Raw genomic sequence first — 58,200 nt, 5'->3', positions numbered from 1 at the left:
GTTTTCTCGTTTGAATTGTTTTACATTGTCATGTCGTTTTTTTATATAACTTATACTGTGGATTCATTATTATTCGTTAGATTCCAATTTTCGTGGCTACAGGTAAACTACGAAATTAAATGTTCAACGAACAACAAATTTTCTATAGGCTAGTATGTATACTTCTGCAAAACCTCGAAATTAGATATCAACGAACATTGTCAATCCACGAAAATTGATACCCACGAAAATAAATGAATCCACAGTATTCGGTATGGGCTTTGCTCATTGTTGAAGGCCGTACCGTGACATATAATTGTTTATATCTGCTTCATTTTGGTTTCTTGTGGAATATTGTCTCATTGACAATCATACCACATCTTGTTTTTTATATTAAGAAAGCTACCGGGCTTATATTTCCCTCTGCATGCGCGATTTGTCTACACCAGACTCATCACTGACCCTTGTTTCAAAATAATTGGATGGACAAATCAAATACGTAATTGAAGATCACGAAAAGCCGAAAACTCTATAAGTTTTTTCTAAATAAAACTGAGGCCGTAAATATTTATAGTTGTTTTCTTTATCTCTACACTGCTGACCCACAACTTTGCAGATCATAAATATCTTATTCTTCAGTAGCAATCGCATCAAAGACTACATACACAAAGCAGTTTCCAGTTGAACGGGGATTCTTATTATTTGAGGAAAGGAAATTCTTGATATATTATGTAATCAAATTCGTTATATTACCGTCTAAACAAAAGTGCTATAGTAACAAACATGCGGCGCTTAATTTGTCTATATAAGGTGCGAGTTTTAATATCAGTATAACACAAAATATCTTAGAAATGTGATATAAAGCTCTTTATTCTTAATTCGCTTGCATAAGAGTACAAGATTGCAAGATTATTTAAGTCTACTATTAGCAGGATTTACATGTGAATTTTGAATGTTTCAACACTTTTTGCACAGCAGATTTGTATCAAATTATGCATTCAAGGAAACTATTTCAGTGGTGGTTTCAACTTCACGTCATGTATTTGACTATACAATTAAACCCATTTTATTCTATTGCTCTAAAATATTATGAAGTTATATTAATTCAAAGGTTAAATTTTGTATGCAACTTTTTTAAAATTGGCAAGTGTTTGTTTATTACACCAAATTTTAGCTGTTTTTGAACCCCTAGAATATATTTTGAAAACTGTTGGTTCATCTTGTCCGCTAAAAAAAACCAAACACTTGCCAATTTAAAAAAAGCTTTTATTCATAACAGTAATGAAGATAGTTGATATACGTATTCAACATTTTAAAGAACATTTTACTATAAACAATAACCATAATAAACCACCTATTTCTCGTATCAAACATAAACTAAAAGAACTAGCCAAGGAATTTGTTTTTGTCCCGGCCGATAAAGCTGCTAATAATATTATTATTGTTTGACATAAATTCTGAAAAAGGAAATCACTAATTCACCAACATTCCAACTGACTCCATTTTCAGAAAACGAAATCTGTAACAAACATAAACTTTTAGCCACCGCTTTACAAGCAGAGCCAAATACAATGAAAGTCCCTACTATGTATTGGCTTCCGAAGCTACACAAAACCCCTTACAAATATAGATTTATTTCGTCTTCAAGCCATTGTTCAACTACTAAATTGTCTATTCTTCTTACCAGCACACTTGGTACAATAAAAACCTGATAATAAATTGTTCAAATAAGGCCTTCGAAAATAGTGGAATAAATTACTTTTGAAGTGTCAAGAACTCGTTGGAAGTACTTGATAAATTGCATGCTTATATTGGTAATTTTGAATGTGTTCAAAGTTTTGATTTTTCTACCCTGTATACCACATTGCCTCACATTCTCATTAAGAAAAAATTCACACACCTAATTAAATGGGCATTCAAAAAATCAGAATGTGAATATATATTTTCAAACTCTTTTAGGTCATTTTTTAGTAGCAATAAACAAAAAAACTATGTTAATTGGACATGCTTTGATACTATATATGCCCTTGCATTTTTACTAGATAACATTTTTGTTCGCTTTGGGGATTCCATATATCGTCAGATTATCGGAATTCCAATGGGGACTAACTGTGCACCACTTATTGCGGACCTGTTTTTGTATTGTTATGAGTTACAATTGATGACAAAAATAAGCAAAGACCCATCGAAACAACATCTGATAAACAAATTTAATAATACTTTTAGATATTTGGATGATATTTTGGCTCTCAATAATGACGACTTCAGTATGTATATTAATGAAATTTATCCTGTTGAACTTACTTTAAATAAAGCTAATACTAGCAATGACCACTGCCCTTTTCTCGATCTTGATATCTATATCACTAATGGAAAGCTGAATGCTAAAATTTATGATAAAAGGGATGATTTTTCATTTATTCTAAAAACAGTTGTTGGCATGACACGGGTTATGTTCTTCTCATATATGTTATGATGGTATGCTACTAAACCCCTAACGGGAAGGATTGTGCCTTATGTTCATATGATGAAATCATAATCTTTCAGTCAGTTTAATTAAAGTCTGGAGCTGGCATGTCAGTTAACTGCTAGTAGTCTGTTGTTATTTATGTATTATTGTCATTTTGTTTATTTTCTTTGGTTACATCTTCTGACATCAGACTCGGACTTCTCTTGGACTGAATTTTAATGTGCGTATTGTTATGCGTTTACTTTTCTACATTGGTTAGAGGTATAGGGGGGGGGGGGGGTTGAGATCTCACAAACATGTTTAACCCCGCCGCATTATTACGCCTGTCCCAAGTCAGGAGCCTCTGGCCTTTGTTAGTCTTGTATTATTTTAATTTTAGTTTCTTGTGTACAATTTGGAAATTAGTATGGCGTTCATTATCACTGGACTAGTATATATTTGTTTAGGGGCCAGCTGAAGGACGCCTCCGAGTGCGGGAATTTCTCGCTGCATTGAAGACCTGTTGGTGACCCTCTGCTGTTGTTTTTTATTTGGTCGGTTTGTTGTCTCTTTGACACATTCCCCATTTCCATTCTCAATTTTATGATAGATTCATATGATATATAATATATATGTATAACGTGACGGTACCCAAATTGCACCGAGTACCCAAATTGCATCTATTTAGCAAAAATAGCTTAACCCAATCTCGAGGAAACGCAAGTTAATTGTACGTTGAGTTCATAAACGAAAAACATTCTTATTAAAAAGCTATTTTTGGTGTACGATTTGTTCCCTTACCTTTGAAATTGAGTCTGCCAGGCTTAGTTGATAAAGGGGGAAAAGTTGATGAACCAGGGGTATGTCAAAGAATGGCTCGTCCTTTTTCTAAAAAACTTCATCGGAAGGTACCAAAACCTTGATGATAAATATTTCTTATCAACTTCACATATACTACATGTTGGTCTTGATGTATAGATTCTGCGTATTGACATTGTTTTCATCTTAACTGCATGTTCTATTGTTCTTTTATTTTTGTCTTTGTTCAATTATTAATATTACTTTTACTGTTTGGTCTGTTTTATGCGAAATCCATTTGACGTGGCTCGGTACTTATACTTCCCGTCAAAGGGTTTGTAGTATCTTTCATTTTTGCTGGTATGTTTTGTATATGCGACATTTTGTGTTTCTTTGGTTATTATAACGTGATCCCGTCATTATGTTATTGTTCTATTATAAGTCTTATGTTATTATTCTATTATAAATTTGATAACACTTTGAAAGACAACAACAAAATTACTCGTGTAAAATTCTAAAGATCATTTGGATAATTTTAAATCTCGGTCTGTTTCTGAAGTTAATTCTAACATAACTTTTGATTTATTAACCTTGCACACCACCATTCCCCATGTGAAATAAAAATTGTTCTGAATATACATTGAACGACAGTACATAAAGGCAACAGCAGTATACCGCTGTTCAAAACTCATAAATCCATGGACAAAAAACCAAATCGGGGTAACACCATTTCTCACTATGTAACTTTTACATTTTCTGACGCCAAACACTCGAAACAATGAATGTGTTTTTTTTAATTTGAGAGATGCTTTTAGTGCTTTTTTGTAAATCTTTTTTTTTAGATTGTAACACAGTGATGACTGCTGTAACCATATTCAAATTATTTTACCGATTGTGTCTGTTTTGTTCAAACATCGTTGTAAAATAACGTAATGTGATGCGACTGTCATACAAGTGAGAGGTTTAGTGCTATAAAACTAGGTTCAATCCACCATTTCCTACATTTTTTAGCTTTTGTTTTTCTTAATTTAAATACCGATCTGAAAACTTTAAAGAAATGAGCCACAAATATTTGCAGTTTCATTATACGGATTTTGTATTATTAAAATTTGCTGTTACAAAATGTTTGAAATTTATTAAAATTAAGGAATGTATCTCCCTCGTACAAAGGTCTGATTCCTTGCCCGGCTTTGGCTCTACTTTTTTCTATTTTTTTTTTATCCTTTTTGGTTTATAGCTCTGTATCCTTTTGATAAGCTTTGGATTTTCAAATGTTTTGGTTCGATCATCACTGAAGAGACATTGATTGTCGAAATGCAAATCTTGTGCAGACAAGTTGGTAGGTTAATATTATTCATAAAATAGATCAGTTAATGAAATGCCTATTTTCTGTGTTTTCTACATTGATTCGTGTTGCACAGTCTTCAGTTTTTATTGAAGTGATCAGTGAACATGTCTTTTTCGTCGTTGTTTCTTTTTTACCATGATATTGTGATTTTTTCACGCCTGGTGAGTTTTCAATGGGATATTGGAAACTGCTGCATTTTTCTAAAAATCTGTTAACAAACCTCATTTTACACACGAATAAAAAAGATGTTCTAGGATAAATTGCTCACGTATTGTATTTGCTTGCTTAATTCGTCTCTGTCTTTAAATTTAATGAAAGCATTTTATCTATAATACATCAACAAACACTTTAAGATACCGAGCTTTCAGTTAAAGCTCAAAGTAAAACAGAAATGTATTTTGTAGGGAATAGTAAAAATATTCACCAAACTGGCTATATTTTTTGCTTGTCTAAAATGACGAATTGCTCAAATCGTTTATTTGTTTTTCAATACATTGTACCTCCCATCTGAAGCTTTGAAATTGCAGTCCCCTTTCCACTCTTACAAAATTATCAAGGCAACCTTTAAAATTCATCCCAGACCCTCTTTCATGTCATATTTGGTAGTGCTTGTTGTGTAGTTTTCGTTGACTGTTCATGATTTTGAAATACGTCAATAAATAAAAAAGGCAACAGTAGTATACCGCCGTTCAAAATCATAAAACGATTGAGAAAAAAATCCAGGTTAAAACTAAAACCGATGGAAACACATCAACTATAAGACTAAGAGGAAACAACGCAAACAAAAAGGAAAGCCAATGCAATATACATAGAAATAAACTATTAAATAATAACTGACATAGACCTTACTTAGTAAAGGACATTTTAAGAAAGAAAAAAATGGTGGGTTGAACCTCGTTTTATGGCTAGCTAAATCTCCCGCTTGTATGGCAGTATTAAACATACAGTTAAAATGACAACGTGACGCGACAGGAACACATTTCTCTTCAACCACTGTTAGTTTTCTATCAGTGTTTTCTCGTTATTATATGCAATTATCGTTTTCGAAAAAACATAAATAGCCCGTCTTAATTTAATATTTCAGACTAAGAAGAAAGTCATTGTTTTTTTTTTTATTAATAACTACATTAGTGTCACCTCATTTCGGAGAATATAAATGTATCCAGGTGCATACATTTCATATAATATTTAACAGAAGCCGTTTTCACATGAACGGAAATTTTGTCTATTTGTTGAGAGTTATCTGATTTGTAACAAACGCAATATATTATGTAATCCGATTCATTATATTCTTAGAAGCAATGCACTTGTAACAAACATTTAATTTGTCTGCATTAGGTGCGAGTTTTAATATCAATCTCACACTAATATATCTAAGAAATGTGAGGTATACTAGTAGTTTCTTGTTTTAAATCAATTGGAAAATAGCATAATAAACGTGTGAAATTCCATTTAGAAAAGAACATTTCTAAATGAAAAGTGCATCTGTATAGTTGTAAATCAAACACATTTGTAAGGTTGAATTATATTTTCCCATTGGCAATTTTTCAGTGTGATTCTTCAGTTTTGCACATCACATGTTTACTTGTTATCTTCATTGAAGGCGAGATAACTCTATTGACTACTTCATTGGTATTAAGTAAAAACATCAGGTGTTGCTATCTTTGTTTTCAAACCTTTTAACCATCTTTAATTTCATTTTCATTAAGCAGTGCTCTTAGGGACTTGTTAAAGCCTTTGTGTTACTTAGCTTGTCTCATGTTAAAGTACTAATACATCGAGTATTGGTGCGAGAGTTCTCTATAAGTACTTTGGAAGCCAAAATTTGTTGTAATATGTATTTATTGTTAAAATGTAACATTAGTTGAAATCTGTTATTCAGGTTAATAATACTACGTTCAATTTGGGGGGGGGGGGGGTAACTTTTTAATTTCCCAACTCTTGTGATGAAGACCAAAACTTCTACAATGATGATATCCTGCTAACATTCACTAACTACGTCTTTATGAAAAACCAATTTTCCTAAAAAAAGACGATCAATTACTGTAAACATAACCTCCTGCATAGTAAATCAACAATGAAATGGTAATTACATACTACGACAGGTAAGTATATTGTTTTATTGAAATCCACTTATTTGTAGTAACGTTTTGTCTTCTCTCAACTTATTGTTATAACCCTCGTATAGCAAAGAGAATATATTCGTTCTTTTTTTATAAATGAATTAATGTCCTTTCGTCCTTTTATGTCGATTAGTTCGTTAGCATCATCTGACATGTAGACTTGTATGCCAGTTAAATTATAGATGTATATTTTCTAGGTAGTTCCTAAACAGACTCTTGCTTATTAATTATATAACTTGAGGTGAAATAGACAAAAGATCAATCTGTATCTTCATATGGCAACACATAACCTTCCACAGTCTAAACAAACCGATAATGAATTATTTGTAGACTATCAAGAAACTATCATCAATACCGAATTATCTAATACACAAAGACATTATGCAATACCAACCTCAGCATACAATAAAGCTTCTAACTTAGGATTGATACTTACATATACATCAACTCAGTTTTACTCCGCCACATTCTGTATGAGCTTGTCCTAAGCTAGGACCCTGTAATTGAGTGATTTTCGTTTGTTGCTGTATATCATATTTGTTTTTCGTGTATTGGTTTGTATATATGACATAGGTGCATTTTCCCTTTCAGGGTTTTAAAACTATTTTTAGTATTTTTCTAAGTTTTCTAATTTCATATTTTAGTTTTTAATCTTGAATAAGTTTGTAATCAAAAGATTGTTTTCCATTAGGATTATATTTATTTACAGTTTTCTTATTTAATTCTTATTGAACTTATCTTAATTTAATTACCTTCAAACTAATAAGAAATATTTGAATATGTCACATATGATTTTGAGAAAAACAGTAATTGTTCAATTTGTTAATTAGGCAGACAGGTGTCATTTGATAACTCATTTTAATCCTTAAATTGTAATCTTTAGTATATGTAAGAGAATGATAATCCCTTTCTTCATGGTTAAGTATGAGCGATATTTTGCTATATTCTAAATTAATTTACTATTCATATTTTAACTTCATCATTTCATGTTATTACTCGAATCAATTGGAAATTTACTTGTCACATTGAGCTCTTTTCAGTTTTGGTATAAATAGTTCGTAGAAATTATAATACGGCACTAAGTCACAGTCACCGTTACAACAGTTAGACGCGTGAACGATTTGGAGTGATCCTGCAGAGTACCGTTTTGTTCCAGTCTTGGTTATTCAACGATCAGTAACAAAAGATTGACTATCGATCACCCGAAACATTGGAACGCCATCAACCCGACAACAAACAGTGACATTAAAATTCTTTAGTGCATCTGTTTTAATTATTTGGATTTATCTTTGGCATATATTGTTATTTATTAAATATTAAATTGTTAAACGTTTTAGAGTATTAACTTTGCCACTTGTCTGTCGTAAGTCTATTTATAGACTGACCCCTTGTCCCTTGGGTCAAGCATGCATAATTGGTCCGTCCTAGCAAAAAGCATGCCACTCTGGCTCTCGATGACATATAAATAAGGCCGTTAGTTTCCTCTTTTAAACTATTTTGACATATGTCAATTCGGGGTCATTTACTGCTGACTATGCGGTATGGTTGTGATCATTGTTGAAGGCCGTAAGATTACCTATGACTGTTAACTTTTATGCCATTTGGTCCCTTGTGGAGAGTTGTCTTATTAGCAAAAAAAACCCAACACTTTCTTATTTCTTTATTAGATTGAGTATTTTTGGTAAAAATGCTTACTAATGCAAGGTGAGGCAAATAACCAGCGCTCTTTGGAAAACTTATGTTAACTAAACTGTAGAACCTTTCCATAGTTTGTATTCACAAAGTTTGCCACTAATTCGTCATTACTTTTTTGTACATCAACGAGAAAAAAAATGGATGTTATAAAATTAATCACACTATAGTTAGAAAGAATGTAACAACCTTATATAGGCATTGTTTTTTTTGTTATTTTTTGTACTCCCCTCGTGTGGTTGTATTAAACCACATTTAGCCTGCAGTGGCATATCAAGGACTTGCAAAAGGATGGAGTGGAAGCGCCAATTGAAAAATAAGGGGCGACTGTAAATTTTAAACAAAGAAAAATATACTAAAATAAATTTATCGGCCATAAGGAGGAAACCGGCCCCTGAATTCGCCCCTTCAATGCAATTACGAATGTGCACATTGTTTTATTTTCATGTTGTCATGTTCCCCTCGTGTGGAAAAATCAAGCTTGCTTAGATCATATGATATATTCTTTGTAATAGTGTGCTAAAATAGCCCTGATAATTGTGATAACTATCTACCATAGTTATTTACACATGGGATGTACTGTCAAATTAGATAAAATCAGATTAGAATTAAAAAAAATTACTAATTAGATCAATTGTTTTAATTAAAGTATAAGCTTCTTTGTTATTTTAAATAGCACTTAAAACAATATGACCAATCTACACAAGCAAAATCTTTTATGAATTAAGATAAAACTATGTTTAAACTGTCAAATATGTTTTACATCTGATCATCTTAAAGATAAGATTCCAAGATAAGATATAATAACAATTGACATCTTTAAAAGATAATGAATTAAACCCTATATATGACGAGTCAGTCTATGGTACAAGTAAAGTTGTCCTGTCATTTTGGATGATCGTGTGCCCTTCCTCCCTTACACAAACTCAAATTATAGCTTAGAAATGCTACTTTCTCCACAATGTATCATGACAGTTTTGCATATATTTTATAGATTGTTTGCAGAAAAAATATGCCTAATATTTTTGTCAACATACTTTGTATGAAAAAGATGTCATTCCAATGAGCTGAACCTTATAGCTGCAAAGAATGTCAATCTATACCGAACGCATAGGGATGCAATCTTCTTTTGCTGTGTGTTATGGGTTAGCGAAAGCAAAGATTCTGGCTTTAAATGTGAACAACCAGATCAATACTGGTATGACACTATGAATTCAAAGATTCGTGATTAAAAACGAATTCTGTAATAAATGGTTTACTTATCTGTGACAACTCTATGACAGTTCTTATGAATACAATCGGTTATTTATGAATGTGAATATCTGAGAATATAAGAAACAACGGAGTCAGACGAATTAATAATCTACTAAAAACACAAAATAAAAAACAAAATCAACAGTTATGACTTCTTTGTGTTGACATTATAATTATCTAGCTTTTTCAAGAACAAGAACTCCAACAAACACAAAAAAGGGCAGAGACTTTCATAAAAATAAAATGGGTAATTACACTTGTAAATATCACCATAGAAAAACATTGATATGTGTTCCTTCATGAGTGTAAAATTTAAAAAAAAAAAGAACAAATTTATTTAACGGACTTTACATATTTAAATAAGTTTATTTGTTGATATCTAAATCAGATTTCGTACCAATCCACTCATTTCATAATAATACCAAATCGCTGTATTTAAGAAAACTACCCCTAAATGATGTACATAAATTTTATATTTCATAGATTTTACCTCGGATTTGATCAGACTTAAATTTTGTATAGGTTAATTATTTTACAGATGTATTTACAGCTACAACAGTTAAAACAGTTGAGAAAGGCTTTGTGTATAAGTTGTTATTAAATAGTTCGTTTCTATGTATGTTGGCGTTTGTTTTTATTGCAGTTCAATGTTTCTGGTGTTCCTTTTTTCCTCTTAAAGTTGATGTGTCTCCCTTGGTTTTTATTGGTAACCTCTTAATCGAGTTATGCCTTTTAATAGCGGTATACTACTGTTGCCTTTATTTATATATATGCATTGTTAAAACCCACAACCTATTAACCTTGGCTCCTTTGAACGATAGTTGACATAATTGCCAGCACCATATAAAGTTAGAAGATATAAAGGGCAGTCACGGCTCTTACGTAGACGAAAGACCTCAAAGAAAAATAGACGGATAGAAGCCTGGGTAGGAAATCAGGTGTTCTTGGAGAGAAAGGAGTTAGTCTTCCACAGTGACACATTCCGTGTTCTTGATGATAAGTAAGAGTCCGGCATGGGCATGGTTGCTTACTAATTAAGGCATATAAAACATTTTTCGCGAATATTCCGTAACTGTCAACCAAATGATGTTACTTTAGTTTAACATTGAAATACATAACTTCAACAACTTTATCATTGAAAACCCTTGGTATGTAGCATCTTTTTTTAAGAAGTTACGCTATGTTAAAGGAAAACAAAACTTTTGAAGTTTTTAATGACTTGAAAACAAAAACAAGACGAACGCACATAGTACATAGTGCTATATAGTTGCTAATTATACCTGGACAGTTCCCACTTGCTTAATGTGATAACCGTTGTTTTGAAAATAATTTATCACTAATGATAATATAATTTTATATGTAAACCAATGTACATATGAAGTAAATCTATTTTTATTATCCTTTATTTCAAGCTCAGTGTGATATACGATTTACCTTGGTAAAAATGTCCTTAAATTATGTGGAGGGATTTCAACTATTTAAAACAAGAACGTACATTTTACAGGAAGACGTACTAACTCCATTTTGTTTTTCTTACGAACCCATATCTAAGTCTACAGACGAAAAAGCAACCGGTCTGATAAAAGACGAGCATTATATAACGACACGCGAGTCTGGCGTAAAAACAAAACTTAATCCTGGTATCTATCATAAGTTTGTATTTGTTTCTTAACTGAGTAGTATAGCTATTTTTTAAGCGGATCATAGCTGTCTTTAACAAGTGTAGAGACTGTTTGTTGAAAAACATGCTTATGGAACAACACAAAAATGTCAAATATTCAATAACGCATCTTGGTGATGTCATTATACTAATGAGGACTTCAAGTCTAAACATATGCAAGTTACCAAATCATATATAATTCAGCTGGCCATGTTATAGCTAGTAACATTAATATTGTCAGCTGCACTTCTTTTCAAAAAGTGCTTGCATATGGACAATTGTTTTTTTTTAACCAAAACCTATAAACTGGTAACAATTCTGAAACGCATAGATCCACTAAATAAAGGCAACGGTAGTATACCGCTGATTGGGAGTCATAAATCGATTCAGGTTTACAAACTAAAACCAAGAGAAACACATCAACATATAAGAGGAAAACAACGATACAACAGAAACACTGAAGTGCAACAAAAAACAAACGGCAATACAAAACCCACACAGAAACGAACTATAAGATAACAACTACCATTTCCTGACTTGGTCCAACCGAGTATTATGCAAGTCAATGGAAACAAATGCAAAAAGAATACGTAGATAGCCTTTCCGATCATTTTAAGTATATATGAGGTTGATGACAATATTTGCCATATCTCCAAACCATCAACATCTCTGTTATCAGCATTTAGAATCGGTCTTTGTAGTTTATGGTAAAAAGTTAACTACTTTGTATGGGAGATGGGAATCAGGTGTGGACACTAAAATATCACAAGTATATATAATCAAATCTCCCTACCTTGTGCAAAAGTATATCAAAAATGAATTATCTACTCTTTAAACTAGTTTTTTTTTCTCGTCGTAGACTTACAGAAATATAAAAAGAATTAATCCGACTTTATTTTACAACACAGAATGGTCAACACAGATACAAATATCTTATTTTAGGAAGTGAAAATCAAATTTGTTATAGAAAAAAAATATTCTTATATTAAAACAAAAAGTTTATTGAAAACGACATCATCAACATGCTGAATTTATTTCTTGGCAACAAATTGTTCTGTTTTAAGGATATGGTTTTCGACAGACAATCGGCTTTCCTATGGAAACCAATTGTGTCTCTCTGCATGTCGACTTGTACCTTTATTCATAAGAGGCATAGTGCAATCCAGATTCTACAGAAAACAGAAAAGAAGATGGCAGTATCCCTTAACTTCCCGTCTAGCTTTTCAAAAGACGATTTGCTTTCACACAAGAATTCTTTTGGATAGATGCAGTCAACACTGGTGAGTATGTTGACTGCATCTATCCAAATGAAAATGAAATAAAGGATACCACAAATACAGCTTAGTCTAGACCTGCTTCACATCTTGATTCACATTTGGAGGAAATTGACAAAGAGACCAAAACTTTGCGACAAAAGAGATTTTTTTACCATGATGTTGTCGGTTTTTATGAACTTTTCGTTATTTTCATGCAACGTTTAATCACAATCAAAGTAGACAATGAATAACTTGCCCTTCTTTAAACATCCTTAAAAGTAAATGTTATGCGCGGAACCTATGTTTGTTTTAGGAAAGTGTAACATCATCTCTTCAGTTGACTAGAATTATTAACAGAGGGAAGTTAAATATCATTTCATAATTGGTCAAATTATAATTTAGTTAGAATCTAATTACAAATAAACTCATCATATATACCAGGACAAAATTTAGTATATACGCCAGACGCGCGTTTCGTCTACAAAAGACTCATCAGTGACGCTCGAATCCAAAAAAGTTAAAAAGGCCAAATAAAGTACGAAGTTGAAGAGCATTTAGGACCAATATTCCTTAAAGTTTAGCCAAATACAGCTAAGGTAATCTATGCCTGAGGTAGAAAAGCCTTAGTATTTCAAAAAATTCCAAAAATAACCGTACGCTTTACTCTTTGCACTGGTTTTGGTCGCTGATATAATAGATGTTAATAATCTGCGATCTAAAAGTTTAGTTAAGCATTTTGTAGATCAAGTAACATAACATAAAAGTCATTGTATGAAAGGTCACACAAGGTAATTTGGTTATCCAGTGTAGTGAAGGAAGATGTTTATTACAGACCAAAATAGACCTATGATTATCCAATGTTCCTCTTAAGTAGGTGTCGTTTAAGTATACTAATAATGTGTACCAAGTGAATTGTCAACACTTCATTTCTTTATTCTGTAGATTCATATAATTTGTTTACACTTAAAACTTATAATTGTTTGAGACGTCTTGAAATTTCACCGGTACAAAATGAAATCATCAATGTTTAGATCCTGAACTACGAGTTTATAGGTGGAAAAAATGTTCTCATTAGAGTTCCCGCTGGTAATTTCATTTTCGTCCAGAAATATATCAAATGAAGTGTATGGAAGGAAGAGAGAAAACACTCATTTCTATCATGGTAAAAAGGTTCTAACTTTAAGGTAAACAATAAGTGTAGCATCCGCCCAGTATAGGTAGTGGTTGACAATTGGCATGATTTGTTACAAACATTTCTGTAAGTTTCCTTTAATAAATTATTAGAGAATTAGGTTCTTCTTCCCTCAGGCAAAGTTGACCATACATGGTTATGTTATTCCTTTAAGGTAACTTTTGGTCATATAGCTCGTCAAGTATTTATGTATTTCTGGCATTCAGTCTTTTTTTTTTAATCTTATCATTCCTGACGAATGCGCATAATTCTGTATTTTTTAGTTATATTTACGGATTTTTCCGACGAGCTTAAAACATAGATCTCCTTCCTCATTTGGTATATTATAGAAGTTCACAAGTCCGATTGGTCTTTCTAGTGTCTATCATTTTATCCGTGAGGGGTAAAAATTATGTAAATAAAGATCATTGTAAAATAATATCCTCTGAAATAGTCAATTTAATATTCATAAAATTTGATATGCATCGTTTGCAATAATTATGAAATTGAATCAGAATAGTGTACTGAAGAACTGACTGCAAAATATAAACATGTTGCTATTTAATCATTATCATCTTAATAACATGTTATTACTTATTGCTTTATTTGTCTTCATGAATATTACTTTTACTGTTTAGTTGGATTTTACTGGTATTCATTTGACGTGACTTTGTACTTATACATCCCGTCATTGTATTCTTGTTCTATGACATTTTTCGTGTTCCTATCTTTCATTTAAGCTTTGTCTATATGCCTTTTTGTGTTTCTTTGCTACATATGACGTGGCTCTATACTTATACATCCCGTTATTGTGTTATTGTAAAACTTTTTTGTAATCTTGTCTTTCATTTTAGCTAAAGTGCTTTGTATACATGCCTTTTTAAGTTTCTTAGATATATTTAAGACGTGGCTCTGTACTTATACATTCCATCATTGTGCTTTGATAAATTTCTGTATTCTTGTTTTTAATTTTTGCTATTATACTTTGTCTATGTGCTTCTTTGCTACATATGACGTGGCTCTGTACTTTAACATCTCGTTATTGTGCTATTGTAAAACACTTTTGTAATCTTGTCTTTCATTTTTGCTAACGTGCTTTGTATATATGCCTTTTTTAAGTTTCTTCATTTATATTTATGACGTGGCTCTGTACTTATACATCCCGTCAATGTGTTATTGTGCTATGGTAAATTTCTGTATTCTTGTCTTTAATTTTCATAATATACTTTGTCTATATGCCTTTTTGTGCTTCTTTGTTGCATATTTGATTGTTTTTATTATTTTTTAGTGATTAAGATTATAACACAATGTTTACTGCTGTATCCCTATGTTTGACATTATGTACTTATTATGTCTTTATTTTGATCACACATCGTTATCAATATATTGAAATTTGATAAGACTGACATACAAGTGAGAGGTTTATAGCTAGCTTCAAAACCAGTTTCAATCCACCATTTTCTAAATAAGAAAATGCCTGTACCAAGTCAGCAATATGACAGTTGTAATACATTCGTTTGGTGTGTTTGAGCATTTGATTTTGCCATTTGATTAGGAACTTTCTTTTTTCAATTTTCATTGAAGTTCAGTTTTTTATTGTTTTATTTTACTTTTTGGTAGTTAGGCCTGTCAATTTGAGCAATTATTAAATCATATTTATAAAACACTTTAACAACATAATATTGAGGGCCCTCATGGGGTTTTTGATTATGTGATTACTTGGCCGTTTTTTTAATGATTATTTGATTATTAAGCCAAATATTTCATGATTATTTGATTACCTAGGACTGTATTTTTAGTTTATGATTATTTGATTACTAAAGATAAGCAAATATTTAATGATTATGTGATTATATTGGCAAAAAAATGGTGATTATGTGATTACTAGGACCCCCCCATGAGGGGCCTCAATATTACCTGGGACACATAAGGTAAAATTAGTACACTATTACCCGATATATCTAAGCACTAAAGCAAGGAGTCCAGAGAAATATGTTTAAACGTTTAATAGAAATTACAAAAAATTAAAAGCCAAATCTTAATGAAAAATCTTCAGACTGAATTTTAAAAGACAATCACTGATGTTGTTCCTGTCTTTACTCAAATACATAGATACGTGACAGTGTTAAACTATATCGATGTTCAGATCTCAATCCTCTCTGTTTTTAATCTGGTTCACTGAACAAACAAGAAGTACATAATAGAAAACACAATAGAAACCAGTACAGGCAAATCACTTTACTATATAATTGCTAACTACCTACACGAGTACAAAAAGAATGATGCAGCAAGTTACAAAAACACTGAGCTCAAAGGACTTAACCTGCTGATATGAAACCATGTCTACGTTCACTGGCAATTATTATAGATAAACTCATCATAGATTCCAGGATTCTAATTTTGTACGCCAGACGAGCGTTTCGCTACACAAGACTCACCAGTGACGCTCGAAAAAAAGAAGTTTTAAGGCAATAAAGTACGAAGTTGAAGAGCATTGACGACCAAAAGTTCCGACATGTTAAGCCAGATACAGCTGAGGTACATGTAATCTATTCATGGGGTAGAAATTCCTTACTTTTTTTTTTTTAAGGTGGATGTACTTCATATGAGATTCCCGGTCTCAGTTCCAGATAGAGATGATTTGTGTGATGCACTGAAAAAACTGTACATATTTCAATCGCAGAGGATGAGAGTCTTTTCGACAAAAACAGTTTCGAATACGTAATTAGTTCGCAAGCATGGCAGTGAAAAGAAGGATTATATAATGAAATGTGATATTTAAATATATATAAATTTCTCCATCTGGATATGTCAAAAGTTCAGAAATAGTTTGTTTTTGATGCAATTTCACAAATTTAATCAGAGCAGTTACAGTTATTTCAACCAGCGACAGAGAAATGTCAAAAGTTGTTTGAAATTATACGATATCTACACGGTAAACTCTTTTAAAACATGATAAAATCCATACCTCACATATGTTATTTATTATCAAACGAAACAATCAAAATTATAACATTTCACCTGAAAATATATTGACAATGTTCGCCAGTTAGATCTTATTTCAGTAAAAATATCTACAATCAGGAAAAATCAAGATACAGTTATATTTGCCGTTAGCCATACCAATCTAACATATTAACGCCTAATTTCACGACACCCCAGTCTCTAATAACCCGTAGCGATTAATGTACAGGAAGGAATATCGTAAAATCGACATTATGTTAAACGTTGTGATAAATGCAACTGCTAATTATATACTGTATAGAAATTAGGAAAATGGAATGCTATATACGGCGCCCACCCATCAGTTAAATTGACAAAAGTATAATATATACGGTTCACGTTTGAAGTGGATAGCTCATATTCCAAGTTGACATTTTCTTTATTGTTTAATTTAATTAGTGTACATATATAATTGGTGTATTGGAATACAAAAATTAAATTTCGGACATGTAAGGTAAGAAGAATTTTAATACTTAATTGATTTTAATGATTCTAATGATTCTAATATAACAGGAATTAAACAATTTGGAGTAAGTGTATAGAAAAGTATTTCATTCAAGAGCTAAAAGCTAAATAAAAACATGCATGTATACAACAAGTATTCTTTTTACATTGTGTCACGAAATGGGAATGGCTGGTAACTTTTCTCAGGCAACGCTGTTACAATTTACGTACATAAATTGCATACTAGGTCTTCTTTAAGGAGGAACACATCAAGGGTTTATATTTATGATACATTGATGTTTCCGATATCTTCAAAATAATTTTAGATTTCATGATCTTTATTTAAGTTTTCTTGAAAAAAATATATATGATTACTTCCTTCTGTGAAACAAAACGACATGTAGTTTAGGCCGCCAAGGGCATGTTACGATCGTACCAGAACGTGCCATTTGCATACTTCAATCATATTAAAATAAGTGTTTTACATTAAAAGTAGATTAAACTGATCAACCAGACGTATAAATGATAAATAATTAGTTCTGGTCAAATGAGAAACATTATGACCAAAGCATTAAAAGTTTGAAGGACCTGTTCAAAATTGTGAAATTGTTCGGTTATGCAGCCTCAGTAGAATAAATTATTTTGGCTGGCAGGAAATTTAAAAAGTACATATGTTTTCCTATAATGAACGTTTTGCCAAAGAAAACTTAGAAATATAACAGAAAATATTTTGTTATTTGAAATTAAAGATTAACTAAACAGTGTCTGTTTCCATAAATAATTGTGCAATATTATAACATCTTTTTATATAATCCGCTATAAATTGATACACTTTTGACATAATCTGATCTTCTGAAGTTTGAATCCTTTTGGCAGCGGAGATTACAAAAATAATTATAAAGCTTATATATAAAATGCATTTAAAACAACCATTTCTTACTTATTATAACGTCAGATTTTTTTTTATAAGAATAAAAGTCAAATATACTCCCTTTGATATAATCTTTAATCGAGAAAAGCTGTTTTATTGCGCATATATAAACTCTAACATAATTAAATTAAAAAAAAAAGTTGGAGACGACATTCTTGACTGTTTAAAATTATAGAAAACACACAGCCAGTGCATAAAACAAAACAAAATAATGAAAAAAATGTCAAACAATATTAAACAAAACACATCATAACCAACGAAAGACTGAGCAACACGAACCCAACATAAAACCGGTAGTGATCTCAGGTGCCCCAGAAGGTTAAGTAGATCCCGCTCCACATGTGGCACCGTCATTTCGCCAGTACAAGTCCGAAACTGATATAAGCCTAATTTGGTAGGTCACATTCTCGGTAAAGAGGATTGTGGTAACGACGACTGGAACATATTAATCGTCGTGTATGTAAAATATATTCCATATATGTAACGCTCAACCAGGGACAACTCGGGATAACATAAAAATAAAAGGGATGATTCAACTTCACCAACTTGTATGAATTGTGGTGAGACGATGTGGATAAATGCTTTACACATCTGGTGGCACTCATTTCAAAATATTTGATTGTAAATTTCCTTTTAAAGTGAAACACAAGAATCGTTGTTAATGCAGTTTTAGCTAAGATATTGTTCATAAGACTTGGGACACACTGGTATATGTGTTTTTCTTTAAAAAGGGATATCTACAGCCAACAATGACTGAATCAATCATTTTTTTTAACAAAATTTCTGCTGTTTTTGTACAAAAAAAAAACCAGACATTCCGTTGGTGTGAAAACTAATTTTTTTGTTACCACAAGGATGTCCTAGGCTGTCATAAACCACGAAGTCAGACAAATAAGTTCATACTAACGCGGCTAGAATTATTTTGTCGACCTATGAGACTTTCGATAAGGTTAAGAGTGGTCAGCCTAAGACTGAAGTTGCTTTGTGACATAAGCTTATATAAGATTGATGGAAGTTCGCTATGTAAACTTGGGAGGATACTAAGAGAATCCTAATTGACCAAATTCTATATTTTCGTCATTGATTTGCCATAAACGATCCGATCCAAGTCAAACTGGGTCTTTAATCACCTGAGAATATTACTTTCGATTCAAGCACTTGACAAACCATTAGTGTTTTGTTTGTCAACAGGTTAAGAAAGATCAGCAAATAAAGATACGAAATCTCTTTTTCTTTTTCTGAATAGATCCCTTGTTCATTATTATTTTGTAAGTCAAATACAAAAGAATTTATTTTTTTATATCTTTTAATGTTAAAAACTCATGCTTACATAAGTTTTGTTTATACTACACAAGTTCAATTTGTCACGTATTAAGCAATTCGTGACGAAAAATTGAGAGTATAAGTATCACACATGGCTGTAATTCAGATCCATACCTAAAATTAGGAATTTCCGGCTTTCACAATTTATAAGTACAGTACTATACTGAGAATATTTATAGTTAAGGATCCGTGTTAAAGATGTACTTCGCCCTTACATATGGTAAGCTATATGTATAAGATTAAGAAAATATTATCTTGTAAATTCAATTCGTGTCTACATGTATAGTTTATTCCAGTAGCATTTAATTAAGCCATATGCTTATATCTCCAACTGCTTCGTAAATATTTAAAGATAATAAAGTGAGTGTTGGGAATTGGAGCTTATTTGTAATTTAAGGACAGACGCAAAAATCAATCAAATATATAGTGATTACCGAGACATACACGCTCCTAAAAATTAGAGTAAAATCTGAAAGACCCAAATTCCATGACAGTAAACCAAATATTGGTAAAAATGAAAAATCCAAAAACATACGAATTTCTTTTTTAAAGTCTCCCTTGAAGTGGCATTTAAAGTGTACAAATAAACTCATCATAGTTACCAGGATTAAATTTTTATATATTTACCCCAGACGCGCGTTTCGTCTACAAAAGACTCATCAGTGACGCTCGAATAAAAAAATGTTAAAAAGGCCAAATAAAGAAATAAAGTACGAAGTTAGAATATATCTTGTTATAGATGATGTTGATATTTGGAAGGAGTTTTTTTTAACATAACAAGTATATTTGATTTATTTAACAAAACTCATGCAAGGCCATAAAACTAAATCATTTTTTTTTAAAGAACTTCGAATATATCCCAGAATCCAAATATTTTTTTTTTCCAAATATGTATTGCGGGTTTGACTTAATTGTAGTACATTGTTTGTTTATAATTTTTTGTTTTTGTTTCAATGCTATAGTCAATAATGGAGAATTTTAAATCAAATTTATTTGTCATACCATGCGTATGTTCTCGTCGCGTTATAGTCTTTATTTGTCATACCATGCGTATGTTCTCGTCGCGTTATAGTCTTTATTTGTCATACCATGCGTATGTTCTCGTCGCGTTATAGTCTTTATTTGTCATACCATGCGTATGTTCTCGTCGCGTTATAGTCATTTCGACTACGACTATTGTTCAAGAGAACTTTTCATTGGTTGTCTAATGTGATACCTTCACGTATTTTGTTATTTTTATAGCTTTGAGCATAGATAGTAAGGCATATAATTAACATTATGATGATGAAATAACATTGAACAGCAACTATTTTTAACGATTTTTTCTTGTTCAAATTGTAAAAACCTCTATAGCGTCAGGGGGAGCTGACCCCCTGCCTCGGTATAAACAGAAGGCAAGCTACGCCACTGTATGTTCTCATCGCGTTATAGTCTTTTCGACTTAGAATATTGTTCAAGAGCAATTGTTTGTATGACTTGGGGACAATAAAATAAATGGTTGATTTTGAGAGGATTCATAGGAGTACGAAAATAATTGACAATTTGATTTCATTGTTAAACTGTGCTTCTCCAAAACCCAGCTGCCGCTTGAATAAAACGGATTAAAAATATCCTAGGTGTGCTAGGTCTTCCACGGTCAACACCTCCCCACTATTCCATTGTGCTTTTTCTTAGAAATTTGTGTTTTTTGACACTTTAACATCATAGTCTTTTCAAGTGAGATAATCTTTCTCTTCTCTCAATTCTCCTCGAACAGCAAGATTTGACTAATTACTGAATTCGGTTTACCTGTATAATTAAGTATAGAACCTGCTTTATTTTTACAACCGACTGTATAAAAAAGAATCCTTATTTCTAAGATGTTGTTAAATCGGATTTCAACAGAGAACATTTTAAGTTTTAGTTATAAAGATTAACATAAACAATATATTAATATAACACAAAACAGTGTTATTCAATAATTAAAAGTTTTATTAACAAAACATTCCTTCAGGTGGATACATGTATATGCTGAAGTCTAACATTATTCAGAGTCGTACATAAAAAAATTCTAACGGACATATCTCTATTTCAACATTGAAATGTATAGATTATATATGTGTGTATGCAGAAAGTAACAATCTTCGTAAAAAACGATATAGGATGGAGTCGAATCGCAGGGGTTAAGTTTCCCCAAATATAAAAATCTACAGAAAATCATACTTTATACCTCTAAAAGATTTATCAAAAGTGACAATTATCGCGTTTTTAATATCACGCACGTAATTAATAAATAATAACATGTTTATTTCATTAACATTAATATCCACTCTGCTTTCAAGATCGTGTATCATCAATGTAAATTTCCGACATCTTGGTGTACGAAAAAAGATAAAATGAAAGTTCAGATAATTGGAAAAATCTTTTGATAATATATATTAGAGTATAATAGATTAGAAGTTTTTATTTTCATTTAGCCATATGTTTTATCTTTTATCCTGAATATCATAACGTGCCGATAGAAGACTTGGATATTATTTTTTTAACTTGTCATGCCGTTTCTTTATCCTTCCTTCTTTCTGTCCAATCGTGTGCGCCTAAGTATTCATTAATTCTCATTTGCTGTAGTTTACATCTAAGAGGAAAAATGAGTCTGTTTCACCGCTGTCTAATTATTCTTCTAGTTGCATCCTTATTTTAACGAGGCTCTAACAATTTGCTAACCATCCTTTGAAATAACTACAAAATATTATTGATACGCTTATTACATGATTTATTTCAAAATATTCTGATAACGACGGAAAACTATCGAAAAATGTGTTTCTTACACTAATTACTCGCATTAACGAAAATGATTACGGGCTAAATGAATTAAAGGTTACATATCTTTCAATTTTTAGCCTCCTCTTCATCAATCTTGTATCAATATACAGTATGGTTCTCGTTCGGTGATGAAATGGAATATAAACAATACTGGTCACTATGCACTTTCAGTATCTTTAGCAATGTATCATTGGTGTATGGTAGGCAACAATTTGCAGATGATAAGGGGTTTCAAAGAAATTGTAACAGAAATAACAATCAATGATCAAATGTTTTGTTTATTTCATTATACCTTTGGCCATACATAAACTTAAATACAGTTCTTTCTTTTGAACGAAATATTGAAAGATTGCCCAAGATCAGTGTTCTGTCCTCTGTGAGTTTTACCCCTCTGACTTTAGATGTTAACTTAAAATTTGACTGCTTTTTTAGAGACAGCTCAGTTAATTTTGGCCTAACATACTAAGCTAGAAAGCTATTGGACGTAAAACTGAAACTCTGTATAGTACATAATGTTATGTGTTTTAAGTAACATTATTTCATAAATCTAAGATTTTTGCATACACTTTCAAGTTGTAAATTTAAGCTTAAAATTACAAAGTATATTTACAATGTCATCAGTAACATTGATCTTACAATCAAAATTCTTTTTATTTAATGTCGAGACAAGGTATGTATTTCTCATCCATTCTCAATTTTATGTAAAGATGCAAGCTTGCAAATGATATGCCCAATAAATTCTTCTTAAAAAACGCCCGGAATACCGTATATATATATATAGGTTATAATAATAAATGGAGAAGCAGTTTAGAAAGAAAACATGCTATTTAGATAAATGAAACATTGGCACGCGAACAACTAAAAAGAAGTATCAACTTCCTATAGAAGAATTAAACTTGAGACTCACTTTTTTGTTACAGTGTTTTATCTGACAATTAAGATTAAATGCCAAAATATATTAAAATCAGTGCTGTGGTATATCAAACGAATATAAAATTGTTTGTTAGTGAATTGATTCCAAAAGAAGATTCTTCTGCCGTTTCTTATTTTAATAACTTAAAAGTACTTTAGTTGAGACATTTTCATCTTGTAAAATACATAACAATGTATGTTTAAAACCGCCTCGATGCTCGTCGTATAGAGTATTCGTCTCGAATGCAAGATGACGTGGGTTCAATCACTGTCGAGGTCAATATACCTATACTTGGACATTGATGATATTCACCGTTTTTCGCCATGCAATCATTGGGTGTGTAGATGTATATAAGAAAATATAGTGGCTTGAATAATTTGTCTGTGTAGGGTGATTTTGGCTTCCTGTGGACTGTTCCTTGTAAAATAGCACGATGTAAAAAATGTCCTTGAATTTTTATATACTAACGCAATAACGATATAATGTTAAACGATAAACATAAACAGAACTGTAAAAGTAACACCACCCAAATTCGAATTTGATATGTGTGTTATGGTAATAACCATTGCGTATATAAGTTTCTAAACATTTGGTTGAGGCAAAGTAAAGTTAGAGGAAACTAATTTTGGGACGTATATACGTACGGACAGAAAAGGGTAACACATACATTGTCCCTGTGTTCTATTATTACACAAGAGCAATACTGTCATACTCGTGTGGAAATACAAATACTTGACGAAGTGGTTGAACTATTATATACAAAAGTAATAAAAGTATTTACAAAGCAATTGAAATGCAATTGAAATATACTTCGTCAGGAAGCTCATCACAATTATGAATTTATATCTTAATATTCTGACATGAGAACTTTAGTGACTTTCAGTGCATGGAAAATCTAAAGGCACGTGAAATAAGGTACAATATACATTATAGAAAGAACTATATATATCCACTACATAATGAAACGGTGAAATAGCTTATAATAAACACAAGTGCAATCAAAATAATATTAAGCAATATAATGTTTAAAAAAAAAGATCACATACAGTTCTGAAATACGAACTGAAAAGGTTTGTATTAAATAATGTCCTCTTTAAGTTCCTGGACTCCTTAATCAGTGGTTGTACTACAGTATAGATTTCGTCCAATCTTTGCAATAGCATGGATAATTCCGTACGTACGTCCTATTCCCAGAGATAGTTTAAAAGAAAAGTGTTACTCATGCTTTAAATTGTAAATTAACGAACTAATGTTAAAACGTTAAACAAATTAATCAATTATAACTACAAGTATAAATGTCTCTGTATTGTACCATCTTATCTATTTACAATAAAAAGAGTGACAACATGGAATACTTGATTTGTCACTGTCTTGTCAGTCATTTACTCATTGTTGAAGGCCGTACGGTGACCTATAGTTGTTAATGTCTGTGTCATTTTGGTCTCTTGTGAACAGTTGTCTAATTGGCAATCATACCACATCTTCTTTTATATATTGTATGTGATGTTTTTGTATTTAAGATACACAAACTTTATATATAATTTCCCTATGTATCACCTTTCTTTTTCTTTCCCTTTGCATGAAATAATCGAAAGTAGCTGTCACTGAACGTATACATCTACATTGTAACGTTTGGTGTTTAATTCCCCCCCCCCCCCCCCCCCCCCCTCAATTTACATCTATCATGCGAACATTTGAAATGTGACTGACATATTTCTACACGACATGTTCAGAAATACAGTAAAGTATCGATGAGTAAATGTTAAAACTTATTACTATTCCTAAGTGTAACCAAGGAAGTGGATGTATGTCACTTAAGTATATTATGTTCTAGTTTAAGTACGGTCATACCCTCTGTCTGCTTCTTTTTTCAAACTTCCTTGTAAATATTAATATAAAGTATGCATATTGCTAAGACTAAAAAATCTTCTTGAGTTTTTCCAAGTTGGAATACTTCTAAGTTTATAACGATCATTAGATTTTTTGATGAAAATGATATACTTGTACCAAGAAATTCTACAGAAAATCTAGGGAAAAGGCGTGGTAAGATGATCCCAATATTTTATTTACATCATAACTGGGAGAATTCCCATACCCAATTATTTCCTAAATGTTGTTTAAATTGATGTGAATGACTTTTACATATTATGCGATACATGACGTTTAGTAAGCACTTTTATATACTGGATTAATGCTATGCTTGGTAGGGGGTCTCATTGGCGGTTTCTGATCCCGGATCCCTCTTACTGTTTTGTCAGATTTCCGTATCCCGCTTACACTATATATGTAAGCAATTCTCATTTTTTTGTAATTTCCCGTGTCCCGCTAGACTTCATTTCCCGTTTTCACGGCGCAATAATTTGACTTTCACGTGTCACGCTTATAAAAAATCGGCAATCCCGCATCACACTTTGACCCCAATGAGACCCACTTGGTATTCACGAATAATCTCTAAATGTTTTGTATATGGTTCTTGGGGCCTTATGGTGGTAACTGTATGGTGTAAAAATATAAGGAGATGGGGTATGATTGCCAATGGGACCATTATATCCAACGAAGTTCAAATGAAGCGGATTTAAGTAAGTATGGGCAACCTTTTCCTTCAATGATGAGAAAAACCATACCATATGATATTCGTTGGGTGTTTTCATACTCACAGTGTCATAAACATTCAACTACAAAACACCAGTATTATTTGAATACCAGTCAACAAAATATACATTGATGGGTTATAATTCTTTTATAGTCTTATTTTCTCGACATATGTTTAACACAGTTTCGTCAATTAATAATTTTAGTACAATCGTCCGAGGTGATGGAATTAAATTTGACAACAACAACTAGTAAAAGAAATAGTAAATCTCCTAGTAAAACAAAAAACATCAATGGAAGGAATGTTCTTCAAAATATTTTACGTAATATCATCTGAAGCTTCGGTGTATGTTTGTGTTTATATTTATCATAACAATTGCTGGTATAAACTGTTGCAAATGACAAAATAGGACTCGGGAATTCTTTCCAATTAGATAGAATGATTCTACGATTTCGTACAGACAGACTTATATTGACTACATAAATTGTGCAAATATTGTTATATCAAAAATCAATTTCCGAATCGACACCCATTAAGTTTATAGATATAATAACTCTCACAAGACATCGCATTGACAAAGTGCACTTGAAGGTGATTAAGAGCGGGGGATAGGGGTTGTTGTGTACACGGCAATATTTACAAAATGAAAACATGATCCAATAAGAACAGCACATCTTTGATCAATAGGCGAAGTTATCACAAAATTTCATTTGCTCTTCTTACATAAATAACCAAGAAAGACTCTTCAATAAAGAGAAAGTTATTGAATGTAAGCGTAGCTGAAATTAGTTACTATGACAGATGTGAAAGTTGCATTAGTTACAAGGTCTATGGCAAATGTTAAATAAATAATAACACCACTTTACTATGATTATTAATAGGAATAATGCATGGTATAGTTATATTTCAATGTAGTAAAAGTGAAGTGGTTTCAAGTAGTTATATGAAAATTACTCCTGAAGAACGACAGGAAAATAAGCAATGTATACAACAGATCATACATGTAGATAGGTTTTCAAAACGGATGAAGTGCTATAGAATTGATATAGATATATTTTACTGTCAAATGCAATATTAACACAGTCTGTACGGAATGCATTTTGTCATTTTGGTCATTGTGACCAGCAGGTGTGTTGGTGGAACCAGATACATTGTATACTTGTTTGAAATAGTCAACAGACACGTTTGTCTAATCTGCTTAGAATTATTATATCTCGGACTATAGTCATTAGAATAACGATTGTTCCCATAAGAAGCGTACCACGGCAGTTCACGTACATCTCTAAGTAAAAGTAACTCCATGCGGCGGTTCCCTCTTATCTGCTTTTGTTTTAAACTATACAGTAAAAAAAGACACCAAAGCTATAAAAATTACATGCGTCCAAAGCGCTTTTTCTGGATTAACCTTCACGAGGAACGCTCAAGGCCGATGATTTGAAAGCCAAGGATGCATACGAGCCGAAATATTTGAAGAGCCGTGTGAACGTAAAAGACCTAAAACAAAAATAGACAAATCCATGTAGGCAGCACTGTTTCGGCTTTCGTCACAATGAGTTCAGATCTTTCGAGTCAAGCAATTTGCTTTCAGGTTTCTGTTAATAAATGTGATGGGTCGCTGTCCATTTTTTTCTCTCTCTTATAAATCGAAAACACCGCTTGCTCTGAATATCCAAGTACAAAGCGGTATTGTAAATGGAAGGGCGTATTGTAAATCTAAATTCAAAGTCACTCAGGTCTTTAAGTATAAGACACTTCGATTAAACCACAACATGAAATGATGTTTACAGTCGTTTAATTATTTCAAATATTGCATATAATATATTTCCCTTACACGTTGTTTTTGTTATCATCCACTTAATAAATATAACATCAAAAACAAATCGTTCTCACGTTGCATTAATTAATTCAATACATCATTATAATACACTTTGCACATACAGTGATGTACTGTTATTCGAAAGTTTAAGTCTTATTATGTATAGTTAATGTAAAACAGATCAAATTTTTAATACTATATGTTTATAGCTCGAAAGTAAAATGTATGATATTTCATTCACTTTGTTCATGGTATATAGCATTTTATGTATCTCTATACCGTCCAGATGGCTATTTTGTTCTAACAACATGGGTTGATTTTAGCTGTTTGGAAAATGATTTTTTGCAAAGTTTGGGCCTGTTTCAACCCATCACTTGGACAATGTTTTTGCAAAGCCCATGTATACGATGTCCAGAAGTCATATGACACTCAACCACTTATGGTTTCATTTAGTGATTGTTTAAAGAATAGTTCGACCGAAATTGGACATAATTGCCCAAAATAGGATGATTTGTAATCTTTAAAAAAAAATGCTTCTAAGTCTTGTCACAGATGTTATTCTCTTTATCTCTTTACCAGGGACCAGAAGAAGTCTGGATAAGCACGGGTCAAACTTATCAAGCTTGGGTCAATAATTATCACGTAGGCGATTAGTTCGTTAATTTTACAAAGTCTGGGGCTAACTTTGACGTCAAAAAGCTGTGATTTTTAGTTTCACGAAGAATTCAGGGAAGAAGTAGATCTACAGACAAAAGGAAAACCCATATATACCTTTATTAAAAACATATCATGTTTGGAAGATTTTATTATAACAACAGTGTGAACTAAATTATTTCAGCAGGAAATTCTCTAAATATAAAATAAGTTTCTGCAATATTTTGTTGGGTGGTAAACTCAAAAGATCCAACAGAAAAATCTTTTTGGATGAAATCCTAGTGTTTGTTTAGGCAATGAAATTTTTTTTTTTTTTCAAACGTGGTGTTTTTTCAACTGATTTTTATAGTTCGTTCTTATGTTGTACTGTTATACCACTGTCCAAGGTTAGGGGGAGGGTTGGGATCCTGCTAACATGTTTAACCCCGCCACATTATTTATGAATGTGCCTGTACCAAGTCAGGAGCCTGTAATTCAGTGGTTGTCGTTTGTTTATGTGTTACATATTTGTTTTTCGTTCATTTTTTTTTTACATAAATAAGGCCGTTAGTTTTCTCGTTTGAATTGTTTTACATTGTCTTATCGGGGCCTTTTATAGCTGACTATGCGGTATGGGCTTTGCTCATTGTTGAAGGCCGTACGGTGACCTATAGGTGTTAATGTCTGTGTCATTTTGGTCTTTTGTGGATAGTTGTCTTATTGGCATTCATACCACATCTTCTTTTTTATAGGATGTGTTTTGTTCTCGTATTGTTTGATTATGTAATAATAAAAATAAAATATCAATTATGATAACATATATATAAGGTGTCTTAAAATCAAATAAGCCAGTATGTAATAACTTTTAAAACGCAGCATCATCCGACCAGAATGTTTAGCTGGTCAAGGTCGTTAAAAACACCCATCATCAGAACGGGACGTTGAAAAAAGCTTTTCAAACGTGGTGTTTATGAAGGCATCTCCTGGCACAACATTTAAAGACATTTTAGAGAATCCGACTTAAGTTTTGTCCATGTTTCTACAGTTTTTATTCTGTTATTCTCATTCCACATCCAAGTCGAACTTTCTGTAAACGAAGTAATCAAATATTCATTAATTGTTAATGACCGTTCAAACTAAAAAGGGCTCATGCAGCAAGCATAATAAATATCCAACGACTATGTTTAATTATACGTGTAATCGACTTCAATTAAGATATAAAAAAATCATGATATATTAGTGAGAACATTGCGAATTATAACTTCTATTCAAATATCCGAAAATTTCATTTTCGAAATCTACTCTTTTCATCTAATATATCGTGTTAAAAATCATTTCTAAATTATATATATAAGTACAGCCTAAAAGTTTAAAGGGGCATTGCATGTGATCAATTATAGTGTTTGTGGGTGAAAAATCGTTAAAGGTTTAAATGAGTGAGTTTATGCAATATTTTTTTTTGTTGCAATAAACTGTCACGACTTTGTCGAACGGTGGCGAGGGAACTTTCTGACAAAGGATTGTACTTCAAAATGTATATATGCCATGTCTCATAGGGTATAAGGTTTCTATTGTATAGGCATGAGGTCTCATTAAGATACTGTAGTTGATGAACACAAATTATATATCAATTGGAAGAAAAAGGTCAATTATTCAATCAGACATCAATTTGATATACCATGTGATGAGAGCCACAGAAAACATTAAAATCATATGATATATGCCATGAGCCATGGGGAATATTTTATCTGATCACTACCGTGTAACAAATGATTTGAAAAGAGATACGGAATTACAAGGTGAGTGGGCTGATTAAAGATAATGCAATTAGTCGGGAGTTTATCGCCGATATACATCAAAAACAAAGTAGAGCAGCAAGCCTGATAGGATGACTATCATACATACATATGTATATCTGTGGTTTATCTGCAAGGAAGAGCCGCTATTGTTTGTTGACCCCCTTCAGGGTATGTGTAAACATTGAGTTTTACTATGCAGCTTTGAAAAAAAAATATACATCGAATGACATATAGATCTTTCTTCGTTTCAACGAGTTGGTTATATATACCTATTTTTTTCAAAAATGAGCACAACTATACAAATTGTTAGCAAGCTGAATGAGTAATAATAGGCATTTATCTATGATGTAGACACCTTTAACCACAGGCATTTGGGGGCATGGATCCCCCTTTTTTGGACCTCACTAAAAAAAAAACTGATTGGTGTTTTTTTATACATTTACAATTTTCTACAATGTATAGAGATCTATAGACATATATCAAGTCTCAACAATCCATTACTAGTCGATTGCAATACCTTTTTTACTATCCATACTAGCCCCAAGTGAAAAAAGAAGCTTAGTAAAAAAAGGTATTGTAATCGACTAGTAATGGATTGTTGAGACTTGATATATGTCTATACATTGTAGAAAATTGTAAATATATAAAAAAAAACCACCAAACAATTTTTTTTAGTGAGGTCCAAAAAAGGGGGATCCATGCCTGTGCCTTTAACATCAATATAGAAATTTTCTTAAATATTTTCAAGAGTTTTATTTGTGTTCTGATGAAAGCTTTTCAGCTGCTACAATGTGGCAGGGGACGAAGAAAGACACCAGCAATTTTTGACGGGGAGGGAAATAGTACAGCCATACCTAAGACTCAAAATATTCTATTAGGTGGATCTCCTGTAGTAAAAAAAGCCTGCCTGGGAAGGTCAGCTAGGTCACCCCTTATTTATTTATTCATCGCTCTTAGTTATCAATGACCAAGCAACAATTTTATGTCCATTATCATCCAGTATCTACCGTTATTTTCTTGTCACAGTTAAAAACACCGTGATTAAATGACAGTTATTTTCTCTATATAAGTACCTCATTATTACAAATGGTGACCATTTGATATTTATTATGTGGGAAACAGCGACAGCTGGCTTTGTGGTTATATTTATCTAAGGGTATTGATGTTCCTACCAAATCAACCAAACAACTAAATTGGTGTCCTTTGGTTTTGTATAAGATACGTAAACGCAATAATATGGGGCACTAACTGACCAGTAGAAGTGAAGACCTTTCATATACGCGTTGCAATCCTATGAGTAGACGTTTGCTAGGAGTGAAAAGATGTATCTAATTGAACCAAAACTCTATATTTAATTTTTTTTTCTGATTAAACTTTGATGATTTGCAAGTAGTTGAAAGAGGAAGACGTTACTAAATTATTCGTGTTCATATTAAAGGTTACCCAGAAAACAGGGCGGACGTAACGAGAAATGTCACTGACTGTATCTCTTAATATATCCTTAAATATCTTTCTCCGTGATTGAGGATGAGTGTATTATTTAAGTTCATGTCAATTACTAAAACTAATGGTATAATATCTCAAGTAGATATGTACATATTTGTCAAACCCCTTCTTCCCGGTACATTTAGTAAGACATATGAATGTTAATGTACCAATTTCCCCTCCTATTAGATATGGTATACTTCTATATTATGTATAATTTAGATGCAAATTTGCTTTAATTTTTTATATCTATGAAAATTGTTAATTCTCTCACGCTTCTGGTAAGCTCCGATTTTAAACTATTTATGAATACAATTGTTTTCTAATACATGAAAGTTATATGCAAATTGAAAAACTGTCAACTGTCTATAGTGTTCAAAAAGTGATATCGATGCATATGAATGTTTTGTATGTAGTTGGGAGGTAACTCATATAAAGTTAGATTTTTCTTTTCCATTTAGATACCGTTTAGTCATATAGGTCCTTACATTTCTACGTAATGGGTATTCATAAATTTCTGGCTTTCAAATGTTAAGGTTTGATCATTCCCGATGAAAGAAAATAAAAAAAAGCGCTTTGAACGCACAAAACCGTCAATATTCTAAATACTTCATATGTTATATCTCTGTAACTATAGCCTTAGAAAAGATATCTATTATATGATACTGATATACAGTGATTGTGGTTTTATTGCAGACTTTATATCTATTGCAGTAATATCATGCTTATTAAATCCAACCGAATGATACTAAATCGGATTTGCAAGCATTATTACTGCGAATGTGGGTCTTCTTTGTCTGGATAAAATCCTTCTTAAAGATACATTTACTGTTAAAATTTCGAAATTGAGGCCTTTACTACATTTAGTCTTGTAGACATGTATCATTATCCGTCACGAGCTTTTACGTATCGCATGTCACTAAAACATTCAGGTTCTTTTGTTGAAAATAAAAACTTAAGTCACTTTTCACAAGGTAGCTCAAATAGCACATTTATGAGTATTACCGCTGTGTTTTAACCTAGCATTTTAACAAGTAGTTGTTGATTTATCTGGAAATAATTACTTTTTCAGAAAAGTGGTTACTAAACAAAATTTGCCACACAAGTATTATTCCATTTTACATATGTTTGTAAAGGTAAGTTTGAATTATAGACTTTTATATACATATTACAAAATAATGTTTAACATGTAATTGATATGAGATCGCGTGTTTTAATCAAAATATATAGGACAAAATGAAAATTATAAGCTATATTTATAATATTATAATGCTGTGATGAGAAATTAAATTAGGATATTTTGAAAGTGTTTATTTTGTATGAAAGTGTTTAAAATTGTAGCTATGATATAAGTCAACATATAAATCCCTCAGGCAAAGTTGACCTTATATGGATTTGGCTTTTTTTTACGTGTTTTATTTTGTTATATAGATCTTTATTAATTCGGTTCTCATACATTTTCGGCATTCAATTCAAATATTCGGCTTTGAACGTTCCTGATGAAGGTAAATCCAGAAAAAGCACTTCGGACGCATAAAATTATTTAACGTGTTGTTTTCATATATCATGAATGTTGAATAACACATTTATACATATAAATGAAAAAAACTTCTAGTGTTTATCTCTCGCATGCCTCACGTCTCATATAAAGGACTGACATGACCCCATGTAATGAAGACATAAAAAGGCCAAGAACATCGAAGACTTGAAAAAAAAAATACACAAAACGGATGAAGGCAGAAAAATATATTCAGATACTTTATATATAGGTCATCACTTCCACGACGAAGAATTCCAACCTCCGTTTTCTGACAAAGTTGTAGTAATCATTAAGTGCAAATATTTTAATTGTTAATGGTTTCCAATGAGAAATTAATGTGATGACTATATGTGATACGGAATAATTTCATACTGAGCTTAAAAGGACTTCCTAATAACTGCATGTACATATGTAGGTTAGGGACATTGTTGATTGATTACACAAATTTGTTGTAGTAAAACATTTTTAAAATATTACGTACACAAAAGGGTTGACTGGAGGTAAACAAATATGGTAATTATTCTCTTATATAGAATTAGAATGTTTGTCAAATCAGTTTGGCTGTGTAGGATGTATAAATACACAAAAACGGCCAGTCAGAATGGGGTCATAAATCGAACCTCGTATAGGGTTTGTGCTACACTGTCAGCAACATTTAAAACCCTTGCAACAACTTTGAGGGTACATATGTGGCCTGTTGTAAAGCAAATTTCCTACCACTATCCATCATATACAGTCATTTTCAAGTGGCAATCAAAATTCCCGTTATTCATTCCGTCGACCCATTTTGCGAAACTTTATTATCGAATTTAGTGTTGTTTTTATCATCAAATTCTACATTTGAATGTAAATTTTTCCACTGTATCTTAAACAAACAACGAGCAATTAACCAATCAAAAGATTGTACATAATTGTTAAATACATTTATCTAAAGCTAAATTGTATTAAGAAAACTGTGACAAGCTATACTTTATTTCTGTGGCGACAAATCTTAAGCTCAGACGAAATAAAATTTTGAGTTATTCCCCTTTTAACACTATTCCTCCAACAAAATAACATGCTAATATGATGATGTTAAAATCAGATGAAATCAAATTATAAATGCACGCATTTATATCAGAATTAATAGTACCAGTATGAAATGATCTCGAGTGGAAAATGGAGGCACTTTTATCAGTTTATGGTATGGTGAGCAAAATAAGATTATAATAAAGGACTCCTGTTTGCAAATTGAAGATATCAAACTTGTATATACAATTTTACCATATGGTAATATAAATAAGTAACAAGAATTTACAAAATAAACCAAAAAGAATAACGCTTTTCAACAAATATTTTGACTTAATTTGAGTCAATTAAAAAAAAAGAGAAGATGTGGTATGATTGCCAGTGAGTCAATCCCCTAAAGAGACCAAATGACATAGAAGTTAACAACTATATGTCACCGTACGGCATTCAACAATGAGCAAAACCCGTACCGCAGAGCCTGCATCAAAATGTACATGTACTTTATGATGTGCTTATTAAATCTCTTTAATTTTTTGAATGATATACTTGTACATATAATGTACCCTAAAGCTGCTCGGATTAGAAGAAAAAAAGATTCAGACTCGTTTTAGGACATTTCATCTGTCAAGTTTCAAAATTTATACAAACCGCAATGACTGTCATATTTATGTTTAGAAATTGAACTGGGTTCAGAGAAACACTTTTTTTTGATTGATTAAAAAAAAAGTTAAACCCCGCCTCATTCTGTATGTTTCCGTCCCAAGTCAAGAGCCGGTTTTTCAGTGGTTGTCGTTTTTTTTCTGTGTATTATCTGTGTTTTTCGTTCATTATTTTGTACATAAATTAGGCCGTTATATATATAGTTGACTTGTTTGAATTGTTTTATATTTGTCATTTCGGGGGTATACTATAGCTGGCTATGATATTTACACTCCTTACTTCCTTACACTATTGTTACAACTAATCTGTTCAACAACAATGTAAAACTCGTTAATATTTTTACACTGACAGTCTTACATCGATAAAACTAGACTTTTACCTTATGGCAGTACCTCATGCTTAAGAGGGTCTTACGTTGTTTGACTGCAGACGGTATATTATAATTACGTATACACATGTAAGTCCAGCCAGAACGAGGACGACGTTTCACTGCTTTTGTATGGTAATATGAATCACTGTACTGTCTTGTTTTTTTTCTGGTTTAATTGCCAACATGTATTAGTAGACTTTTTGCTGAAAATTATAACACTTCTATCATGTCTATGTATATCATAAATTATATATCAAATCGAGTATCAAATGCATACTTGTACTGTTTTCCTTACGGTGTATTGTCTTGAGATACGATGTTAATGTCACATAGATATGCAAAGAAATATCAATAACTTTGCGCCAAAAGTACAAAATATGATATCAAAAAGAGGAAGCCTAAACTCCCATGAGTAATTGAAACCCGTTGATCATCAAAATGTTCACACCTTCATAAATAATCTTTTCTTCACTGCACGCTAGTCTCCAACACTATATCATTTCCTCATGGACGCCAACAATTTTTGTTCCTGTCAAAAGTATCTAATGTATGGTCATTATTTTACACCTTTCTCCGTAAATTTGTGAGTTATAAGCAAACATAAATGTCTACGTAACGCTTATTAAAGATGCAAATACATTTTTTAAGTACTTCAAAAACTTATAATATTTGTTATATCATATGGAGGCTTTCCATAAAACGTGTCATGTGCACTGAAATCATTAAGAGAATTTCACTTAAGTTCGATAACAGTAAGTATATGATCTGCTATTTGTTTTTTGTGTGTGTAGAATTTAGAAATAAGAACAGTAGTTAGTAGCCAAAGGTCTGGAATAGCTTCAATATATACAATGTACCCCTTTAATCCAGTTCAGCTATCCCAAGTCTTGTCAAACATCTCATATAATACTGGGCATGCTATGTTCCAGGTCAAACATCTCATATAATACTGGGCATGTTATGTTCCAGGTCAAACATCTCATATAATACTGGGCATGTTATGTTCCAGGTCAAGTATCAGTATAAGATCTTTGTACATTACAAAAAAAACGATCAGAAAAAAAGTGTCATGTTGAATCAGTTTTTCAACCTCGTTGATTTAAAATATGCTTCAATTTTACTAAATTAGTTTTTATTTGCAATTATATATAATCTTGCAGACATAGATATGAAACACTGATATGACATTTACAATGTACTCTTATTAGATTTTTTGCATAAAAATAATTAAGAATTTGATATTTGATATCTCACATGTAACAAATGTTGCATTATTAGTTCATTAGGTAAGGATAAGTCGATTTCATCTTACATTTCTGATCCTTATTAATTTTATATTATGTCGCACAATATGTAATCATGGCCAAGTATACAGATGTTCACTTCAGAACAATGTTGTATTATTGTTAGACTATGGATTATACTCTTCAAATAAAAATAGTTGACATAACTCAATCGATTGCTTGTCGATAATTCTGGTATTCGTAATAAATGCATATTGGATCACCAAACACATTTATAATGATAAAAAGGGAGACTAAATTGGCTGGTCTTGAAATATATTCTAACATTTAACTGGGTTTCATGTATTTAAATAGTTGAAGATATTTATAACTCCTTGATGAATTTGATATATTTGCCAGTGGCAAATATTTCATGCATATCAAGGACGAATTAATTTGTCTAAAGACGCGTATTCAAGTCATTTAGTATGACTAAACCGTTACAAATATAATCCTCTCCATGCAAATCACCGGGAAGAAAAATATCCCTATAACTAAGAAGTGCATGGTTTTTTCCGTTCATATCATTGATGTTTGTATGTATAAAACATAGTTCAATGCCCATTATCTATTATAGTCTTTTTTAAAATATTAATTAACTGTAGGGCTCGTACCATCATGTCCACGGCGGAAAAACAAATAAGCGATGGATATTGTCTAGTCTATCTGAACAGAACTTGATACAAATATAGCCAGACTGCTTAATCCTTCAAATACAAATAATACAATAACAACATAACTAGCTCTGGGTTAAAATAAACGAATTTAATTAAAGATGGCTTATTAGAAATGTATCTTTTCTTCCTACTATATGTGAGACAGATTTCATTTTGTTATAAAATAATGAAACAAAAGAACTTGCTAAAGGCTTTAGACAAATTTGTCCATTAGTGATTAATTTAATTCTAAATTTGATGAAATGGTTGTTTATATAAATCCCAGCTCTTAAATATGTTGTAACGTTCACATTCCATACAGTAAAGGGTTAAGGTATACTTACAAATGTTGAAGGTACAATTCAGGAACTTTACTGTTACAGGCTGGTGGACTGAATGTGTGCTCTTTTCTCATATCAAGCCATATTCAAATAAATTATAGAACATTTAGAAACATACATGTATTATACATTTTAACATTTGGATATAGTTATTACGATAAAATTGAGATTGAAAAATTGGGAATATGTTAAAGAGATAACAATCCGACCTAAGAGCAGAAAACAGCCAAAGGCAACTTATGGGTCTTCAACACAGCGAAGAAAATCCAGCACCCGGTTGTCTATTCTGCTCCCGGATTCTGCTTCAATGTTATACACCATGTACCATTTAAGTATATGTGCACTTTAGATTTAAATTATACAATCCCTCTGAAAATTAATTCTAAAAGTAAAAGCAATAAAAGCATTTTAAACTTGACTGATTTTTGTTTGTTTCAGATGACATCATTATGTGAAAGATGACTTCAGAATTTTGTGATGTTTGTGAGTTACCAGAACTTCCAATAGATCCATTAACAATCTGGGAACATATACCCTGCCCACCAGACGAATTTAAGGACGATTTATTCTCTAACGATTTATTGACCAAATTGGGACCAGAAAAAGGGATGTCAATAATTCTAAATATAGCTAAAAGATGTGATATTAAAGTGCCAAAACTATTTCCGACATCGGGTCACGTGAGTGGTGCTTGGATTTTTGACACGTGTGGTCAGGACTGTATCTCTACTACTGTAGGAATTTGTCTTTCTGTTCTTCTAGTCATGGTTGTTATAACACTCGCTGGGTTTGCAAGGTAAGCGATATCATTTGGCAGAACATTCATTTATTATGAAAGTAACGCCGCAATCTAATTATATATATAGTTTTATACTTCGTTACATGTAAAGTCATATACAGTTAACTCTCGTTGTCTCGAACTCGAGCAAGAGTTGTGTCCCTTAGATTGTCGAACTTCCGGTGTTCGTTTGAGTCGAACTACGTGTAACTCGAAATATTTCTCTGGTCCGGATGACTTCGACATAACGAGAGTCGACTGTACATGTATTTTTTTTTATCATATACCATATTAGAATGTCGTAAGTAAGCTAATACTATAAATCAATAGACATTTAGCAATGCAAGACTTTTATAGCTGACTATGCGGCATTGGCCTTTTGCTCATTGTTGAAGGCTGTACGGTGATCTCTATAGTTGTTAATTTCTGTGTCATTTGGTCTTTTGTGAAAAGTTGTCTCATTGGCAATCATACCACACCTTCTTTTTAACCGGATTTTTGTGACAAAAATGTCGGTTATTGATTTGGGGATGTACGGTGGGCTGTCGGGCGGGCGGCAATCAAATTCTTTTTTATAAATAATAAACCATTACTTCAGTAACTAAACACCCAGCAACACGAGCACATTTTCAACATTTACAGCTACATTATTTGCTCTGATTTTACTTCTTTTGAGTAAAGAGACAAAATGCGTTTTGAGATCAGTTAATCATAGTACATGTACTTAAAATAAACAATTGGCACGCAATTAGGTGAAATCTAGCTGCTGTAGGAATTCAAATTCAAAAAGAAATGTTTGTTAAGATATAAGTCGGTTTGTCATTGGGTTTTTCTTGTATCAATCAGTTTTATGTGCATAAAAAGAGCCCAAAGACCAACACAAGCTGTTTCAACCTAAAAAAAGATAACGTGTTATGGGGTGAAACGACAAGTGTCACGTGTGGACCAGACTTTCTTACCCTTCCGGTTCACATGACATCACTTCTGGGACTGTTATGCTCTGCCTAATGTTGTGTTTTAATTTGAAGACTTGTTTGTCTTTTCGGTGCTTTTGTTTTGTTGTTTGCAACGGCGTTTTCGTTTTTTCTACTTTGAATACTCTGGTATCTTTCGCGTCTCTTTACCCCTTTTATCATATGTGACAAAGGAAAGCTATATCTCTTATCTCAACTTTCTTTCAATTTCTGAAATGTCTGTATCACTAACATCCTATCATCAACAGTCTTAAATTAAACATCCAAGTGGTAATAAAACTCGTTTAAATAGGTCCAAGGACACATAAAAACGTTATGAATAAGTGGAGAGTTGTCTCATTGGCAATTATACCACATCTTCTTTTTAACCGGATTTTTGTGACAAAAATGTCGGTTATTGATTTGGGGATGTACGGTGGGCTGTCGGGCGCGCGGCAATCAAATGTTGTCTGTGCATTTACTCATGAACCCTTCAACCAAAGCTTTTAAAATTTTAATATGTTGTTACTGACAACAAAATGAAGGTCAAGTTCAATGATGACTATTTTGACTTTTACCGTTCAGGAGTTATGGTTCTTGGAAGATTGAAAAATGGCATTTCCATTCGTGTCCGTGCATTTACCCATGAACTGTTCAACCAAAGCTTCCCAAATTTTAATATGTTGTTACTGATGACAAAATGGAGGTCAAGTTCAATAATGACGATTTTGACTTTTACCGTTCAGGAGTTATGGTTCTCGAAAGATTGAAAAATGACTATTCCAGTCGTGTCAGTGCATTTACGCATGAACTGTTCAACTGAAGCTTTTCAAATTTTAAGATGTTGTTACTGATGACAAAATGGAGGTCAAGTTAAATAATGTCGATTTTGACCTTTACCGTTCAGGAGTTATGGTTCTTGAAAGATCGAACAATGGCGTTTCCATTCATGTTGTTGCATTTACTCATGAACCATTCAACCTAAGCATTTCAAATTTTAATATGTTGATACTGATGACAAAATTGAGGTCAATTTTGAAATTTACAATTTTCACTTTCACCGTTCATCAGTTATGGTTCTTGTGATATTGGCAGGACACAAATAAATGTTAATAAATCTGGTTTGCTGTCGTTGTGACAGCCTCTTGTTTATAAATAAGGCCGTTAGTTTTCTCGTTTGAATTGTTTTACATTGTCATTTCGGGGGGCCTTTTATAGCTGACTATGCGATATGGGCTTTGTACAGTGTTGAAGGCCGTACGGTGACCTATAGTTGTTAATTTCTGTGTCATTTTGGTCTCTTGTGGAGAGTTGTCTCATTGGCAATCATACAACATCTTCTTTTTTTATAATTCAAATACGGGTTAAGTTCCTTGTGTCACATTTAAGTATATAGGGTAAAAAAAATAAACAGGGACAGGTGCCTTTACATACAAGCCAAGAATTGCAAAGTTCTTCTCTGCTTCGAGGTGTATTCGTATTTTATTAACCGAAGAATGGTCATGAGCTAAGGTGAGCGATACATGGTTCATAAGGATCTAAATTTATATGCTTATAATGGAGGAATATATCTTTCGAAGTTTCTGATTTTTTTGTATACTTTTCCATTTTATGCATAAATAAAATTTGTTAATACAGATAATTGATAATGTTCGTTTTTTTACAGGCGTGAGTGTGGTTGGTTCCAGTTATCACGTGATAAATATGTCATAGAACACATAAGTACAATTATATCCGAAGATGGAAATGGAAGTGAATACAAATTTACAACAAAAAGCCAGGATGATGAGTTATCGTCACTATATGTTGCTAGATGGTTCAAGGTAGTGTAAATTTGGACATTAATTCGCAGATTTTTTATAAAGGGAAAATGAATTCATCGGGAAAACGACTAGTGCCAATGGGGCAGGTAGATCGCGGTTTTGAAGATGCCGTATTTCCTTCTGCAATCTGGTGTTGGCTGAAACTATTAATAAGTTTATCTATACATTTATTCCAAAATTATTGGCTTAAAACCGTTTCATCGTTCGTAGTTCAGATAGTCTCGTGGAATCTGACTTATAATGAAAAGTATAGGCTGGATAAACGTGTTGTTTTGGCTTACCATAGTTAAAATATTGCTATGATTTTTTACGGGTATTTTAACCTCATCTTGTTATATATAATAAGAAGAAAAAAATACATCAACTTTAAAAAAAAAAAAAAAAAAAAAAAGTAGTTCATGAATATTCAGATGATGTATAATACTTCCAAGATGATATAATTAAACAGCGGGTATAAGTATAGCATGCCGCACAGCTTTGTAGTATCTTAAAAGTCATTATTTATTTTATAGCATGTGTTTTCTAATAAATGACAAAAGAGTTGTCCCGTTTCAATACAATGGATATTACATCATACAATTCTTTGAAGTTGATATCGTTAAGTATTATTTATGTTCAAGGTCTATAGGTTCGTAGGAGAAATATCTTTTTTGTTTTTATTTTTTATACGAGTTGACTGGCAAAAATGCCTTTCATATGCCAATGATTTATGACTTTTTATGACACATTTTTCACCTGGTTCTGATTATTTTTATTGCAGATTTTTGTAGCAGAGAACTGCTCAGACAATGAACATTCCATTCACAAACATTCATCCGATTCTCGCTGTATCTGCAAACGTTTAGCAGAACATATATATGAAGACATTGACAGTTGCAAAAGCGAAAATGAGAATACAGGAATTCTTTCAAAGTCGTATCGAAAATACTGCAACACAGATGAAGATTTAGTGCTAATGAAACCAGAAGGAAATGAATGTGATTCAACAGCGGAAATATGCAGCGATAACATTTCCAAGTTTCCCTCAAATGACTATGAAACACTTAGGAAACCCGGAAATAACCAAGATGCAAATAGTGTTGATAATGACAATCCAGTATGTTTTAACCAATCACCGAATGAAATGTATTTAACACAAATAGATGAGAATGAAAGCATTGTTTTGATTTCTAATGACACTTACAATATAAATAGCTTTGAACGTCTCAATTCAAATATCTCCGCACATTCTGGGACGCCACTTCTTCGAAACGATTCGTCAGAGTCCGATTTAATGAATGCTGTTACCTAATTTTTTTCGTTTTACAATAATGTTATATGTACATTTTTTTATTAAATGAAGTATTTTATTACAGTAAACGACTTCGTATTTTTGACACAAGTATGCAAAGTCTCGAATAATGAAGCAACATATAGAGTATCTGTCATTTTGCTTCATACTGTAGATATCGAAAAAATGTCAAACTCCCGAAATAATGAAGAATAATATTCGCTACAAGAATATATTCTGAACGTCTGACAATGTAAATGTTACTTCTATTTCTATAAAAACACGATGAAAATTGAAAATTTAACCTTTGTATAGTAAGATAATGAGATGCATTTTAAGTACCAACACACACCGAAGAAATCTTTAAGGTAACATTAAGTTATTGCTCGCTCTGTCAGAGTGGTTATTGCGTAGAACCGTTTTATAACTTCTTTTATTTTGGTCCTTTTACAGTTATACAATAACATTATAAAATGACAAATGGATCAGGCACAAGTTTTATTAAGTTGTAAAACTTGTGTCTGATCCATTTGTCATTTTGAACAAAAAATATGTTTAAACAACATGTATGTATCATTTTGATACGTTATTTTGCTAAGGCGAGTCATTCTGAAATTAAATAAAAGCAACAGTAGTATACCGCTTTTTGAATGTCGTAAATCGATTGAGAGAAAGCATTTTTAATTCTTTCGTTTTCATGCTGTTAGGCTACCGGACTGGTAGAATCCTCGGGGACAGATTGTCCATCAGCAGAGATTCTGGTCTGGTGGTGATAAATAAAGGCAACAGTAGTATACCACTGTTCGAAAGTCATAAACCGATTGAGAGAACACATTTTTAATTCTACTAGTTTTCATGCTTTTATGCTACCGGACTAGTAGAATCCTCGGGGACAATTTGTCCCCCTTTCTTTTAAGAATTTTAAAAATGCTTCTCTCTGTTAATTTATTGGGGTGTTAAAACTTTGACCAAAGTACATTTTTGATGAAAAAATATGCGCACGGTCAACGTTTTTACAGCCCTATACAATTACTGAAAGGAGCATTCAATATTTATAAGTTAATATACATTTTTTTGCTAGGATCATGAAAATACAATTTATATCAATTAAAATTCTTTTAAATCTAGTAATCTGTTGTGGAAGGTCGTTTTATCATGTAACATTTCATTTTGAAATAAATGAAGGTTAATTTCAGAATGACGCGAGATTGCGGTTAGCCAATCAAAATAACGTATTATAATAAAACATAAATGTAATGTAAATATTTCTAAATGTAATGTTACATTCATGCTGATACGAGCTTCCACAATAAAACTTGAGACAAATCGTGCTTTCATGATTGGTCCAAGCAAAAAGATCAAGGTAATTATAAGTACTGAACGCTTCAGTAAAAGTCATTTTATAGTGTTGTGAAAGCGTTGACCTTCTGCACATTTTTTGAAAGTAGCGCTTCATCCATTTCTGTGTATGTTACATTTTAATGTTGTGTCGTTGTTCTCCTCTTATATTAAACGCGTTTCCCTCAATTTTAGTTTGTTACCCCAATTTTGTTTTTTGTCCATAGATTTACGAGTTTTGAACAGCGGTATACTACTGTTGCCTTTATTTATACAAAATGTACTTCGGTCAACGCTTTGACACCCCAATAACTTTACAAAAAAGAAGCATTTTCAAATAAGCTTTTCATTATTTGTGTTATGTTTTGGATAATCAAATACTTTGGCCTGTATCATGTCTAAAAAGACATGGATGTCAAAATACACATCTGTTGCACATTTCAGTCTACGGTAATAAAATGGTCAATAAAAGGGCAATATTGAGGTATTTAACTGAAATCAAAATATAATCTTTTTTTTTAAAACAAGTGCTCAAACCAATTACTATGAATTTTTATTCCTCACGACGATTTTAATTTTGAAATTATCAATTCCCCCCTGTATAGTAGCAATATATCAGACTTCGTTAAACGTCAGCAGTGTCTAAGCAGAAAGTTGATGAACCAGGGGTATGTCATAGAACGTCCCTTTTCTAACATTTCAACGGAAGGTACCAAGATCTTGTTGATAAATATTCCGTATCAACTTCACAAATAATAAACGATGGTCTTGAGGTATAGATTATGCGTACGTTGTGTATCATCTTAATAACGTGTTACAGGGTTTTTTTTTAGTTTTTTTTTTATCTTTATTAATATTAAGTCTGTTTTTGTGATATCCATTTGAAGTGACCCTGTACACATATATCCCATCATACTTGAACAACATACAAGTGAGAGGTTTAGCTAGCTATAAAACCAGGTACAATCCACCATTTTCTACAAAAACGCCTGTACCAAGTCAAAAATATGACAGATGTTGTCCATTCGTTTGATGTGTTTGAGCTTTTAATTTTGCCATGATTATGATGAGCGACTTTCGTTTTTGAATTTTCCTTGGAGTTCAGTAGTTTTGTGATTTTCATTATTCTACACCAATACGTTCAAGTTTTCAAAACAGCTTACAATGTAATTACAGAGAAATCAAAATAATGCAAAATTCTTTGAATTGTGATATCTCATATATAGAGCCGATTTAGATAATCTTTTCTTTCAGGTTATTTTTGCTATTTATAAGTTTCCCTCTCTTTCTTTAATAGTCTTCCAAGATAATGTAAAAACTTCAAATTTGCTAAAATGAACATTCCAGGTAAAAAAAATCCAAGTGGTAAACTGCTTCAGTTTTTGAGATTTAAATGTTTAATTTTTAAATGTGTGTCGAACACGTTTTTCATCCGAAATGCAAAAAATGAGGATCGTATGTGGAAGATAGGTTATACATTATAACTACTTAGATCAAACATTTACCTTCGTGACTTTAGAGGGAAAGATTTCTGAAAAAGTTGATAATACGGAGAGCAGCGAGCCATATTACCGAACAAGCCAACTCACATGACCCTTGAGCAAGGGGATCTAAAACTGAAACTTGGCAATATGAATAACACCAAAGATCAGAGAAAACCAGAGACAATTGATACTAATCTACAATTCTTTCAAAATTGAGTAAATTATCCTATTAAACTTTAGTCGTTCTTGAAATGTTACTGTGACCTCTAGATGTCTTGCAAGTTATCTTTATAGAACCGTGACGTACGTAAACATGTTTCGGTTAAGATACCAGACCACCAATTCAATATCCTTATATATATTCAACAACATTTTGCAATTTTCACAGCTTTCTTAATATTTTACTTCGAGTTTAACTTCATAGAAACCATGTATATCCTGAATTGTACATGCATCTTCTTTCGACGTGTCAATTTTGAACTCTTGTTTAAAATCTCCTTAGAACGAACCCCTTTTAATTACTATTAAAAATAACCCCAGGTTTTCTGGAAATCTTAAATGACCAGTATTCTATGGAGCGCGTTTATCCCCAATTTTAAATGAAGACTAAAAATTAAGTAAACTTTGATTCCAAATGGTCTAAATATATTTCTCTTTAACCAAAAGTTTCATTTCTGCAAAGGAGTATTTCCGGTAAGGGCCGATTTTGGCATCAAATTTCAAGTTCATCTGACAAAAGATTTCGGACACTTTTTAAACACTTAAGTGTCTAGTTCAGTTGACTCAATTAGTTTATGTGAAATATTTTAACTGATTCAGCATTAAAAACGCCCCAATTCAAGCTTAAATTGGACAAATCTATCAAATATGCGAAAAAAATGTCACTTTTCAGATGATTTTTGTCAAAAATGAAAGTGGCCGCATCCGTTGTCATCCTCAACCTTTATATATGTACTATAATTGTTTGTCTGTTTGTCCTTTTCATTTTTAGCCATGGCGTTGTCAGTTTATTTTCGATTTATGAGTTTAACAATTTTGTGAAACTGCTATATTTTGGGGCCAAAAAGGGTCTTACTGGACCTACTCCTTTGTTGGTTAGTTTTGATAATCAAACAAAAATACTAAAGTCACTATTTTGTGTCAGAGATGGACTACTTTCACTACGTTCTTATCTTAAATGGAGGTAGTGAGTTAATTGGTGGTATGACACCTTAACGACGATATCTGCACCATTTTCTTTTAAAGAGTTTACATTTGTATCCGTAGTAAACGTTTGTTCCCGTACCAAGTCAGGAATATGACAGTTGTTATTCATTCGTTTGATGTGGTTAAGATTTTGATTCTGCCATTTGATTAGGGACCTTCCTTTTTGAATTTTCCTCGGAGTTTAGTATTTTTGGGATTTTACTTTTTGTATAGTTTTTTTCGGAGTATTCAAGTGACTTAATCAGAAGAATGTAAAAATAAACATATTTTTTTTCTTCACCGATCGCACTAAATCTATCTATTCTTTTGTCAACAAATAGCTTGGAAAACTAGATAAATGAACTGTTCTATACTGAGTAACTTATGTCATCTCTCCGCCAGCACGTGGCAACGTTTTAACTTGTAATATTCCATCAGAACGTAATCGGATTTAACAAGATTAAAATAGATGAATAATCGAAATTAAATATAAAAGCGATGTCGGTGACACTAATACTACAATTATTAGACTGCTTAAACGTTATCTATTAGTTCGATATATAATCGCATATCTGCCGACGAAATACAAGGCATTATCAAAAGAAATGCGCAATTTTTCTGTCCTCCAATTAAATATTTCATGGAAAATTACGCTTAAAAGAAATAAAAAGGAGAGAAATTGTCAACGAGACTAGTTTTGACTATTATTTACACTCGGAATGTCACGAAAGTTAATTAATCGTCGTTTTCAAAGGGACCATAAAACGTTTGATATGAGCAGACGTTATATGGCAATATTCTTTTCATGATAGAATGATTTGCAATATAACACATTGTCTGACTGAGGGCTTCGATGAGAATATCAGTTATTTTTTACTTTCAAACATCCAGTTTTTGCCAGAAAAAAACCTACTTCATTTGCTTAACTATGGACTCATTAGATTTCAACCTTTAACACGTTGTATGTCACTGTAAATTTTATAATGAATGATAAATAAGTGGAAATGAATAAAATTGTCGGAAAACATCAATGGGGTCAAGATTAAAGGTTTAAGATGTGGTATGATAGCAACTGAGACAACTATTCAACAAAGACCTTAACAGATTATTATAGTTGGTTACCGTATGGCCTTCAACTTAGAAGAAGATTTGATAAAGAAAAAAAAAAAAAAACAAGGCACTATCCCGATAGCAAGATTTATGTTAAAGCACAATATTTCTACAAGCTCCACATTCCCTAAAAAATGGTTCAATTAAATATATTTTCGAAATATTGAACGAGGTTTTGACGAGATGTAACCTTCAATTTTCTTTTAGAAGATCAGCTAAGAAATACGACTATTTCGGGGACAAGAATTAAAATAAAATACTTTCAAGCTTCCTCCAATAAAAACTGTGTTATTTTTCTGTTTTTCAACTCGTCCGTTGTATTGATGATCGAAAGCCTTCGTTCAAAATTGAAGAGTACCATAGGAAACAAGAAAGCACAAGTATTGCACAATAAAGTGATGACAGAAAGAATGAAACTTTTCGTACTAATATTATGAGAGAGGCGAAAAATACCAAAGGAACATTCAATCTCATAAGTCGAAAATAAAACTAACAACCAGAAAAAAACCAACAAACAAACAACAGTATACAAAGTACAAAATTCAAAACATAAAGACTGAGCAACTCAAACCTCACCTAAAACCTGGGGTTACATATAAATGATGAAAATGTGAGTCAAATCAAATTGAGAATGGCCTTGTTACAATTTTTTTGCATTCAATTTTTATATAAAAGATATTCATGCGACCTTTTCATTTGAAAACATTGCACCACCCGTTAAAGTAAATGTAATTTTGTAATAATGTAAAGAAAGCTTCTATTTGAGAAGGCAATTTCAATGTTGACACGTACCTTTTTAAATGATAGGCGCAAGATTTATAAATTGTAAAGGTTGGCGGTGCGTAGTTAAACTTGGTGCAACCTTATCCATCACTTCATTTTGTATATATATAGTGCTGTACCTTGCCAGGAATGTGTCAATCTATCGCCTACTATAGCAATAATGATGATTTGATGGATATTTTTGCTCAACACATTGGATTTACGTCCCTGTTTAGACCAGAAATGGCTGCTTTTGTTTATTCAACAGAAACCAACGCACGTACCTTTTTAACATGTGATTTACTGCTTGTGTGGAGAAGTCAAAGGATGACCGTATATAATATCTATACCTTAGTCAAATATAAGGATTATCTGTTGTTTCAAACTTATTTGTATCTGTTAACAGCGTAGAAGGATTTGTAACCAAAGGAAAGATGTGCAAAGCTGATGATTGTAGGCACTCATGTTAAATTGTTTTTGTATATGCTAAATAAAGGTACTGAAATGATATAGAACACATTAGATTCTCCGTTAATAGATATATCATTAAAACCAAACCAAAGTTCTAATTCCATAAGGCAATTTTGACCTTAATTGGCTTTGGCTGTTTATTTCGGCCCGTTTTAAGATTGCTTGTGTTTACCTAGTATAACGTGATGTGTATATTGAGCACTGGTTGAAAGAGCGTCGATGAAATCATATTTAGAAATAGGTTTACCTCACTTCGTATTTGATTTCTCTTTCCTAATGTTTGAATTGAGTGCCACTCGTGAGCTTGTTTAGAAGAAACGCGTTTGGATTTTCTGCAATAAAAAGCACGTTATTTTGTCTGCGTGTGCATTATAAAATATGAGTCCTCTGATCTCGCTGTGTGCCATGGTAAATGATTGTTTTCATTTGTTTGTTTTTTATAATGATTAAGATGATAACACAACGTTGACTGCTGTTCCCCTGTTTTTGACCTTTTCCCTAGTATTATGTCTGTTTGTTTTGTTCACACATCGTTGTAAATATAATGGAATTGTATACGACTTTCATACATGTGAGAGGTCTAGCTTGCTGTAAAACTCGGTTTAATCCATCATTTTCTACTTAAGTCAGGAATATGACAGTAGTTGTCCATTCTTTTGATGTGTTTGAGCTTTTGATTTTGCCATTTGATTAGGGACTTCCCGTTTGCTCAGGGTTCAGTATATTTTTATGATTTTTCTTTCTTATTAAGAGAGAATTCCTCTTTCTGCACCATATATTAAGCTAAAAAACAAGCAATTAATTTTAACATTTAAAAAAATAAAAAAACTCTACTGATTACCAAAATAAATTCATGTCACTGAATACTTTGACAATTTCTTTTTAAAAGTATACGTGCCATTATATCGCCTACACCAATATTAGCGAGTTTCATTTACGATTTCCTATCAATAATTATCCACGTCAATATAGTGGTATAAACCCTCATTTTTTCCCATTTTAGAACTATCGAGATTAACTACGTATTATGAACGTTATTTTATTGTAGAAAATTAATGCGTAATAAATATTAGATTGTAGGAGCTATCTCCATTCCAAATGTACGTTAGATAATCGAGTTAATAATTTAATACGTGTTCAGATGAAAAGAATTATGTGAAATGGATTTTTTTTCTGATTATCATATGAAATATTATATAGAAAAGGTGATATTTATTGGCGTCTTTAGAATGATATCGTACGAACTAGGAACAATAGTACTTTTATAAGGAGATTAACAAAAAGTCTTTGAAATATTGGTTCGATGATTCAGTTCATTATTAGAAAATAATGATATCATATTTCCAGGGGAAAAAACAATATACAGATTAAATTTTATGATATTCATTCGTTTGTCTATTGACGAACGTCGTATCAAATCTGATTTTCCTCTCCTGGTTGAAATATGATTTGAAAAATATTTTCGACAAAACATTTTAAAACGTTGAAACAAATGTTATTTTTATTATTACCAAAATATAACAGATGTCATTGTAGAGTTTGACCCATTGATTTTAAGCTGTTTGCATGTTTCTATGATTTCTTCCATAGACCTTTATCAAATTCGATTCGTATTTGCAACACTATATAAGTTAACAGAAAATGTATGACTCGAATTTACGCTTACAACATACATTTTGATCGTTTATTTTCAATGAAAATACCCACATTTTTGTACATTGGTTATGAATATAAATACAAGCCATTTATGGTTAGCCACATTAGTCTGAAATGCAGTCTTGGAACGGTAATTGCACCGAAAACAGACAATAGCGCATACCTTTCAGTCTGGGCACTTACAATGAGAAAAAAATATATTTATATACATTGTACTACAATGACAATTATATAACTTGCACTGCAAACTTTATACTCTCAAAATTTACAGCCTTAGTCATCTTGACAAGTTTGTCTTGAAGTCTTACCAATTGTTTCCTTTGTCTAATCCTAAATGACATTCATTTCCCACATAGCTGAAATTGTATTATTCCCATGGAATTTCTATGGAATTAACAAACAGAAACACAATACTTTGATATCACAGAAAATTAACATCCGTGTCAATCTTGGAACAATTTGCTGTCCAATAGATTACCATACAAATACTGTTGTGTGAAATGCTTACATATGCTAAATACCTTATAATTTCATTATTCCTAAGAGTCATATAAAATGTATATAAAACAATCAGTATCAATGGGGGGATGTATAGCTTGATATTGAACAGACAGAAAAACTTACGATATTTTAAATACAAATTAGTATATCAATGGGAAAAGATTGTCAGATTCACTTATATCTGAATATTCTGTTAAATATTTGTAACCATTTAAGGAAAGACATTTATTTGTTTAAATACTCTACTGATAAAGGAATAAAAAATAAAAAAAAACTTTCTCAAGTTAAATGCCTTGACACCAGAGTCATAAAAGATGCATGAAAACAAAAATAGTAGACATACTCTGAATAAAGAGTATGTGGGGTAAACTGACGTCAATGTGATACCAACATAGCATCATAGGTTAATTAAGGCGATGTATATATATAATATTTGGAGGGTATTTCGAATTTTATGCATTTATAAATCGTTAAAGTGTATTTGCATATCGCAAATAGTGATACATGTAGGATTTATTTTTCAAATACAAACTTTATTTTAGTATTGATATCAAAAGCTTTCAAAGTTTCATATCTGTGATACCTTACGCAAATTACATGATAAAAATGTAAGAATACATAATTTATACATTAAAAATGAAGACTGAAGTTTCCTATATGCTTTCTGTGTAAAATGAATGGTAGGGTTCTTTTTTTATTGGTTGGGTTTCTTAACGTTTACCTGATATTGCCTTTTATTCAACGAAAAAAATATTACAGAAATAACAGTTTAAAAAAGGTACTTTAAGATTAATGTTAAGATTTGAACATGACGAAAGAAAAAAATGTCTTTAAAATAATAATTTTTGTCACCAATGAGCATTGTACAGTTAACACGTACCAACTTATGCACTGTAGAAACACAAAACTTTTTTTTACTGTACCAGTGATAACAAATTGACGACAAATATTATACATGAAATAATAAATGTATTATACACAATTCAAACTTATTTAGAATTATTTTGTAATCCTGCATGTTTCAAAAAGTCACTCTACAAGTTCGATAATACCATGTGATAAACACAATTGATGCGACTATTTAATTTGGCAGTTTAAGTAATTAAAACGATTCATTATTTATGGTTAATACCCAAATCGGTGGTCATAACAAAATCAATTGAAAAGAATCATTGAAAAGGTTCTTCAACGTGCAGAAAATGTAGCGAAGCATTTTCCATACAAGTGAGAGGTTTTAGTCTCCTTTCCGATCCAAACGGCTGCGTAGTTATGCAACCGCATATCTATTTTGAAAGAATTTGTACAAGATGATTTCAGAAAATAAAAGAGATTAATGCCATTGTTTTCGATTGAGATCATTGAAGTTCAACAGCAAAAGTTGTATGCCAAATTTAACAAAAAAAGGTGACAGGTCTTAGTTACCCTGACCTTCAACCATATTTGTACTTTTTTCTTTTCTCAAATTCACCTTTGATCATATTAAAATTTAATACCTCTACTTTTTACTCGTTACACAGCCACCTTATCTCTTCCTCTAAAAGTCCCTAATCAAATGAAAAAATCAAAACCTCAAACGAATGTATAACAACTGTCATATTAATGACTTGGTACAGGCATTTACAATTGCATCTGGCAACACTTTTAGGAATTTTTGGTCCCCCAATGCTTTTCAACTTCTTACTTTACTATGTCTTTTTAATTTTTTTGATTCCAGCGTCACTTTAAACGGAGACGAAACGCGCGTATGGCGTTAATACAAAATTTTAATCCTGGTATCTCTGATGAGTTTATTCTGATGTAGAAAATGTTGGATTAAACCTGGTTTTACAGCTAGCTTAACCTCTCACTTGTATGCCAATCGCATACAGTTTCATTATATTGACAACTAAAACAGGCAAACTAATTATGTAAAAATGTCAAAAATTGGGTTACAACAGTAAACATTGTGTTATAATCTTAATCACTATAAAAACAAAAATGGCAAATAGACAAAGAACTTTAGTTAAAAAGAAAGACAGGAATACAAGAACTTATCGTTGATAGTACAATAACGGGATGTATAAGTACAGAGCCACGTCATATGTAACAAAGAAACACAAAAAGCGTATACACAAAGCACATTAGAAAAAAAGAAAAAAACAAGAATACAAAAAAATACCATAGCATATAACGCTATGACGTTATGTATCAGTACAGTGCCAAGTCAAATGGATATCACTAAAAACAGCCTACACAGTAAAAGTAATATTCATAAAGACAAACAAAAGAATACTATAACACGTTATGAAGATCATAAACAACGTCAATACCCATATTAATATATGCATTGTACATCAAGACCATCTTGTATCATTTGTGAAGTTGATACGGAATATTTATCAACAAGGTCTGTGTACCTTCCGATGAACCTTCTTTTTTTTTTAAAGAAGGATGAAACGTACATTGACATAACCCTGGCTCGTCAACTTTCTACTCAGACACTGGTGACGTTTTATAAAGTCTTGGTAGAAGATGCAAGCTCTTGAATAGCGAATAAGATGGGAAATATATATCTCGTTTGTAGGTGAAGTTGGTACATTGCTAACAAGGTGGGGGAATTTCAATTAAAATCATCTCGTTTGTCATAAATTCTGTTACTGAGATGACCGCGTATGTCATATATGAGACTTTCATTTAAAAGGTGTTACCTTCCCGTTGATATCTACAATACTAAAACAACGAGGTCCACTTTGTAAGCCGGCATTACATTAAAACGACGAATCAAAGTCTTCAATTTTACATATAACTAATATATGACAATAGTGTTGATTAAAATTGCACCATTCCAGGCCTTTTTGTTTACTACATAACCAATATAACCAATATTTATTCAAGTTCCAGGTCGAATCCGATACCAATAGTATATGTTACATGTAGCTTCGGATTGTATGATGTCCCTGGGTCTCCCTCCTCTAATATGATTGAGCACCTCCATAGGGTACAGATTACAGGAGGATCATGTAACACACTGTAACGGGAATAAATTTAACTGGACACTTTATCATAATTGGTCGAAACAATCAGGTATCTGATAAAACGTCGCATTCATAAGTTGAAATACTGTGTGAATGATCGACCGATGTCCTGGCCAAAGAGACTGTGAAATGACTATCATCGATTCACGATTAGTGTTTTGTTGTTACTGCGGTAAATGCCTCAAATAATATTGTATTTGTATGTAAATAATACTACTACGAGTGTCTTTATGTATAAATTAGCACTCAGGTAATCCCACAAACAAAAACGTATCATTTGACAAGAAAGATATTTTGGCGAATCATAAGTCCATCATGACCTCAATGAACATTATATAATGAACAGCAAATCGGAGGAATTACCTTGTTGAATTAGATACCTAAGGTTCACAAACAACAGTGCATTGCCGGTTCATCTACATGTTCGACTAAAGAATTGTCTATTAGATTGACAAAAGTTCTGTCCGCAGTGAAAGAGGATCTTAAGCAATACTTTAACACTCCCGTAGTGGTTTTAACCATATGTGGATTCTAACAAACTCTAAAGAACTTCGGATAATTTTCAATCTCGAAATAAGTTATATCAAAACATCTGATTTTTCAACCCCGTTTAGCACCTATCCACATGTGAAATTAAAAACTCTTCTAAAAGAAAGATTCCACAATGCTTTTCAACATAAAAAGGTAGAACACGCTATATATTTTTTTACTTTGGAATACCAAACGGCATACTTTGTTAATATATTGAACAAAAAATACAACATTCTACACAGAAGAACATGTGATAGGTATGCTGGAATTTCTTATTATTAACAACATACTTGCTAAATTTTGAGGTAGACTTTTTCAACAAATTGTCGGCATTCCTATGGTGCACTTCTCCTTGTAGACCTCTTCTTATTTTCATATGAGTCGGGGCTCCTACAGACACTTGTCAAAAGCAAGAAGATCGAAGAAGCCAGATTATTTGATTTCACTTTCAGATATATTTATGATGCTCTTTCCATTAACAATCCAAACTTTTCACTTGTATTTTTGTCCTACTGATTTTTATAGTTCGTTCTTATCCTGTACTGTTATACCACTGTCCCACTTTAAGGGGAGGGTTGGGATCCCGCTAACATGTTTAACTCCGCCACATTATTTATGTATGTGTCTGTGCCAAGTCAGGAGCCTGTAATTCAGTGGTTGTCGTTTGTTTATGTGTTACATATTTGTTTTTCGTTCATTTTTTTTAATTTAAATAAGACCGTTAGTTTTCTCGTTTGAATTGTTTAACATTGTCTTATCTGGGCCTCATATAGCTGACTATGCGGTATGGGCTTTGCTCATTGTTGAAGGTCGTATGGTGACCTATAGTTGTTAATGTCTGTGTCATTTTTGGTCTCTTGTGGACAGTTGTCTCATGGACAATCATACCACATCTTCTTTTTTTATATTTTCTCTGATTGAATTCCATTAATATATATGTTTACACTATAAACTAAAGAAACAACAGACACGACTTTCTCTGCAACATTTATATACTTACCTCTCGAATTCGTCCTTTTTATAAAATAAATTGTAAATTATTTCTCATACGGTTTAGTCTATTTTGGTAATATCCATTTGACGTGGAACGGTACCTATACATACCGTTATTACATTATTGTGTTATGGTAGATTTTTGTTTCTTGTCTTTTTTTTTCTTTTTCTTATATGCTTTGTCTATATATATGCCTTTCGTTTTTTGGGTTGCCTTATTTGTTTGTTTTATAGTGATGAAGATTATAACATATTTACTGTTGTACCCCTATTTTTGACATTTTTACCTATCATGTCTGTTTGTTTTCTGAACACATCGTTGTCAATAAAATATTATACGACTGTCGTACAATGGAGAGGTTTAGCTAGCTATAGAACAAGGTTTTATCCACCATTTTATATGAAAAAAATGCCTGTTAACATGTCAGAAATATGACAGTTGTTATCTATTCGTTTAATGTGTTTGAGCTTTTGATTTTGTTATTTTATAAAGAACTCTCCGTTTTGAATTTTCCTCGGAGTTCGGTATTTTATTCATTTTATTATTTTTCGGTACAGATTCAATGTGAACATCTGTCTTCTCAGTTTCAATTCCGGCCGTAACAGGTCTCACTACCAGAAAGTTAACCTTCCTCCTAAAAATATGTACAATGCAATAAAAAATGCGAACATACACTCACCTGATTAGATCATTCTAAAAATATTAAAAGATATATATATAAAATGTAAAACAAGTTATATAAAAAAAGGGATAAGGTTGCAGTGAGAAAGCCAAGATTCTGAAAGCAGAGAAAACTGCACATTTGAATCAGCATGACTTTATAATGTGACAGTACGAATACTAAAAATCCACGCTAAATATAAGGCTTAGGTACTTCAAGTCGATGTCTCGGGTAGGTTCTAGTTTAATATATTGTTTATAATATATTTGTTACTTTTCGTGTAAATTACATTAAAGGTAAGATAGCTCAATATAAATAAGCAAAATACCCTGAGGTTGTCTGTCTTTTTCACTATTATATATAAGTTGAATATGATATATAATCATGCAATACAATAAATACAAAACCAACCACGCTGTTATGGCATTAAACGTGATGGGATAATTTCCATTCCAATCAATCCACGTGTACCTCTCGGTTGCATATAGTCTCTGTAAATATAGTTATATACATAAAAAGGTCAAACACGACTAATGATGCAATAAACATAGTACATGTACTCCACTCGGGTTTCTAGATTGATTGTTTGATGATTGCTTAAGGTCTAATGGCAAATATTTCTAATATGTTCGAGATACCATACGACATAGTTTGTCAATAGGGAACAAAAAAGTAATACATGCTACACAGTAGAACAAGTGATTAGTATGCTGGTGTTTCTTATTGACAACATATTTGTTGAATTTGGAGGTACACTTTTTTCAACATATCTATAATACTTAAAAATAACGAGGTTCACTTTGTTAGCCCGCATTTATTCTATACCACTTTTTCCTTTGAATTAAGTGATAAACAGCAGATTGATTTAGGCCTTTCATATGTGAATAAATTTAAAATTTTAGCTGTATCGAAGCTCAAAAGTATTGGATTCTTAAAAAAAAAATATATGAAGTTTTCTTTTTTTTCTTCAATTTTACCAGATTCTTGAGTAGTAACCATACCCTGTAGACTTACATAAGTAATGGCAGTTTAAGTATTTTATAATGAAAATAACACTTTACACATTTAGTCCCATCGAGAACGCTCAAACCTACACATTTGAAAAATGGTCGTAAAAATAAGCGATAACATAAGGACCTACATGTATATTAAAAAAATGAACATAAAACAAATATCATAACATTAGAAGGTCACCAAAACTTTACAAAATTATGAACAAAGGCTGAAAACAACAACCCCTATTGTAAGGGGGTCTATTTTCAACTCATCTTACTGTTTTTGTGGTTCAAATTATTAGAAAAATGATTTTTTTATTATGTAACTAACATGTGTATTGCATGCATGTTCATGGCATTTCATATATTATGGTTAGGACGCTTCAATCAGACACGTGATGATAATGGTATCATATGATAAAGTAGCATAACGACTCATTGAATTCATAAGTAGAATCACTAAAATACTGAACTCCGAGGAAAATTAAAAAAGGTAAGTCCATAATCAAATTGCAAAATCAAAAGCTCAAACACATCAAACGAACAGATAACAACTGTCATATTCCTTACTTGGTTTAGGTAATTTCTTATATAGAAAATGGTGGATTAAACTTGATTTAACAGCTAGCTAAACCTCTGACTAGTATGATAGTAACATTAAATTCCATAACATTAACAACGATGTGTGAACAAAACAAACAGACACAATAGGTGACAAAATGTTTTCAGTCCAATATGTATCTGTCTTCATCTTGACATAAGGATAAAGGTGACTTATGTACTGCTTATATTTGTCCACTATCTCAAGCATATAGAGACATAGAACTTGATTGTTTTAGTTCTTAAGCTTTCGTGGTTTCTATACAAAATCTTACCACAGGTATGCAGTAGCCCCGGTAAAGCACAAAACGTTAATACTTGTTCTTCCGTGTTCTTAAATGCACATGATGTGAAAAAAACCCAAAGCATCTCATATATTTGTTGCTTATGTATTTGTTTTTTTTTTCACTTTTCGAATGTTTCCTTTTATGTCTATACACCCTTTGATTTAGTTTTTTCAAATATCGCCATGTTGATCTAAAATTGCTCTTAGACACAGTCGAATAGGCATCTTCAAGCTTATTTATATGTGGAAAAAGGTTGCAATACACAACCACTGTTAATATTATTGGAGCCTTAACACAGTTTGTTCAAATGTCAAGAAATTGGAACGGAAAACTTATTATTACAAAATATACTTTTAAAATTGCAAGCTACTATATTATTTTAATCCACGTGTTTTTAAGTCTTATGTTAACTTTAACAGGATTAAAATAAGAAATTCCAACGAATCGTGATTATCTA

General features: G+C 31.9%; 1 protein-coding gene across 5 annotated transcripts; it reads left to right on the top strand.

The window, feature by feature from the left end:
* Positions 1-16,812: 16,812 nt before the first annotated feature.
* Positions 16,813-42,243, top strand: LOC139517068 (uncharacterized). Of its 5 annotated transcripts, none has more exons than XM_071307689.1 (5): positions 16,813-17,187; positions 32,545-32,608; positions 37,769-38,126; positions 40,728-40,884; positions 41,645-42,243. In XM_071307689.1, the coding sequence occupies exons 3-5, from the start codon at positions 37,789-37,791 to the stop codon at positions 42,173-42,175; spliced, it is 1,026 nt and encodes a 341-aa protein (XP_071163790.1). In that variant the 5' UTR covers positions 16,813-17,187; positions 32,545-32,608; positions 37,769-37,788; the 3' UTR covers positions 42,176-42,243. The 5 variants fall into 5 exon arrangements, with proteins under 5 accessions (XP_071163790.1, XP_071163794.1, XP_071163789.1 ...); XM_071307688.1 differs by lacking the exon at positions 16,813-17,187 and adding an exon at positions 19,537-19,651; XM_071307690.1 differs by lacking the exon at positions 16,813-17,187 and adding an exon at positions 29,925-29,987.
* The last annotated feature ends 15,957 nt before the right edge of the window (positions 42,244-58,200 follow it).

Source organism: Mytilus edulis, chromosome 3, assembly GCF_963676685.1.
Source record: "Mytilus edulis chromosome 3, xbMytEdul2.2, whole genome shotgun sequence".
NCBI lineage: Eukaryota > Metazoa > Mollusca > Bivalvia > Mytilida > Mytilidae > Mytilus > Mytilus edulis.
This window is presented reverse-complemented; position numbering and strand designations above follow the sequence as displayed.

Excerpts from the sequence above, each read along its gene's own strand:
- LOC139517068 (XM_071307689.1), top strand. The coding sequence starts at position 37,789 with ATGACTTCAGAATTTTGTGATGTTTGTGAGTTACCAGAACTTCCAATA. Across the intron at positions 38,127-40,727 it reads ACACTCGCTGGGTTTGCAAG|GCGTGAGTGTGGTTGGTTCC; the intron begins GTAAGCGATATC and ends GTTTTTTTACAG. Across the intron at positions 40,885-41,644 it reads ATGTTGCTAGATGGTTCAAG|ATTTTTGTAGCAGAGAACTG; the intron begins GTAGTGTAAATT and ends TTTTTATTGCAG.